We start from the raw sequence: 60,948 nt of genomic DNA on the forward strand, positions 1-60,948 counted from the left end.
AATTTTTTATTTTATTTTAAACTGTTTTCTATCTGTGTATTAATTATTACATTTTTAATATAAACCCCTCTTTTGTGACAATAAAACAACATACCTCATTATAACATGCCTCCTTTACAGAAGCAGCTCTTTTACAAGTTTGAATGTGTTAATGTTGACAAGTCTTTCCGGTTGTTCAGGTTCATTGATTTATGTTACCTGGAAAATGAAGCTGCCTTTCTTTGGAATTACTTTTGAGCCTATGGCAGTCGTCCAGGGGAAAACACACTGTCGTGATTAGAAGTTTATATGAGTGTTATTGTGAGAATTCAAAACTAGAAAATGAGCATTTGGAAAGTACCTGACAACTTGACTTGGAATAAATAGTTTTCATTATATTAAAGATTAGAGCAAATGACAACTGTTTTATTAAGATTGTATTTTTTTTTTTTTGTTAATGTGTGTCCACATATGAGCTGAAACAGTTTTTGCTTATGTTGTGTTTAAACTGGACATTCGAAGATTCCCTTTAAAAGAACTGACGAGGAACAAAATCCAGTCCTTGTTTTAAGGTTTAACACTTTGTGTCTCACAACACAGTTTCTCTGTTAACTTTCAAACTCATCCAGCTCCTGTCTGATCAAAGACACACTGAACTGACTGAAGATGAAATAGAGTGGTAGTGTTCAATTCAATTCAATTGAAGGTTGGAGTAGTACTGTGCAAAGAGCACTAGAACAGTTCAAGAGAAGCAGGAAAAAAAAACATCCCTCCTACTTAGAACCAATCAGAATAAACACTACAGCCTCCATCTAGGGTAAAAATGTATTTTCACTTTCATTTACTTACTGTTTGGATCATGTGAAGGACTCTTAGGAGTTGAAAAGAAGAAACATATGAAGACACTGAAGATCTTCCTTCTGCTGTTTCTCCGGGCTGCTGCTGTCAGTGGAGAAGGTGAGTGTTTCTGTTTATCTTAATACAAGATTAGATCATTAAATTTAAATAAAATATTAATATTTATAAAATGTTTGACTTTTTGAAACCACAAACAAACCAGTTGCAGAGACAGTATGAACAATTTGACCACTAAATCAAAGCGTCAAACAACTTTTAAATCAAAAAGTCAAACATTTTGGAACAAAAGTTCAGACATGTTATTGAGTCAAAATTGTTCAAACAGAATCATTGAGTGATCAGATCACATCAGATGATGAAAGAGCACTTTAATTTACTGGGAAACTCCCTTTAAACAGGGAAACTAAAGTCATTGAGACTCTCCAGAGTCACACAGTTTGAAACAACCACTTCAATAATTATAACTATACAATAATCGTGATAGATTTGTAAATATTGTAACTCTTCTCATGATGTCTGTGACACTGTGAGCCCCAAAAGTGGAAATGAAGCTGATATCAACATAATTATTATGTACTTGTCACCAATTATTATTATTATTACTACTATTTGTGGTTCAATCACTCTGTTTTAAGTGAACAGTGTCCTGGCTGAAAACCGCTTTTAAAATGTAGTTATATAATCTAAAAATAGTCTTTGAACATTTTTAGTGGCAGAGGTCCTCCCTGTGGTCCTCGGTGAGGATGTCACGCTTCCATGTTATGGTCCTGTGCAAACCACAGGCATACTGGTAGAGTGGACCCGACCTGACCTGGTGTCACCTGAGTACGTCTTCCTCTTCCGAGATGAGCGCTCCTACACGACTTTCCAGCATCTATCCTTTGTGGGTCGGGTGGAGCTGAAGGACAAGAAGCTGAAGGGTGGAGACGTGTCGCTGATTCTGAGGAACGTGAGCAGCCTTGATGGTGGCGTATACGAGTGCAGAGTTTCTCGAGGTGGAGAAGGACGTGAAAAGAGAGCCAACATCAAAACAGAGCCGGTCCGAGTCATCTGCCTGGAGGTGGAAGAGTCAGGTGAGTTACTCACTTTGTGGTTGTTTAGTATCATTCTATTGCTGTTTAGAGTCTATCTGGGGCTGTTTACGTTTCCTTGTGATGGTTTTGAATCTTTGTGGTAATGTTGGGTCACTTCACAGTACACTTACAGTATATTATAAAAATGCAACAAGAACAGAAGAGATTAAATCTAAAATGGATTCTGGAAAACAAGCCAAAAAACACAGCCCCCTCTTGCTCTAGTAACACCCACATGAAGTGGAAGAAGAAATGAACTCTTTCTGCTTGTCAACTATTAACTGATAAATCTGCTTTTTGTTCTCCAGGTGGCAAGAAAAGAAAGTCCTTACATATTGGATTTGGAGCAAGTCTTGCACTGGGTGTTGTCATGGCTGTGATACTTGTTGGTATTTTAATACTCAGAAAATACAACACAATTCTTCATGAGGAGTCAGAAAAAATGTGCCATTTGAAAACACCAGGATCGGATACACATTGAAATACAGTGTCACACAAGAATATTCTGACAGATTAAAGCTTTTAAATTAATAATAATAATTTTATGTTTTCAGTGCAGTAAAATCATCTGGTCTATTTTCATGTAGTAATCCAGTCAAAACCACAACATATTCTATATTTTTCATCTTTGTAATTGTCATTTAAATTTACAATTGATGCTGTTAAACCCTCTAAACAATAAATAAAAACATAATTACAAATTTTGAGTTTTAATACTTGATGTTTTTGAAATGTTGTTTTAGAAGAAGTTGAAATGGTATGCGACTATTAGATGGTGTAAATGTTGTATTGAGTGGTCACGCTCTCCTGCACCCTTTGTTTCCATGCTAATTTAACACGTTACCTGGAAAATGAAGCTGCCTTTCCTTGGAATTACTTTTGAGCGTATGGCAGTCGTCCAGGGGAAAACACTAGAAAAACACACTGTCGTGATTAGAAGTTTATATGAGTGTTATTGTGAGAATTCAAAACTAATTTAACACATTTCAACTCCAACATGATGGAAATGTAAAATTTCTGTTCATGTTGTTTCACAGTTACAGAAGTGGCTATGACGAACAGAAGACTCTCTGAAAACTAGATCAACCAGTAAAACAAACTCGGACACAAACCAGATTAAAACAAAACAAAGTTATCTGTCTGGATGACTAATTGACTAACTATTAGTCTTGTTCTTGTTTTCTTTTTTGTTTACCAGCAGCATCAAGCTAGTTATTTTGATCTCCTCAACAGCCACATAAAAACATTCAGCAGTTGCTGCTGATTTTCAGGTGATGATACAAAAGGAACCTGGGAGGCCCCAACAAGTGTTGCTGTTGTTTCGTAATCTGTTTTACAAAAACTGAAACAGGTATCAACAACAAACACACACGTAACCCTGTGTGTCCTGTGGTGAAGTGCTTCCACCTGCTGCTTCACACCACTCACAGCAGGAAGTCTGTTTGTTTTTATTCAATTTCAAATTTCAATAGAAGCTAATTTAAAGTACACATTGGAGACTGTTGATTTAAAATAAACTCGAAATTACACAATAAAAATGTTTAATCTTTTTAGGTCCTTCCTTCGTCCCACTTCAGTTGGGTTTTGTTTTTGTTTTGTCATCTAGTCCCACTCACGTCTTTTTCACTTCCTGTTTGTCTGTATAAGGACTTCCTCCACACTCCTGCTCACTAACTATGGATTTGATTCACCTGTATGAGCTCCACTCACTCCTTTGTTCACCAGCTAGTTTGTTACACTTTTTACTTCGCAACTCATTAGTTTGTTTGTTTGTTGGACTGGACTTCCTTTGCACACTGGACTTCATCACACGTTCGTTTGTTTGATCATCAATTGGATTACTCTGTTTCACTCCGCTCTTTGTTCCCCATTTGTGAGTTTGTATTTCTTACATGCCATTGCAGTGTCTTTCGTTGTTACTTTGTGCTCGTTTAGTTTATCTTGTTGGTTCTCCGTGTCCCCTGTTTGTTTTGGCCCGATTGATTTATTAAACCTTTTTGTCTTTACTCGTTTGTGTGATCGTAACACTTACTTCCTTATAACTGAAATAAAAAAGTCTAAAAGGAATTATGTATTAATGTGTTTTTATTGTTTGAAGTTTGAGAAAAAAGTTTATGGACTAGTATTGAGTATTACTAAACTTGGCAGGGTTCTGGGTCATTAAAGAAAACCAGATGGTTTGGCCTAGGAGTCAGTATGACTCCACAACCCCACACCCACCTCTTGTCTCTACGCAGGCAATGACGCTCCCTAGTGGGGCAACGACGAAGCTACCACCACTTCTCTTACTGATTCTTGGTGAGGGCCACATCAGTGCCATCCCCAGCCTGTCAACAAGAGGGTCATTCTGTGGCTGTGTTGTTTGTTTATATTGTGTCTTTGTTGGTTTACAGCTCACATTGGAGCATTCATCTCAGGTAAGATGAGGGAAAAATGTCAGGGTCCTCCTCCTGTAAAACCATTCCTGATTGAGGGTCGTCTCATTGTTTCTCCTCTAGTTGACTTGTTAATTTCATTCAACACCAAAGCAGAAACTGATTAACAACCCCCTCTGATACTTAACTGAGCAGAGTAATATCCCAGAAGTTTTACTTGATATTAAACTATGATCAAAAACAATCATTTAGTTTTCATATTTTTACAAATAAAAAAATATGAGAATTGTTTTTTTTCTAGCAGTTAAAATTACAAGTTAAAAATGCTAATTAATTATAATAGCTAGCTCTAGTAGCTCATATTTTATATTACTATTTAGTAATCTTAATTTTTTTTTTCCTCAACAATTTTATACTTTAGATCAAATTAAATTCTACGAAATTGTCAAACAGCAGTATGAATGATGTGAATTCAGTGTTTCACATTGACAAAAGGCCAACTTCTGGGAGAAACACTGAAACGGATTTTATTTTATTTTGAAAATTAAATTTTCTTTTTAAACCATTAACTGGTAACTGTAACAATAAGGCAACTAAACAGAGGGAGGAAGTGTAACATTTGTGATAATTAGAAGGTGATGAAGGTGATGATTTGGACATTTTCTTTGTCCATAACTGTCTTTTTACATTGATCTTTCTGTCCTATACACACATCACATATTGTTTGTCTGTCCTGGCAGAGAGATCCCTCCATCTGTTCCTGCTGAACCAACCTAACACACACGTATGGAGACGTTTAGACTCACAGAATTTGGTTAAGGTTAGAGACAGAGTGACGTCTGATTAACCTTCATATTATGTTAAGGGTCAATTTAGCCCATTTCAGTTTTTTTGTTGACCAAAGTACTGTTCATCCTTTTTTATCTTCATGAAATCTTATGACTTTTCCTCATCTGGGGTCATAAAATGGTGTGTAAAAGATGGACACTCTGATGTGTCCTGGATGTGCACAGTTTGTATACAAAGGTGATGTTGCGGGTCATATTGACCCGTACAATTTTTATGCGGGTAAAAAGTTGGTCAGATCCAAAGTGAACATGTCTCTCTGATGTACTTAGTTTTGAATAGCCTCTGAATAAACATTCAGACCCACAGACCCAGGTATGTGTACAGGACAAGCTTTCTTGCCTTTGTCCTCATCACTGTTACTCATGTCATCTCTTTGAGAAGCACACCAAAAATGACCTCCAGAAGGTTTACAGCTGAAGAAGTCATATCATTGATTTTTAACTGGGATAGTGATGAAGAAGAAGGAATGTCAGAGACAGAGGACCGTTCAGAGCCTGAGGACAATATTATTGATGATCCTGACTGCCAATTTTCCTATGATGAGGAGGATTTAGAGGAGGAGTCTGCTGCCGTCTCTACATTAGACGAAAACCAATCTTCATCCACGGAGGGGACATGGACATCTAGAGATGGTATAAAATGGTCAACATCACCACACCTAAGCCGAGGCAGACTGTCATCTTCCAATGTCATCAAAATGACTCCTGGTCTTACAAGATTTGCCGTCATACTAGTTGATGATATTCAATCCGCGTTTCATATCTTCAGCTCCCCACCAATAGAGAAGAGTATACTTGCCATGAGTAACTTGGAGGGAAGGCGTGTATTTCAAGAGAAATGGAATCGACTGGATCAGACTGAGTTGAATGCTTATTTTGTAATTCTAGTGTCAGCTGGAGTTTACAGGTCAAAGGGAGAAGAAACTGCAAGTTTGTGGTATGAAGCGAATGTAAGGCCAATATTTTTCAATTACAATTATGTAATTGGAAAAGTCAAGTTCATGCCATACATCCAATCTGCAATAGATCCAGTGGATACAGGTACACAGAAACGGAAGAGATGCTAAAACAAGCACATCTTGTGTGAAATGCAAGAATTACATCTGCAGAAAGCACACAGCTACATTATGTCCATCATGTGGACAACATTGAAAATGTTGAACACTGAAAATCTAAAACTAAACTAAATAGTTTTTACAAATATTGTGCTGGAATTTCAAATTGTGTTGTACGTCAGTTTTTAAAATGTTTATCCAGTTGTTTAAACACAGTTTTTTGACAGTTCTGAGTGGATTTACACAGTGCGGGTCAAAATTACCCGCAACATCACCAATGTAATCTTTTTTCAACATAATATAAGGGTTAAACAGAAACTTCACAGAGACACAAAGTTTGTTCACATTTAACTACCACCACATTTCCTCCTCCTCAAGTGTTTATTGTTTGTTGTTGACGGTGAATCCTGTTCTCTGATGACAGTCGCTGGTTTTTACCGTCACAGAAATGATCATCAACCTCACTGATTTCAAAGGACTCAAGTCTCAAACCAGAGACCAGGTCAGAACTGATGCTCAGTGATGACATCATCATAGTCATCATCCAATCCCTGTTCAGCCTGTGTGGGTGAGGTCATCACCATGGAGACAGGCAGGTGATTTTCTAGAATCAGAGGTTGGAAAGAAAACGTATCAACAGTTAACACCTGAAGATTTGAGTTAGAGACAACTGAGACTGACTGATGAGTGTTTGGTGTCAGGTCAGTGACTGATTCAGAGAGTTACCTGTGGGTCTGTGTCGATATAAAGACACCATGAGGAGAGTGGAGATGAAGAGTGGACAGAACACCACCAGGTGGAGGACCAGTATGAACACAAGCTGGTGGGAGGTGGAGGCAGGTGGTGAGGCTGTAGTTGTAGGTTCTTCTGTAGAGAGAATCCACCTGTTCAGGTGAATGTGTGGATGAAATAAATGTTGAACTCTGAGTTTTCCTCCTGACCTGTGACGGAGATCCAGCTGGGTGGAGACTCTCCATGACTGCTGATGTGACACTTGTAGAGGCCTTCATCAGACTTGGTAACATGGTGGATGGTCATGTGACCTGTAGGCTCAGTCCTGATGAGGGAGCCATCTTTATAGAAATCAGCTGGGAGCTTGGAGGAGTTCTTTGTTTGACAGTGCAGAGTGACATCATGTCCCTCCATCACAGGGAGGACAGGACTCTGCAGGATCACTGATCCACCTCAACACAGAGACAAACTACAGCATTTCATCCATTTCCACACAGACTCATCAACACTAACGCCACAGTCTGATCTTACCAGAGACAGTGATGTTGATGATGCTACTGGTTGATCCCTCTCTGGACTCACACCAGTAAACTCCACTTTCCCATGAGAAGAAGCCATGGATGTTACAGGAGGAACCAGATTGTTCTCCCCACTCATCACACTCAGCTCTGGTTTCTCTGGTTGTATTTCTCCTCAGTGTCCATCCAGCAGAGCTGTCGTCCTCCTCACAGCTCAGAGAGACAAAGTCTCCTTTAAACCGCTGAGAACTGCTGGGACTCACAGTCAGACGAACTGCAGAGAAGAAATATTTCAAATCAAATTACTGTTGTTGATTTCTCAGTTTGTTGCAGACTGAGCACGTTGACATATTCAAGTCCTCTCTTTAACAGGTTTTAAATCTGTTTGTGTACAATTTGAAACATCTTAATTTCAGAGTAAATTTAAACTCAGTATCTACTTTTGTTTAAATTTGTATATTTAAACACATATTAGTATTTAGAGACTCACGATCATTAACACTCACATTCACACCCACTGGGAATTTAGACTCACCGAATAATGTAACACGTACGTTTTCTAGCAGTAAGGAGGAAACACAGAGGAAACCAACACAAACAGAATGAGAACTTGTCTCAGTGTTTCACAGACAGTCGGTGAGTTTCAGCCTGTGATAGAAGAAGTTCACTGACCTTGGTTTGTTGTGCAGAAAAGCAGTGAGATCACAACTAAAGAGAAAAGACACAACAGTCAGAATCTGTGACACAACAGGAAACTAAAGCAACAGAGAAACAGCAGAATCCAGTTCACAGAGAATGATCTTTGAATAAGAACAGTGATGAAGGATTATTGGTAAATGAAAAGAGACAGAGGAAGATAAAACATGACATTTGATTCAGAAACTGTTCATATTAAAGAACATTATTACTGTGATCTGTGTTAAAGACAGTTCATCAATAACGATCTCATTTCTAAATAAAAACACTAAGAACTCTGTTAAAACCATCATTTACCTCTGGATCTCTCACAAACCTACATTATTATTAGAGAGGAGATCTGAGACCAACATTTCCAGATGGATACAACAACATTAGACACAGAGAGAACTTACAGAGCAGCCACAGCAGAGATGTTTCCTCCATCTTGATCATTTCCTGGTTAATAAAATCCCCCCTCTTTCCTGTATGACTGTGTCTGTCAGGGTTGTGGTTTCCGTCCTGACTGCAGCTTAACACCCCCAAACAAACAAAAGACAAAAATAAAATGCTGCTGTCATAGATGCAGTGTGTGATTGAACATTGTCCTGATGAAATATTGAAGGACGTTCCTGAAAAAAACGTTTGGCTGGTTCACATTTTTACACTTTAAAGTTTATAGATGTAGTTATTAAAGTATTACATGATGATGATGTGGAAACACAGGTGGTAACAGTTTCTCTTTCTTTAAGCAGCAACAGGTGACATCCTGTGGTGATGTTATCAGTTGTTGAACAAAGTGAAGCTGCTCTGTTGGTTCTGAGGAGGTGAAGTGTTTCCACCTGCTGCTTCACACAACTCACAGCAGGAAATCTACCAGGAAATGTGGGCAGTGTGTTTTTATTAGGTTTCAAATGTCATGTCACATTTAGTTTGAAATAAACTCAAAATTAAACAATAAAAATGTTGAATCTTTTATGTGATTGTAGATTTGCTCCCAGACATCAGTAATACATCAGTATCTCTCCGGAATTGTGGAGTAAAGTTTAATTAAATTTAATAAACATCCCTGATTTCATCCACTTCATCTACTGACAGCTGGTTAATCTGAAATGATTCAGTCCTTTATTAACTGGTTCTATTTGATATGGTACACATACAAAGTAGACTTTAATGACAACACTGGTAATGTACTTTAGTACAGTTGTTACTTCCTGGACCTTTATTTATCGACTTCATTAAAACTTAATGATGTAATGTTACAGCTTCCAACTGAAGTGGTTAAAGCTTATGTAGATTAATTATTATGGTATGTTACATATTACTTTACATATATATGTGTGTGTATAACTCTCACGCACAGTGAGAGTAGTTTTAAACACACAAACAAACTAAATAAATAAGTATATTAAATTAACTTTGACTGTTTTCCTTCTTTAACTTCTAAATGTATAAACTTTATCTTTTTAAATGTATAAACGTAATATGGTTGTTATAAGTATATATAAATCTAAACCAATACCTGAAGATAACCCACAGTTCAATTGTGTGGCAGCAAGTGCGGCCATCACACCATACAACATTGGCAGATCCATCACTGATGAGAGCAGGTTCACTCTCAGCACATGTGACAGAGACGTGAACAGTGTGGCAAAGCTGTGGAGAACTTCTGCCAGTAACATTGTTCAGCATGATCGGTTTGGTGGTGGGTCGGTGATGGTCTGGGGAGGTCTATCCTCTTGATGAAATCCTTGGACCCACTGTCAGACCCTACACTGGTGCAGTGAACAGATGGAAAAACTAGAGTAAAATCAGCAGTTTAACTAGTGATGTTTGGTTGTTCGTTATTAAAATAAGTGAGTAAAAGTTAATGTTGACCAGTTTTTCCTACCTGCAGCTCAGTTCAAAGATCCAACATGTGTGACAGTAACAACTGTGGAGTCTTGGTCCATGTATGAAGTACAGTTAATTATTCAAGTAATACAGTTCCTGATGCTGTGTTTAGCTGCAGTAAGTTGGGATGAAGAACTTGAGACTTGCTATTTGGTTCAGTCTCTTTGTCTCCACTTGGAAAACAAAATTAGAAAAAGGAAACCGGAAGACGGAACAAGTAGCTTGACTTTCACAATAAAACACCCAATAGCATTTGTAGTGTCCAGCAACATGTTGTTGAGGAAAAGTTAGTCTGTATGTGATTAGAAGAAGAAAGTAGTTTAAATTCACTGTGCATGTAGAAAAGAACAGATTCCAGCTGTCACTGGATGAAAGGTGGTGTACTGTACCACGTCACTCAATGTCCATATTACTCATTATACATCCAAATTAGTCATTGTATATACATAATGAGAGTTATCCTTTTACATTTATTTTGATCATGAAACCACGTAACTTAAAGTGACCCTTATGAAACTTGCCTTTGCCCTCTTTAGACAGTGCACCAGACTTTTATCTTAGGGAGTCAGACAGGATGTCCTGGCATGGAATTGACCTTGAGACAAGAACCAACTGTAATGTCTCACAGACAATTATCATCTATTCACCTCTCCCTCCCATCTGAAATCCATAAAAACAACTGTATGTGTTAGATTCTTTCAGTATTTCTGTCAGTCTTGTGTTGATGTATTCATGCTCTCTGTGTAAGCAAAAAAAACTAATGCCTTATTAATCTCATCGGTGGTCCTGAGAAGTTTGTTACAGAAGTTTTTCAGTTTTCTTTTTCAGGTTTAACACACTACAGCTTTGTCGTGTTTGTTGACTTCACAAGAGTCAGTTCTTCATGTTGTGTTAAAATAGTTAAACACTGGTTGATTAAATCACTTCAGGCTAAATAGTGTCTATTTAAAAAGTTCCCTGATTGTTTTCAGTTGATGTCTTAAAAAGAAATCAAATCGTAAAAAACAATTCAACAATATGATCACACAAAACATTTATTAGCAAAAGGCAGGAATTAAAAATAAAATCATAAAACATAAAAACAGTGTTTCTCCCAGAAGTTGATTCTACCTGTGATGGTGTCTGAAGGTCTGATTTACTACTGTAGACCTACACATAGCTGAACCAATCAAATACTGATGATCTTAACACATTATTGACATGATATGAACATTTTAACTGACAGATTCAGAAGATAATTAAAGATCATCAGGTTTCTATCCAGCAACAACAGCACGTTTCATTTGTCCTGTCATCAATTTAAAACACTGAATTCACATCATTCATGCTGCTGTTTGAAATTTTAGTAGAATTTAATTTGATCTAATGAATTTAATCAAATTTAAAAATTAAAAAACAGACAAATGTAATAATACATTTTAAAAATAACAAACACAATGAGTAGAATATTTTCAATGCATTTCACAAAACAAAACTAACAACATATATGAACTTCATCTTTTCTAACTTTAAGATTACTGATGCTAATACAAATAATATGAGCTACTAGAGCTGACTATAGTTATACAATAGCAATTATGAAAAAAAGAGATTTTAACAAGGAAAAAACTGATGCACAGTCCAGATCTGGAAGGACATAACATCATCTGTTGTCTCATTAGGAGCATGTCCTGATGTTGTCAGTCGTGTATACAAGGACATAACAGCTATTGAAAATCATTTGACTTGCTGCAATGACATTTCAACAAAATGGACAAACCTCCCACCAGATGTTTTTCACTTTGGTTTTGAATGTGTCTTTGAATTCAGTCCTCTGTAGGTTGATAACTTGAATTTCCATCAAACAATGTGGCGTCCTGTTGTTTCTTACAACCGAGTCAAGATCAGTGTAAAAATCCAGCATGACCTTTTTACCCATTGAGTTCTGATGGATTTTAAAAGTGATCCATCATTTTTTTCAGCAGTTTAGTTTGAGAGATTTTAAATTTTACTTATGGAAAACAGACTGTATTACTGAGAACTACTGAGTTTTCATACAAACTCTGAACAGGCTGCAAAGTTTACATTTGTTATGGGGTTGGAAGACAAAATTGGTGAGGATCCATAAAAGGTGACAAAAAAAAGTGTGGCGCAGACTCTTTAATCCTCCAGGTAAATGTATGATTACAAAACCTAATTCTGAGCTGATACAAATGTTTTCTCAGATTATTTGCACTTCTGTTCATGATGCTTTAATGAAGAGGATCTGCTTAAGATCTTCCCACATTGCTCACAAGGGTAGATTTTTTCTTTAGTGTGGATGTTTCTATGAACCTTTAAACTTCCTAGGAGAACAAATGTTTTCCCACATTCCTCACATCTATATGGTTTCAGTCCAGTATGTGTTCGTTCATGTCTGTTGCGCTCTACTAAAGAAGTGAAAGTTTTTTCACAGTGTCTGCACTGGTATGGTTTCTCTCCACTGTGAATACGTTTATGAATTGTTAGACCTCCTGAATCAGTAAAATCTTTCCCACACTCGTCACAGTGATAAGGTTTCTCTCCAGTGTGAATGAGAAAATGACGTTTCAGGTTACCTAACAGAGAGAAAGCTTTACCACATTGATAACAGCTGAACGGCTTCTCTCCAGTATGAGTACGTTGGTGGGTTTTTAAGTGTCCTGATGTTGAAAAGGTTTTCCCACATACATCACAGCTGTATGGTTTCTCTCCATTGTGAACTCTCTGATGAACTTTTAATTCTGCTGCTGTTACGAAAGCTTTGTCACACTGATCACAGCTGTATGGTTTCTCGCCACTGTGATATCTCTGATAGTGACGTTTTAGCTGTCCTTTTGATAAGAATGCACTGCCGCACTCCTGACACTGATGCGGTTTAGCTCCAGTGTGAATTCTCTTGTGTACATTTAGTGATTCTACTGATGTGAATGCCTTACCACACTGATCACAGCTGTATGGTCTCTCTCCAGTATGAACTCTCTCATGATTCTTTAGTGTGTATGATGAAGAGAATTCTTTGTTACAATAATGACATTGTTTCTTTGCGTTTCTGTGTTTCTAGAATGACAGAGAGAGAAAATTTAAGGTTTTTTTAATGGAGATAATAAAAAATGCAAAGTATGTGAGATATAAGAGATTTAAATACTCACTTTTTGGGGAGAACTCATCCTGCTTCTTTCTCAGTGGCACCAGATTTCACAAAGCTGTCCTGATGTCAGACAAAACAATGCTCGTCCTCACCTGAGATGAATGTGATCTGTGAACCAACACACAAGACACAAGATAAGACAAAAAACACAGCTACAGAATATCACTGACTCAGCAGATGAGGATCTCTGTAAGTAATTGATCCAGCTGATTACTGACAGCTGACTGTCACAATGAACAAATCATTTATAGAAACTGGAGACTTGGCAGTATACACAAATGAGAGAGCTACAGATGTAGAAATTATCTTTTCTGGCTTGTCAATCCACATGACCTGCCTTGGCTTCCCCAGACTCTAAATGTTTTGTCAGAGCAAAACCACAGGGTCAATAATAAGCCAGAAAATGACAAGAACAGGTTCTTCAAGTTGAGAAACTCACTGAAAATTGTCAATGACCTAAAAGTAATATATGAAAGAAATTTCAGGCAATTTGTTCCAGGTAAGCTGTACTCTACTGGTTAAAGGTATTTGTACTGGGTGGGGTGGACCTCTGCATAACAAAGAAGAGAAACTGCTTCCTAAAGTACCGTCACTAAGACTTTAATGAAGGAAGAAAAGAAAGAGGAAGAGAAGGAGAACAGTGAAGAGAAGGTGGTGTTACAGATTCAAACCTGTGCTACCCAGGACCTCTGGACTGGAGACTTTAATTTATGTTCATGTTCAGTTTCATTTAGAAAGTTTCATTAGAAAATGGATTGACATTCTTGTTTTCTTGTCAGTCTATTCTGATTTTGAAGTGTAGCTGTTTTCTAACAGTAAATTTGTTCTGCTGTCCACTACAGTGGACATGCTGTAAAATATCAAATAATAATATGTCTGTGAAGATTTTCAGTCCTCCAGGTAAAGTTATCTGGAAGTTGAGTCGTGACAACTTTACGTCTTTCTTGTTAGGTTCAAATGTTTCACTACTCATCAAAGTCGCTTCTTCAGTCTGAGGAAAGTTGGTTAGAGACAAACAACAAACCCTTCAGGCTGGAAACCAACTAGTGATGTCTGTCTGACTTCACCTGATCTTGTTTTGTTGTGGAAAAAGATCTGGAAAAAGACTGGATCAGACCAGTTGAATCTGGTTTGATCCAGTCAAGTGATTCACACTAGAGACCGAAGCAGTCAGTGCTTCAAAAGTCATTGGTCCTGTGTCTTTTTCAACACCAAAGTAAGATCAGGTGAAGTCAGACACACATTCAACAGGTTCCTTGATGTGTATTAGCACTACAGTATATAGCCACTGTAAATAATGCACAACATGTTTCACCAAGAACACCTTTTACCAACAACTACTGACTAATAATCAACTAATCTTTACAAACATGTATGAACATTATTCACAGAAACTCTAGTTACACTCATCACATCATTATAAAGACGCTGCTTTTACCACAAATCTTTGAATGAATGAACCCATTTTCAAGACAATTGATGAATTGATTCATTTGAACATAATTAAAACAACCTGGAAGAAACATTTTTCTTGGTTTTCAGTAGTAAATATATGTCTTCATAAAATAAAGTTAAACATTAACAGTGAAAACAAAGACACGGTTACACTGTTATGAAAGGAAGCGTGGAAACTTTGGTTTCTTTAAAGAGCTGTAGAGTCCAACAAAAACACGTAAAACCCACGATTGTTGCTAAAACTGAAATAACTCAGTTTAGTTTCTTTGAAATATAAGTTTAAAACTATCATTTAGTACTTTTAACTACGTTTTAACGACGTAAAAACGGGAGAACCCGCATGGACTCACCTCAACTCAGAGACGGAGGAAAACAGGAAGTATCCACAGGAAGTGACATCATCGGGTCATAGGTCACGCACAGATAATCAGTTAAGACAATAAAAGCTCCTTCAAAATAAGATTACAAATACAGTCCACAAAAACAAAAAAACATACGTGTAGATGTAGTAGAGTGACGTTGTTGATGTTGTAATGATATTCATTCTGCGTTATACAAAAAGTCTACTTGTTTAATTACGTTTTATTTTGGCGGGTACAGGGCAAGTTCCAGTTTCCTGTTTTCGGTTCTGTCCGACTTGATCCCACTTGCTCTGACGTCATGCAAACGTAAACGGCGATAATCTCGTGACACTGAGGTGGCCGGTGTTATGCTAGGGTTTCCATACCTGCCGAGATCTGCATCCCCCACTCTAATCAGGGAGGAGGATGTAGATCTCGACAACTCCGAGTTGCCAAATATTGCACCCCCTTCCCTTGTTAACTGTAAGACACGTTACCAAATGCTGTAATTTGTCCATCTTTTAGATTATTTTATGCTGACAGTGAAAATTCACGTGTGTGTGTCTCATTACCAAACAACACAACGTAGACAAACTAAAATACCTCAGCAGGATAATGTTTTTATACTAAAGGGACTAATAATATTAACCTATCTTTTATGAATTAAATCAAATGGCTTAAAGGAAAACAACATGTCTCTGATACTGTATGTGTGAGAAAAATCTGATATTTTTGTGAATAAAAGTAAACAGAGAAACAATAAATTAACATATTTGTATGTTATTTATTTAAGTCCAACGTCTGATCCTGGCTTTGACGTCTGTTAAAAAAAAAAAAACTACACTCACAGAAGATTAAACATGTTTACTGTATAAATTTAGATTAATACAGAAAATCCAACATTTGTGGTTTGAATTTTGTTTTAATTAATAAAAACTTTAGTCAATAATTCCTGGTAGATTTCCTGCTGAGAGTTGTGTGAAGCAGCAGGTGGAAACACTTCACCTCCTCAGAACCAACAGAGCAGCTTCACTTTGTTCAACAACTGATCACCACAGGACACACAGGACGTCACCGTCATCATTTACCTGTTATTATATTAATATATTTATTTATTTATTTTACCTTTAGAGAACAATTGACAACAAGTTTAATGAACTGAAACATTTCTTGGTGAAGGAAAACACAAAACCAGGTGAAGTTTCTAACGAGTTCTGTTTTCAAACTCATCATCATGTAGTGTTTTAACATTTACATCTATAAACCTTAGAGTGTAAAAATGTGAACCAGCTTATCTGCTGAATTAGCACCTACAGAATAAACATCATCTGGAAAAACTCCATCAATGCTGGAAGATAGATCCAGGTTTCAGTGCAGATGCTTCATCCAGACAATGTTTTTTTTAGGAACGTCCTTCAATATTTCATCAGGATGATGTTAAACCACACACTGCAGCTATGACAGCAGCATTTTATTAGTCTCTTGTGTTTTTTAGGAGGTTTTAAGCTGCTGTGGTGGGAAATTAAAGGGTTCTTCCTCTAACCTCATCTACACTTTCCCATTGGACAATGTTAAACAGAAAAGTTCATTAAAATGTTAAAGTTTGTAGAAAAGTCATTGGAACTCCATCAAGCAGCCTGTTTGACCTCCATAGGAAGCAGCTGCTGAACAAGGTTCAGTCAATACTGTCTGGCAGCTCCATCACCTACACTCTGAGATCTGTGTTCTTTCAGTATGTTCAACATAGTCAACATAAAGTGAATAGTTTGATGTTTTCTCTGTGTCACTATGCTGTTACAAAAATAAGTGAAACTCATATAGAATCAGCATTATTACTGATGTTGTGATAATTTATTTATTGGATCATATTATTCTTGTAGATGTTGTTTAATTCTCATCATTGTTGCTTCATTAATGGAGGCTGGTCATTCAGTAGGTGCAGACAAACTACAAGACTCAGCAACTGCAATCTGACTCCAAGACAGGTTGAGCTGGACAGACTCTGCACAGATTCAACCCAAATCTAGATCTAATTTGAAGTTGTTAGATCTGCAGTGTTTGCTCACAGAAAGTCTGCCCAGCTTTAATTTTACCACTGGAACCTATTCTTATCCCATGGTGTGTTTAGTGAAGTGTAATCTTGACAAACAGCTGTTTAAATCTCATGCAAACGTTGTTCCGGTATCTGCAATGAAATTAAATCTGGCATGAGAACATCCCTGGTTCATTTAGGCTGAGCTGATAAGAAAATCATGATCATTATATTTCAGTGGTTATCTGTCTGTTACATTTCTTCCTCCAACTCACATCACACCAGACTAAGTTGTTTACTCTGAATAGTGATGCTACTTGCATCGCCTGGCTACTTGTCACACACTGAAACCCTGTAGCAGCGCTGATATGTACTGTCTGGCACCTGTCCAACCACAATTTCCCCAAGGGCATCAATAAAGTATGTTATTATTATTATCATACATAATCTCCATTTAATCATTTAACAGATGCTTTTACTTAATGTGACTTACAAGCTACAAGATAAAATCAGGGTCGGGATAAAGACCCCTACGGGAGGTGGGCCATGACTGGGATTCAAACCACAGTCTGCTGCATGGTGGTTGGCGATCCTACTACACCATCTAGCTGCTATTTAACATTTAGTAAAAGGCTGCAGACACTGGAAGTGAGTCCTACAAACAGACTTGGCTCTTTTAAGGAGAATATACTGTCTCATGTTTGTTGTGCATCACTGTCCACACTCAACCATCAGGTCATAATAAGTACATTTTATAAAGTTGTTATTTTATAAATTAAAATTAAATATTTTTAGCCCCAGATGACAAAACTAATCTTCTCTTTGGCTTCATTGAAGAGTGAGATAAGTGAGTAAGAGTGGTGAGATAATAGACCTACTTATTTAGAATTTTAGGGTTTTTTCCCAGTCATATGCTTTCTTTTCTTTACCAGGAGTGGGTGTGGATGTGATTGTTTCATTGTTTACTTGACAGATTTCAAACTTCTTGACTTTCTCCATTGAGGTGTGTAGAGAACAGGCAGCAGTGGTAACAAGAAATATGTCCAGTTGACAACTTCCAACTTCTCTTAATGTTAACTAACTTGTTGTGTTGCTTTGGCTGCCAAACAAAATATTTTACATTTTCCTTCTCCTCTTATGTAGTCTGCTTTGGATAAAAGCCAAGTGACTAAATACAAATAATTTATTATCTCATCAAAGACAAATAAAAATACTTTATCTCCTTATAAAAATAGGATTTTGGAAATGAACACACACTTTCAGAGATTAATACAATTTTCATATCTCGTGTAGATGAATTTGTGTATCGTCTATTTAAACTTTTTTATGAGCGATTGTGCCAGATTGGGCTGATTTGTTTGGTGTGGTTTTACATGTATGTTGTGTGTGGATACAGTACTGTATGTGGCTTCTGCAGATTAGTTTCCCTTTGAGATAATAAAGTGAAGTGAAACATTTTTATTTATGGTTAAAGTTACTTTTGTGACAATAAAACCACACTGGTATTCAGATTTTTAATGAGTCATGAAAAATAATTTTAATGACTCATTAAAAGGCTTATTTATTTGTGAGGAAAAGAAAAGAGTCCCTTAGTTTGATTATTATATTCAATACTACTAATACTTACTACTTTTTTATTGATGAAGACATTTTTCAAGGATGATAGAGTCATGTTTGTTTTGCTTTTTTTTTTAAATATTCTTTCAAATTTAGATGCAATTTGAACTCGTTTAACTTGCAGTGTCAGCTCCTGCAGTGTTTGCTCACAGAAAGTCTGGTCAGCCTTAGATTCCTGTTACCCATGGAACCTATGTGTTGTTTTATAATAAATAATAAATGTATTTATAGAGCACTTTTCTAAACATATGTTACAAAGTGCTTCACAAGACAGACAAGAAACACATGTAGCCCAACAAGATCAACTTGAGCAAGCACTAGGCAAACAGTGGAGAGGAAAAACTCCCCCTGGGGGAAGAAACCTCCAGCAGAACCAGGCTCAAGTTAAACGGCCATCTGCCTCGACCGGTTGGGGAGCAGGAAACAGCTATACAAACAAAACAATAATACAAACAACTACCACATCGGTCCTTGGGGAGACCAGTTCCAACGTAAAGACATTGTAATCTAATGGAGAGTCTTCCCAAGGACAGATTTGTTTTAGCTTACAGAAGATCGCAAAAGGCTCGCCGGTAGAGGTATGTTTTAAGGAGAGTTTTAAAAGATGTTACTGAGTCAGCTGATCTTATATCCTCGGGTAAGCTGTTCCAGAGTTTAGGGGCTCTAACTGAAAAGGCTCTGTCACCTCTAGTAGTCATTCTGACATTGGGGACATACAGAAGATTTCTACCAGAGGATCTCAGGCTACGTGCAGGCTCATAAGGCTTTAAAAGCTGGGATAAATAGCTGGGGGAAAGGCCATGCAGAGCTTTAAAAGTTATTAATAAAATCTTAAAATCAATCCTAAAAAATACTGGCAGCCAGTGTAAGGAAGCTAATACAGGAGTGATGTGATCATATTTTCTTTTTCTAGTTAAGAGTCTTGCAGCTGAATTCTGAACAATCTGGAGCCGATTAATAGATTTCTGGCTGAGACATGTGAACAGACTGTTGCAATAGTCAAGGCGTGAGGAAATAAATGCGTGTAAGATTACTTCAGTGTCATGAAAAGAAAGAATTGAAAGAATTGACACATTAAGTAGGCTATATTTTTATCCCATGGTGCGTTTAGTGAAGTTTCATCTCCACAAATATGTGTTCCGCATCTCACATCACACCAGGCTAAGTAGTCTACACCGAAGAACGTGCATCATACACAATTTAACATTTAGTAAAAAGCTGCAGACACTGGAAGTGAATCTTACAAACAGACATGGCTCTTTTAAGTTATGTTTGTTGTGTTGTGCATCACAGTCCACACTCAACTATCAGGTCATAAAAAATAAAAATTGTTATTTTATTTATAAATTAATATGAAATATTTTTAGCACTATACACAATAAAAAATACTCTTCTCTTTGGCTTTAGTGCTTACTTGACAGATTTAATTCATTTCAGCTGCACATTGTTATTGATTTTCTCCATTGAGGTGAAGCAGCAGTGGTAACAAGAAATATGTCCAGTTGACAAATTCCAAATAACTTCAACTGGTTGACTTGCATTGTATGAATTTTCCCTTGACAGGTGTGTCATATGCTCAGAGTGAAGGCCCTCGCTTACGGCAATACCACTTGTCTGACAGAAATTTCCAATGAAAAAAAACGCAGGTGATGAACTAAATATTAATAAAACAGAAGCCGTTTGGAGCAGAGTGTGATATTAACATCCAAGTAAAACAAGAAATTAAAGTTCTGGGTTTAATTCTTTTTAATAAGGAAAGTAGTGAAAGAAACTGGGAAAATAAATTGTGTGAAATTAAATAAGAAGTTAAGAAATAGGAAAATAAAAATACCCACTAAAAGCTTTCCTCCTCTCCAAACTCCTGATTATAGCAGATATAGTCCCCCCAATTAAATCTGCACCAACTAACCTTAAGAAACAATGTGTAGACTTAGTTTGGGGAACCACAAGAGAAGTCACCAAAAGAGAAATGCTCTACTAAAGTAGAAAATCTGGAGGTCTAGGCTCAGTAGATCTAAAACTAAAGTAAAAGACCGACCTTATAATGAACGTCTCAGCAGCGAACTCTCGTGACCCCTCTCGGCTCTTTGTGGCAGAAGAGAAGACACAGAGCACGACACGGTCCACAGTATAAACTAATATATGAGACTTTATTTCACAATATTAGCACTCACACATTTTATGGACCATGAGAAGAAGTTGAAAGATCAATTTAATGTAAAAAAAGATTTGAAATATGGAGGGTTAATTAGTTATAAACATGTACAAGGAGCACAGGGAAAGAAGCAGAGAAACGCATCTGTCAGAGAGTATGAGAGATGATAAGTGTCAGCAGACTTCCTGTCAGAGCAGTAGTTTCACGGAGCTGTTACGTAACAACTAACTAAATTATTAAAATGAGATGTATGATAGTCATAAATCAAACTAAAACAAAGTAACAAGATCTGTGCATGAGCAGATGTTTTTGTGCATTTCTCTTAATGTTTAAATATAATTATTTGCATTACCCTTGAAATTAGATAAAGGCTGGTTAAAAGAAAAATGAGATGGTGGTAGAACGAAAGGTGGTTTTGACAGATTGGCAAAAAAATAAATTTACTGTATTTTAAACATTTATATAAAGTAATGTTTAACTAGCGACTGTTTAAAATGATGTGGTCTCTAACTAAACTATTGAAAAATATTAAATCTTAAATATCTGTTTCTGCAAAAAATGTCAAGCCAATCTCATTAAATTTCACTTGACAACTATGATGACTAAAATACAATAACAGTTTTCATTAACAGTGAGGAAGTTAAAGTAAAATGGCGTCAACACTATGCAGGAAGAAATACTCTGAGATTTCAGAGTGTTCCAGTGTTCTTCAGCACGTACTCAACAACCATTCTCAGATTAAGATAATAGAAACAAGCTAAACCTGTTGTGCATATCACCCACAAAGGAGTACTCAATGTCTGATGAGACAATACATGTCTTGCAACACTGGGGTTTAGGAGAAGTGAGTTAAACTATTTGACTGACAGTTTTATTTTATTTTGTTTTTCAGTCCTGTGAGGTTGATTATACTGGGACGTCTTATTTATAGAAAAGAAACAAATTAACGTGCATGTTCTGAGTCAGCAAAATGACAAGTTGATACTCGACATATCTGGGGTTTATTAAAGAAAACTACAATTTGTCTCTGTCTTTGTCTCAGATAGTAATGTTGCCTAAATCTAACCACTCATTGGACTCAAAAAGTCCCCAGCATCAAACTTTATTAGAATATGATTCTTATCTTCATCATTCTGTTTACCTTTCCAGGTCTCTTTCAAGCCTCCAACAATCTTCATTATTTATTTATTTAGAAATAAAAACCACGTGGCAGCAGTGATGATTGATGTCTTTAATAACTTTTAATACAAATTAAACAGTTTTTAGAAATGTTTGTTGATTTTCAATTAATCACTAAACTCAAGTATTGGGTCATAAAAAAGCCAATTGTAAAATATTGTTACTTTATAAATTAAAATTAAATAATTTTTCCACAGATCAATAACTGAAGGCAGACAGTATGTGAGTACACACCAATACACAATACAAACTGCTGGGTAGTGAATATGGTTAGTAAGGCATAATACATAGAAATGTAAATATCCTATGGAATGGAGCATGTGCACGTGTTTATGTCTCATAAGTATAAACACAGATACAGGGTTAGCAGGAATGCAGCTCTATGAAGCAATATAGCTGTATAGCTTTTTTAAACAGGATGCAGTAAGTCCGGGTCCAGAAAAACAAATCCATCTGCTTCCCATTCTACACAGTATGGAAACCTATCTAAAAGATTGGAGGATACTGGAATCCACTGTTATTATTGAAAAATTAAAATGAAACTGCTCGAGCACAACCTTCAGACCTTCCCAACGGTGAGAAATGTTTTAAAGTGCTGCAGGTTACATTTCAGACAAATACCTGTCATTACTGTGTGTCACAGCATGTGATTTGTGAATCATGTGAAACACGTAGCTAAATTCAGCTATTAGAGAACGATCAGATAATTGTTTCCACTTATTAACTGTACATCTGACAAATATCTTCATTATTAACATTATTTTTCAGTAATTATGGAGATGTATGTATATATATAAATATATATATAGATATATATATAGATATATATATATAGATAGATAGATATAGATAGATAAATAATATAGATAATACAGGCACACATTAAGCTGGTTTTGAAAGATGGATGATCACTGGAACAAGACTGATGGGTTTAGGGGAGAAACAACAGGCAAACATCCAGTATATGAGTGTAATTATTTTATTCACAAACAACAAAAAGGTGGAATACCACAGTGACAAATGCCCCATTTATCACTAGAAAAGTTCAAGATAGCTGGTGTAGAGGAGGCATCACCACTACTGACTCCACCTCCAAAACTTCTTTCTCTCCTGGGTGTAGACAACATGACAAATGCACATAAAAAGAGACAGAGACAGACAGAGAGCACCGTCCCCGTCCTTCACACAGAGACAAACTTGTTCAATATCTGCAAAATCACCAGAGTCCCTAACAACCTTCATCTTCTTCATCCTCCAGCAAAGATCTCGAAGGTAAGACAACATTTAAAACATCTGCTCTAGAAATAGAAAAATATATATTAATGGAAAAGATTAATTTCACATTTAAGCAGATTGAATTTTCTTACTTAACTAGGAATGATCAAAAATCTGCTTGATAGTGAAATGATAGGAGATTAAATCCACATTGCTTGTGTGAAATTAAATTTCTGATGATTTATTTACATAACAAACACAGAGGTAATTCTAATATCTCCATCAGAAAAAGAAATTGAAAAATATTTTTATTGTTATTAATAGTAGAAGTGTTATTAGCAATAAACTACTTTAGAAAAACATTTATACTGATTTGAAGATGACTTGATGACTTACTAATGACAAAACTAGTAAATGGTACATTTAGCCAACTCAGTAGTTAGACCAACTTAAAATACTCAAGTTGATCTAACTAGTTGTCTAAACCTAACTGAATTATGTTCAACTCACTTAACTCATTTTAGTGTTACCTGTTGAATCCATGTTGGATGTTTGTTCCTTTCTTAGAAATAGCACTGAATGTCACATAATGTGACTTACGTGACAAAATCTAATCAGTTCATTCTTGATTTGGGCCAAATTTGAAGACATTTGCTCAACATGTACAGACACAAGACACACACATCAAAACCATTCATCTGAAACATACAGGACTTTGAAGGTAGATGTGACTTTCTGTCCAATCAAAGACGTCCAACTGTGATTTGTAGGTCTCTGTCAGCTGTACTGACGTCTCCCAACATGCTCCACCCCCTGATCTACCTGTCTGCTCTCAGCCTGCTGGCAGGTGAGTTAACACACACTACATGTACACAGTTTGTCAACTGTACTCACAAGACTTGTTGAGGGACGTCAGCTGAACTAACATGAAGAATTAGCAGAGAATCTCAGGAACAAAGAGCAAAATGACATGAAGTGATGACAGACAACCAGACAACAGATTTAGATGATAAGATTCAGTAGACATTTTACTTTTTAAGTATATTTTCCTGATTCCTTTGACTCGCTTCATGAAGTCACATTTAAACCTGTTTTCCAACCAACTAACAGATTGTAGTTCAAACCTCTCCTATGTCTCCATGTCTCCAGGTGCTGCTGCAGATACCATTACTACCTCTTCAAGGCTGGACATCAGTTTGTGTCCCTTCACGTTTTATGGACAGGAGTATGAACAAATCTATGTGAGTCATATGAAGCTATGTGTGAACGGCTCTTTAATGTCCACTGCAGTGACACCGAGCATCTGATCATCCACTGAAGCAGCAGCAGAGTGAGAGCTCTGACTGGATCACAAGCTGATCACAAACCTTTGTAGAAATGTTGTTTTACTTGTGTCTTTTGTTTTAACAGGTGAATATCTCCAGTGAATTCTTCACCATCTGTTTCAACGGCTTTTACAACCCTGAAACCAGACAGGACTGTATCGTGGGGCCTCAACTCTCAGCCCAGAGATCTGTCACATTTTCTTATTTTCCATACAATACTGGTGATGAGAACTTTGTCCACCAGCATCTGCCAACCATTAAGACTCGTCTAGAGTGCATTGTACTTTTGGATGTGGTGTCCTGGGATACTGTGAGTAGTGTTGAAGAATGAGTCAAATTAATTAGACCTAATAAAACACTCAAACTTACACTTACTGAATCTAATCTAAACGCATTTGGAGGTCACTGCCTACTAACATCTGTTTCTCCTCTGTTCACTCTTTACAGGGCAGATTTTTACTGATTAACATGGGGACACAAGCAGCTCTATTTTTACGGACTCACCTCTTGGGATCATGGGTGAGTACATCCAGTTGCTTTGTAATGTAGGCAGAAATAAATCTCCACAGTAACTTAATTATAACTGGAAAAACCCAGTTTGGCTGCTCAGAATAATTCTCATGGTAACTTCACTGTATTTAACCTGTTTTTGTACAACAAGGACAAAACTGAATTCAGGTTTAAAATCCCAGCTTAATCCCTTTTCTTGATTTTGTACAATACCCTGTATGTTAACTCTGTGATGGTAACTCTGGTTGTGTTTGTCACTGTTTAGGTGTATGACGTCAAGGTCAATGGTGACACGGTTGATAAGCTGAATGTTACAAACACTGATTCCATCTATCAATATCTGACAATAATAGACACCAGCGGATGCAGACATTCAGGTTGTCCTGAACAATATTAATAAAACATTTTGATATTGTTCATGTGTAATTTTTTTAAACTAACACAAACCTTTCTTTGTTTCTCAGGTGTTATGTATAAACCTGGTACGGTGGTGAACTCTAACACAGGAACTTGTCTAAACTGTAGTGACACTGCAGTTCTTCAGACCTCTGAGTAAGGTCCCTTGAAGCGTTGTCAAGACAACAGCACATAAATATACTTGTTTAAAGAAAAACCTTCTGCATACGACCAATAAAACTATTTAACAAATAATTATTCATAAAAATAAAAGGTTTTGTAATGACTGGATTACAACTGGGTTGTTGTAATCCAGTCGTTGTGGAAATCTCAAAGTTACTGGAAACTGAACAGTTGTTTCTGTTTCTTTCTACCTCCATCAGCTGCATGATGGACACCACCACCACCACCAGCACCACCACCAGCACCACCACCACCAGCACCCCCAGCACCACCACCACCACCTGCACTGTGACTGGACCCACTGTCATCGACTTTCATGGCCAAGTGAACTCTATCCAGGATCGATGTGCATACTCTCTGCTGTCGGATCCATCAGTCCCCAACTTCCAGGTCCTGGCGAATTTTCAGGAACGTCGTCGTAAAGATGTGAGCTTTCTGGACAGTGTGACACTGACAGTGGACGGGTCAGGTGTTCTCATCCACCTGGAACAAGGCGGGGTGGTGAAGGTAAGGTTCCTGCAGCCACGGTCGTGTCAGAGCTCGGTCGGTTCTCATTGGTTCTCTCAGTTGTTGCTGTGGAAACATCTCTTTGTGAGTCTGACATGTTCGATCAGTGATTCCTCCACTTTGTCTCTTTGCTGTGATGCAGCTGGACGACACAGTTCTGACCCTCAACAGCTCAGCTCAGCTGGTTCACGGTGTGGAGCTCTCTAAAAACCAAAGTGGAGTCACTGCAAACATATCACTCCCCAACTACACCACGTCAGTTTTCTTTGATGGCTACACCACACAGATCACTTTGAAAGGTACAGAAAATAAAATCCTATCATTCAGCACATGGGATAAATTGGAAAACGGGCAACAACTGATCTGACCCACACTCTGTCCTGAACATGAACCTGTCCAGGACCTGGTGAACCATCTCTTGTCTCTGGTTTGTGTGGAAACTCCAGCAGGTCTCTGAGTGAACTGAGGATTTCTAACTACAGTGTTAGTGGGTAAGACTTCAATCACAAACCACTGAATTCTTTTCATGAAAGTCTTTCAGGATGCTTCAGGATGGCCTTGTGACTTGTAGAACAAAAATGCAAGTCTATGTGCATCTTTATTTGACCCAGTTATGCTCAGAAAGTCTCTTTGTGTTTTTGAATGAGTCAGAGCAGGAACAGTCCTGATCATGTTTTTGCTCCCTAGCTGTGAAGTTCTGTACAATGACACTGCTGACAGTACGATCGACTGCACCATGGAGACTGAACGGTGAGCAGATTTATCCATACACAGAGTATTTATGTGTGTTACACTATAATCTTTGTGGTTAGTTAAATTGCACCTTGTTCGGTGTCATGAGATGTGAGTCTTCATTATTTTGTCTCCTTACCTCTGTGGAGCAGCTGTAACCTCCTGAAGGAGGCGCCCTTCACCGCCTGTAACAGCCTCGTTGACCCACAGCCCTACATCACCGCCTGCACCGACACTTTGTGCAAATATCCTGCAGTGGACAGACTCGACTGTCAGTTCCTGGAGGCCTACGCCAGAGCCTGCAGCCTGCTAAACAACAACACAGTGGAGGACTGGTGGTCAACGATCGGCTGCTGTAAGACCTTCACTTTCACTCTGTGATGTTCTCAGAGAAACACAATGAATGTTGTAAGATAACAAGGTTTTAAAGACAAGACAGGACATGAACAGACACAGTAAGAACTAAGTACTGAGCCATGTACAGTAACTTCTGTATATTAAACATTATTTGTCCTTGTTTGTCTCTCTCAGCCCCCCCTCAGGCCTTCTGTCAGGACAGGATCTGCAGTGCTCATGAGTTCTGTGGTGACAACACAGACGGTGGAACTCGCTGCTTCTGTCGAGCCCTGTTTGCCGACAAGTACAGTTCAACGGGCGCTTTGGGTACGACAGCTGTGACACAAAGAGCTCATGTTTGACTCACTTGTGCAGAGTCCTGATCTTCAGAGTTTGGAAGGTTTCACACAGATGAACTGTGTTGGAGGAAGAAATGATCACAGTGCTGCTGATGGCTAAAGATCAGATTGTTGTCAGGAACATAGATTGGACGTCATTAAATCAGTTTTTCTTCTACGTTCTTGAATTTTTTGTTGCTTTCAGACGGTTTTAAGTTCTCTAACATCAAAACAGTTTACGGAGACAAAGGTTCAGTAACATTTTCATGTCATTATTTCCCTCGTCTGTGCTGCTTGGGTTTCAGGTGATCCAGCGGTCTGCAGCAAGAACTCTGCTTCACTTACTCTGGTCGGTTGTCTCCTGGAGGACAGAAACATCGACTACTCAGCCTTACACCTCAAAAACCAGACCTGCAGAGGTCAGATGGACGAGCTGACCCACATGGTGACCTTCAGCTTCAACAGCACCAACACCTGTGGGGCTGTGGTCAAGGTGGGTTCTCTCCTCCACCTCTTTACTGATCTTTTCTTCTATTCTATAGCTTGAGATCTTTGTGTGAGTTCAGACTTGGCTCTAAACTTCTTCTTTTCTAGTACTGTTGGACCTCTATGTTGTCTATCTGAGCCACACAGGAGTCGTATTTTAAGACTAAAGTTTGTTAAATAGTTTAAACTTGTAAAGAACTTGAGCAGTGATTTGAATCCCTGTGGTTCTACAGGCCAACAACAGTCAAATAATCTATGAGAACACCATCATGAAGCAGAGCAGCACCTCTGAGGTCATTTCTCGCAAAAACCAGGTCTACATCGACTTCTCCTGCTTCTATATTCAACCAGACATCAAGAGCGTGTCATTCAGAATTAAAGACAGGTGTGTGACAGATGTTTGTTTAAATTAATTCAATTCAATTCAATTCAATTTTATTTGTAGAGCGCTTTTTACAATTGACATTGTCACAAAGCAGCTTTACACAACCAAAGAACAGTACATGAACAGTGTATGTGTATGAGTCATAATAATGTGATTGTCCCTGATGAGCAAGCCGAGGGCGACAGTGGCAAGGAAAAACTCCCTGAGAAGGCAACAGGAAGAAACCTTGAGAGGAACCAGGCTCAACAGGGAACCCATCCTCATATGGGTGATTACATGCTGTGTAGGCAGCAGTCCAGTATAACAGTTAATGTCTTTTAAGTTAATATGGAGTCCAGTTAGTTATTGCAGGCAGACTTGTTCCATTCCTTGACTATCGAGCGTTGAGTCGAGACCTCCAAGAAACAGCTTCCGACGTCCGCCGAGGCCGGGACCGACATCATAGTAGCTTGTGACCAATCCAGTCTCCAAACGCATCCCAAAGGGCAAACGGTGGATCCAGGCGACGAGATCTCCAGCCAGAAGTTGGGCATCAGGACGAGTCAGACAGGTCCAGAGGGCAAAGGGTGGAATGACCTGTAGCTCGACAGAGAGACAGGAAGAGGGAAAAGAGAGAGGGAGAGGGAAAGAGAGAGAAGAGGAGAGATTGCAGTTAGTTGTATTCACAGTCAGATAAAGTTTGAGGTGAATGTATATTTAGTGTAGTGCAGCAGGGACTCCGGCAGGACTAATTATGACAGCCTAACTAAAAGGGTGGGTTCAGAAGGAAACACAGACATGAGGGCGCACTGGGATGTAGAGCAACCAAACACTTCACCATCAACAAACCCGAGTGATCAGTGAGAGTTGGGAAGACAGCATCTAAACATACCAGTTCACCATAACGCTCTACGTCCATGAGTCCTTCCCAGATCTATTTACTCAAATGCTTGACTAAATAGGTAGGTTTTCAGCCTAGACTTAAACACTGAGACTGTGTCTGAGTCCCGAACGCTATTTGGAAGGCTATTCCATAACTTTGGGGCTTTGTAAGAAAAAGCTCTGCCCCCAGCTGTAGTTTTTAGGATACGAGGTACTGACAGGCAGCCAGCATCCTTTGAGCGAAGTAGGCGTGGTGGATCATAGGACACTAGCAGTTCACTTAGATAATGCGGCGCAAGACCATTTAATGCTTTAAATGTCAAAAGTAGTATTTTAAAATCAATGCGAAATTTCACGGGGAGCCAATGAAGTGTAGATAAGATAGGCGAGATGTGATCGTATCTTCTGGTTCGAGTGAGGACTCTCGCTGCTGCATTCTGAACTAACTGAAGCTTGTTTATGCGCCTGGTTGAACAGCCAGACAGTAAGGCATTACAGTAGTCCAACCTAGAGGTGATGAAAGCATGGACTAATTTTTCTGCATCATTTAGTGACAAAATATTCCTTATCTTGGCAATATTTCTGAGGTGAAAGAAAGCTGTCCTGGTGATATTATCTACATGAGCTTCAAATGAAAGACTGGAATCTAGAATCACACCAAGGTCTTTGACTGTTGCACTAGATGTAACGGAAAGGCCATCTAGAGTTACGGTGTGGTCTAACATCTTGCTTCTAGCTGCAGATGATCCTATAACTAGTACTTCTGTCTTATCAGGATTTAGCAGAAGGAAGTTAATTAGCATCCAGTCTCGTATATCCTTTACACATTGCTCAACTTTATTAAGCAGTTTGATCTCATCTGGTTTTGATGAAACATATAACTGTGTGTCGTCAGCATAACAATGAAAGTTAATACCATGTTTACGGATAATGTTGCCCAGAGGAAGCATGTAGAGGGAAAAAAGCAGGGGGCCTAAAACTGAACCCTGTGGAACACCAAACTCCACTGGAGAGCATGTGGAGTAATCGCCATTTAGATCTACATACTGATAACGATCAGTCAAATAGGACCTAAGCCAGGAGAGGGCCGTTCCCCTAATTCCAACAACATTTTCTAGTCTGTGAAGGAGAATACTATGGTCAATGGTGTCGAAAGCTGCACTGAGATCGAGTAGCACAAGCATAGAGACACTACCCTGATCAGAGGCCAATAGGAGGTCATTTATTACTTTAACAAGTGCCGTCTCTGTGCTGTGATGAGGCCTAAATCCTGACTGATAGAGTTTGTGTATGTTATTTCTATGAAGATACGAGGATAGCTGTCCAGCTACTATCTTTTCGAGAATCTTTGAGATAAAGGGGAGGTTTGATATCAGCCTGTAATTTGACAGCTGACAAGGGTCGAGATCAGGTTTCTTGATTAGTGGTTTAATAACTGCTAATTTAAAACACTTTGGGACATACCCACAGCTGAGTGGGGAATTTATGATTGTCAGCAGGGGTTCTATTATTTCTGGCACTATCTGTTTTAGAAAGTGTGTCGGTATAGGGTCTAATGTACAGGTTGAAGATTTTGCAGAAGAGATGAGTGAAATTAGTTCATTCTCTTCAAGAGGAGTAAAGTAATCTAGGTACTGATCTGCTGTGGTTAGCTCGTCACCTGCGTCAACTAAATTGTCTGGTTTTAAAGCTTGAATTTTCTGCCTTATATTTACAATTTTGTTATTGAAAAAGTTCATGAAGTCCTCACTACTGCACAACGTTGTTGTGGAGATATCTGCAGTGGTCTTCTTTCTAGTTCATTTGGCTACTGTATTAAATAAAAATCTAGGATTATTTTTGTTGTTTTCTATGAGAGTGGAGAGATACGTTGATCTAGCTGCACTAAGAGCTTTTTTATAGTTCAGGATCATACAAATTACTGTATGATGTGGAGCTTGTAGTGAATGTAAAACTCAAGTGTGTGTGTTGTGTGTTTATTCTGCAGCTCTGTGATCCAGAACATCAAATCTGGACCTTGGGATTACACTCTGACCATGAAGTCCTACACTGATGCCGCTCGAAGGCAAGCTGTGGACTCCAGCACTGAAGTCCTGCTGGACCAGAGGATCTGGGTGGAGATAAAAACTGATGGTCTGGATGGCAGGGTCATTGCTGTGGTGACTGACTCCTGCTGGGCAACCAATGAACCATCACCCTATAGTACTCTGAGATACGACCTGATCAAGAACAGGTGAGACACACACAGAGGTGTCAGCTGCTCATTGATGATCCAAGAGATTCATTAATTAGATGTTTGACTCCAGAAAACAACATCTGTCCTGATGTGATGTTTGTTTCTCTATTTGTGAGCAGTTGTCCAAATCCCGCTGACCAGACTGTGCGAGTGCAGGGAAATGGACTGGGAACATCCAACTACTTCTCTTTCAACATGTTCCAGTTCTCTGGACACTCTGGTGACGTCTACCTGCACTGCAAAGTCCAGCTGTGTGTCAAACAGAACAACAACTGTGTCCCGGTACACATCGCAGCCAAACACATCACACATGTACACTGATGTAACCAGATCCTCCTCACTGGAAAACACTTAGAACAAGACGTTCTGCTGGTTAACACACAGACTGTAAACTGTTATCACATCTGTGGATCGATTCATGTGGTTCCTCTGCTCACTTTCCTTATTTCCTGTCATCTCTGTATTACACCCAGTTTAATTAAATATATCTGAACGACATCCTCCGGTTTCTACAGCGCACAGGACAATGTTCATATACACTCACCAAGAAATAAATGACAGTCAGCATTAAGAGTCTCAGCAACATTAAGCTGTATTCACAATCACAAAATGTGCTACTAACAATAATGACACAGTCTATTCACAGTGTTTTAATCCATCATTAAACTCAAGTCAAATGTTTTATTTCTAATCTTGTTTTCCTCCTTTTCCCAGTTACGTTTGTTGATCTGTAAATTTGTATTGTTTACAACAATATCAAAACAACAATTGATTGTCTGGAATTCACCTTTTCCAGGATTGTGTCATACCTCTTCGAAGTCGCAGATCTGCCAGACCTCCTAAATATGAACATGAAGCTGCAGCACTCATCACTATGACCTGGACTAATTAGGTAAGACACAACTTTTCTGCTGTAGATTACAATCAGTTTCAGACATTTATGTGTAGTGTCATGTTTGTTAGTAACAACAGGCAGAGAAAGAGGACCTATAGCTTTACTGAAACATTACTATATGATACATGTGGGGTTAATAGTTGTGTTGTACATGGAGCAACAGAACAGATTAAGCTCTGAAATGAGGTTAGAGTTTCCTGTGATCCTCTTCGTGTGCACACAAACAAAGTCACCACAGTGAACCTGTACAGACAGTCTGTTGATCTGACTGTGGGAGAGGTTCTGCTTATAAAGGGAGCAGGTGAAAACATTCAACGCTTCATTATTTAAAAGATAAAGAACTCTAAAGACTGAACAAGATAGTCAAGCTGGCAAATGAATAAAAAGGGGAGTAAACATGAAAACAGAGCAGACACTGCAGGGGTGGGGAACTCATAGACTGAAATGCTGAGGAGGTGGGTGATACCAACGCAAATAAAATCAAACGTCTTCCAGTTTCTGCTTGAGTGAACACACCTGATCCAGGTACAGTTTGAAAAAACAGTCAGGACAGTGGTCCTCAAGGAGCATGGTTGCTGTCCCCACTCTAATGACAGAAAGTGTGACTGAAAATACTTAAGTCACAGTTTGGTCTGGTTTGTTTTCTCAGGTTGTTTCCATGGTGACAGGTCGTCCACCACAACAATCCCTGACTTTTGACGGATCCTGATCTACGTATCACACTATTCATAATTACACGGTGAAGGGAAGTGTGTGGGTTTAGATTTGATTTTCCTTATATTCAGCTCATTATATCTGTGATATATCAAACATAACAAACTCTAATTGAAAACTTGTTGCATCACTACATCTCCTAAACGTTTGGTGACATATTTTTTCTATTTTCAATTTCCATACAGAGAAATCAAAAAGGATTAAAACCATTAGTGAAACACACACCTGACACTGATGTTTTTTTGTAATGAAAGATCATTGGTCTTCCACTAGACCTCCTGCCTGGTAGCTCCAACCTCAGCATTCATTAATTGATATTCAATTCAATTCAATTTTATTTATATAGCCCCAAATCACAACAGAAGTCATCTCAAGGCAATTAAGAGTGTAAAGTTTAAGGTCTGCCTGCTGAACCCGAACTGGGAGCTGGTTCCACAGTAGAGGATCTTGATAGCTAAAGGCTCTGCCTCCCATTCTACATTTGGAAACTCTAGGAACCACAAGTAAACCTGCACTCTCAGAAGGAGAGTGCTGGTGGGAAAGTATGGTACTATGAGGTCTTTAAGATAAGATGGAACCTGATTATTAAGTACTTTCTGAGTAGGCTTTTTGAGTAGGGGTTTGACTACAGGAACCTTAAAAGCCTATGGTACGTAACCTATTTGTAAGGATAGACTGATCTGATCTAATATGGATGTGGTGACGTGCAAAGGTAAGACATCTTTAGGAGTCTAGTCGCGATAGGGTCTAAGAGACATGTTGATGGTTTATAGGAATTAAGTACTGAAATTAATTCAGAATGATCTACGGGGAGGAAGCAGCCTACGTATGAGCGTGGTCTTTCAAATTAATCTAGAGTTGTTGTACAAATGAGACCATCCATCCCAAATGTTGAGAGGATCTGATCAATCTTTTCTCTAATAGTTAGGATTTTATTTGTAAAGAAATTCATGAAGTCATTGCTGCTGAGAGATGAGGGAATACTAGGATCAACAGAGCTATGACTCTTTGTCAGCCTGGCTACAGTACAGTACAGTTAGTTGTAATATATGGTTCTAGTTCTACGCAGGGCTTTTTTATATATTATTAAACTATCTTTCCAGGCTCAACAATTTTCATCTAAATTGGTCGAACACCACTGTAAAAGCCCTGAAAAGGGAGGTATTGTTGAGAGTGATACACGGCAACTTCTCCTCAGCTCATATATGTATTGAGTGAAGGAAGAGAACCTCAGCAGCTCAACGCTCCCTCTGCTGGACTCTCTCTGTGACTACATTCTCCCCCATCCAGTCCACTCCATTGTGCCACTGACACATCACAGTATACTGTGCTCTAGCTCTGACAACAACATTGTGAACACAAAACTACAAACAAAGCCATGATCAAATATGCACCAGCTGCGAACCGGCACCGCCTCCACCGGATCAGATACAAAGCATGCAGGGCATGTTACTCCATCCATCACACCACCTCCTTTCCAGCTTACGTGATCTCTGCTTTAATCTATCACACACTGTTTGGTAAGACAGACAGACAATAGTCACATGACCGCTTCAACTGAGAAAACTTTGTAAAAGTTGAATTCATTGAATATTGTACTAACTTTATTTATTATAGATAAGCATAAGAATAGCAGCTCACGCTGCCACAGCTGTCAAACTACCTTCTGGAGGTTCATCAGTTACTGGGTGTATTAGGCTGCATTGGACTTCACAAATGTACCTAATAAAATTCACTAATTCTCATTACACCTGGATGTAGTGTGTCTCAGTCTGCCTGTTACAGGAGCTGTTTATCATTACAAAGGACATTTGAATCTTCTCATCAAGCTTAGATAAACATAACAATAGGAGCCTCCATTCAGACAGAACGACCAACCAACAGCACTGGTTAGAATGGTCTTACACCACCCCCCTTCTCCCTAAAGCATCAGAGTCCTGCAGTGCTGTTACCTGATCTGATGATACTGAAATGTTGCCTCTGGACAGATCTGGTTTAAAATGACACATATTTCTATGTTGGTGGAGAAAAGTTTCTGCTCTAGAAAGAATCAGTTGACATGACATCAACTTTCAGACAAACTCACCATATTTGTGAATTTGTGAACAAACATTTTTTCAGAGATCCATCACTTCAAACAGACTAGTGGTTAAAGCACACAACTTCCCACCCACAGTTTTTTAAACAAACCTCTTTTGTTAGTTGGTGGTTTAATAAATGGAACTTATATACAGTAAATCCAGAAGCCAGAGAAAGGGCGCTCCCTCCTGGACTGGAAACCTGGATCCACACACTACTAAAGTACAGAAATGTGTTTGAGGGTGTTTTTAATGGAAAATCCCATTTCCGACAGTCAAAGTCAGAATACAGGCTTATCTCAGTATTTCAGAAAACACTCAGACTCTTTGTTGAGGAGAATCTACCCCCACAGCACAGTGTGTTTATCATAAAGAGATATGAAGTGATTAGAAAAACTTATAAACCAACCTAAAAAATAAATACAGTTAAAGTAGAGCACTGAAAATCAGCAAACACCAACAGAGACGTGTTCTCATCATAATTATTATCTGTAAAAATAGAGTTGAAAGCTGTAACATTACATCATTGATGTTTAATAAGGTCGATAAATAAAGGTACAGGAAGTAACAACTGTAATAAAGTACATTACAGTGTTGTCATTAAAGTCTACTTTGTATTTGTACCGTATCAAATAGAACCAGTTAATAAAGGACTGAATCATTTCAGATTAACCAGCTGTCAGTAGATGAAGTGGATGAAATCAGTGATGTTCAGTCAATAGTTATTAAAATAAGTGTGTAAAAGTTGTCGTTGAGCAGTTTTTCCTTCCTGCAGCTCAGCTCGAAGATCCAACATCCAACATGTGGGACAGTAACAACTGTGGAGTCTTGGTCCATGTATGAAGTATAGCTAATTATTCAAGTAATACAATTCTTCAGGTTTAACACACTACAGCTTTGTCGTTTTCGTTGACTTCACGAGAGTCAGTTCTTCATGTTATGTTAAAATAGTTAAACACTGGTTGATTAAATAACTTCAGGCTAAATAGTGTCTATTTAAAAAGTTAGAAATTCAAAACAATTAAAAAATAAGATCACACAAAACATTTATTAGCAAAAGGCAGGAATTAAAAAACAAAACAAACAAATAAACAAACAGTGTTTCTCCCAGAAGTTGATTCTACCTGTGATGGTGGCTGAGGGTCTGATTTACTACTGTAGACCTACACATAGCTGAACCAATCAAATACTGAGGATCTTAACACATTATTGACATGATATGAACATTTTAACTGAAAGATTCAGAAGATAATTAAAGATCATCAGGTTTCTATCCACCAACAACAGCACGTTTTATTTGTCCAGTCATCAATTAAAAACACTGAATTCACATCATTCATGCTGCTGTTTGAAATTTTAGTAGAATTTAATTTGATCTAATGAATTTAATTAAAATTACATTAAAACAAACACAATGAGTAGAATATTTTCAATGGATTTCACACAACAAAACTAACAACAACTATCAACTTCATCTTATCTAATTTTAAGATTACTGATGCTAATAAAAATAATATGAGCTACTAGAACTAGCTATAGTTATACAATAGCAATTATGAAAAAAAAGAGATTTTAACAAGGAAAAAACTGATGCAAAGTCCAGATCTGGAAGGACATAACATCATCTGTTGTTTCATTAGGAGCATGTCCTGATGTTGTCAGTCGTGTATACAAGGACATAACTGCTACTGAATGTGGCGTCCTGTTGTTTCTTACACGTAACCAAGTCCAGATCAGTGTAAATATCCAGCATGACCTTTTTACCCATTGAGTTCTGATGGGTTTTAAAAACGATCCTAACAACTTTTCAACAGTTCACTTTATTTTAATTTTACTTATGGAAAACAGACTGTATTATTGAGAACAGCTAGTTGAGAGTTTTTATACAAACTCTGAACAGGCTGCAAAGTTTACATTTGTTATGGGGTTGGAAGACAAAATTGGTGAGGATCCATAAAAGGTGACAAAAAAAAAAGTGTGGCGCAGACTCTTTAATCCTCCAGGTAAATGAATGATTACAAAACCTAATTCTGAGCTGATATGAATGTTTTCTCAGATTGTTTTCACTTATTGGGTTTCTCTCCAGTGTGAATACCTTTATGACGCCATAATGAAGTGTACCTGCTAAAGATCTTCCCACATTGATCACAAGGGTAGATTGTTTCTTTAGTGTGGCTGTTTCTATGAACTGCTAATGCTCCTTTCTGAGTGAACCTCTTCCCACACTCCTCACATCTATATGGTCTCACTCCAGTATGTGTTCGTTCATGTTTGTTGCGCTCTACTAAAGAAGTGAAAGCTTTTTCACAGTGTTTGCACTGGTATGGTTTCTCTCCACTGTGAATACGTTTATGAATTGTTAGGGTTCCTGATCGAGCAAAATCTTTCCCACACTCGTCACAATGATAAGGTTTTTCTCCAGTGTGAATCCGTTCATGACTCCTTAATGAAGTGTACCTGTTAAAGACCTTCCCACATTGCCCACAAGGGTAGATTGTTTCTTCAGTATGGATGTTTCTATGATTGTGTAAACTTTCTCGATGAACAAATGTTTTTCCACATTCCTCACATTTATATGGTCTCAGTCCAGAATGTTTTTGTTCATGGCTGTTGCGCACCGATGAAGAACTGAAAGTTTTCTCACAGTGTCTGCACTGGTATGGTTTCTCTCCACTGTGAATCCGTTTATGAACTTTTAGGTGTCCTGATTCAGCAAAATCTTTCCCACACTCGTCACAGTGATAAGGCTTCTCTCCACTGTGAATGCGAAAGTGACTTTTCAGGTTACCTAACTGAGAGAAAGCTTTACCACACTGATCACAACTGAATGGCTTCTCTCCAGTATGAACTCTCTGATGAAGTTTTAATTCTCCTGCTGTTACGAAAGTTTTGTCACGCTGCTCACAACTGAATGGCTTCTCTCCAGTATGAACTCTCTGATGAAGTTTTAATTCTCCTGCTGTTACGAAAGTTTTGTCACATTGCTCACAACTGAATGGCTTCTCTCCAGTATGGGTATGTTGGTGAGTTTTTTCTCCACTGTAAATGATCTGATGAAGTTTTTGTATGTATGATGAAGAAAATTCTTTGTTATAATACTGAAATTGTTTCTTTGCATTTTTGTGTTTCTAAAATGACAGAGAGAGAAACTTTAAGTTTTTGTTAATGGAAATAATGAAAAATGCAAAGTATGTGAGATGTAAGAGATTTAAATACTCACCTTTTGGGGAGAACTCATCCTGCTTCTTTCTCAGTGGCACTAGATTTCACAAAGCTGTCCTGATGTCAGACAACACAATGCTCGTCCTCACCTGAGATGAATGTGATCTGTGAACCAACAAAGACACAAGATAAGACAAAAAACACAGCTAAAGAATATCACTGACTCAGCAGATGAGGATCACTGTGTGCAATTGATCCAACTGATTACTGACAGCTGACTGTCACAGTGAACAAACCATTTATAGAAACTGAAGTAGAGAATGACTATTAAAACGTGGCCCTCCCTGCCTCCCACCAGCTGCTGGATGTTGATTGCTTAGAGAGAACCAAATGGGAGATTTTTGACCACCCAGACCGGGAGGAGCACACAGCAGCAGTCCTGTGCTACATCAAAGACTGCACAGATACTGTTACTGTGGACAAGTGCATCCGAATGTATCCCAATGAAAAACCCTGGATGACCAGAGAGATCCAGCGCCTGTCGCAGTAGAGGAACACAGCCTTCACGTCCGGTGACACGAACCTGTACAGCTCTGCCACAGCCAACCTGAACAGAGGGATCTGAGAGGCCAAACTGGACTACGAGCAGAGGATTGAGGACAACCTCAGCACAAACATCACACGGCAGGTGTGGAAAGGGATCCAGCATTTAACCAACTACAGACCAAACCTCACTGCTGTCGATGGGGACCTTTCACTGGCAGAGGAGCTTAACCTCTTCTTCGCCCGCTTCAAGGTGGAGCCACCAGAGACAGCTGAACTACAGGCATCAGCCCACAGCGGCCCCTCCCTCAGTGTGGAGGAAAAAGAGGTGAGGCACACGCTGAGGTCTGTGAACCCGAGGAAGACTGCCGGACCTGATGGCATCACTGGTCGGGTGCTGAAGGACTGCACGGACCAGCTGGCGGGGGTCTTTACCAAGATCTTCAATCGGTCCTTAAATCACTTCATTGTCCCACCCTGCCTCAAATCCACATGCCTCTGGATTTGGACTTCCTGACAGCCCGCCCCTGGAGGGTTAGAGTAGGGTCCCACATGTCGACAGTTCTCACCCTCAGTACCGGCTCCCCACAGGGCTGTGCTGAGCCCCCTGCTCTACACCCTCTACACACAAGACTGCACCTCCACCTACCCCAGCAATACCATCATTAAGTTTGCTGATGACACCACAGTGGTGGGGCTGATCTCTAGGAATGGTGATCTGCTTACCGGGACGAGGTGAAGCGGCTCTGTATCTGGTGTGGAAAAAACAACCTGATCCTCAGCACAACAAAGACCAAGGAACTGGTGGTGGACTACAGGAGGAAAAAAACAGACACTTAGCCACTGTTGATTGGTGGAGATCGTGTGGAGAGGGTGGCTGCTTTCAAGTTCCTGGGCGTCACCATTGAGCAGGACCTGACCTGGGGTGCCAACACCACTGCTCTGGTGAAGAAGGCCCAGCAGAGACTGTACTTTCTCAATCTTCTAAAGAAAAACAACCTGAATGAGAAACTGCTAGTGTCCTTCTGTCATTGCTCAGCAGAGAGCATTTTAACATACTGTGTCTGTGCCTGATTTGCCAGTTGCACAGCTGTGACCAGGAAAGCTCTCTGGAGAGTCACCACGAGAACCCAGAAGATCATCGTCTGCCCTCTCCCATCCGTGGAAGAACTGTACAGTTCCCGCTGCCTAAAAAAGGCTCAGAACATTCTGCAGGATCCATCACACCCTGAACATTTTCTGTTTGAACTGCTGCCTTCAGGCAGAAGATACAAGGCAAATAAAACAAGGACAAGGAGATTAAAAAACAGCTTTGTTCCAAGAGCCATCGTTGCCTTAAACGCTGCTAAAACAGGTTAGTTTATTAAGGGAACCGTGCAAAAGCTGGAGTATGTGTAACCTACTGGTGTTTTATATTTTTCTTATTTATCAGTTTTTAGTTTTTATTTATTTATGACAATTTTATTCTACCAAAATGATTGCACTCTAATTTCATTGTACAACGTACAATGACAGTAATGTTATTTGATTTGATTGATTTGATTTGAGTCCTGGAGGGACTTGGCAGAATTTACAAATGACAGAGAGCGAGAGAAAAAGTGATGCACACTAGAGATCGAAGCAGTCAGTGCTTCAAAAGTCATTGGTCCCGTGTCTTTTTCAACACCAAAGTAAGATCAGGTGAAGTCAGACACACATTCAACAGGTTCCTTGATGTGTATTAGCACTACAGTATATAGCCACTCTAAATAATGCACAACATGTTTCACCAAGAACACTTTTTCACAACAACTACTGATTAATAATCCACTAATCTTTACAAACATGTATGTACATTATTCACAGAAACTCTAGTTACACTCATCACATCATTATATGCGCAGGTGTTAACCTTGCTGCAGCCGATTTACCGCTGTTCTCATGTGGTGATGTCTTTTTCTGTATTTTATCTTAGTATTTTTATTATTGTTTTTGTAGATAAGTTGCTAGTTTTGAAATTAAGTTTTACCCTCTCGGATCATGTTGTTCGAGAGAGATTTTATCTCCGTTTTTACCTTTGGATTCATACTCATCCAAAAGACCGGAGCGCAACAGCTGCTCCATCACCATGGAGCCAGCTCCTTTGTTTACATCCGGGATCAGCTGATCTTACTGAGGACGACCGGAGTAAAGGATCAAACTTTGTCCGGGACTTTAAACATCCCAGAGGAGATCAGAAGAAGGACAACGAGGGGATGTAGAGGAGGCAAAAAACAGCAAAAAGGAAATAAGGAACGGAGAAGAGTGATGCGCAGAGAGAGGGTGAGAAGATTCAAACCTCATCTCCCCTCTCGTGATTATGGGTAATGTGAGATCACTGGACAATAAGATGGACGAACTGACAGCTCTGGTGAGGATGGAGAAAATCTTTGCAGAGTGTAGTTTAATGTGTTTCACAGAGACATGGCTGCATGATGGTATTCCTGACTCCAGTGTTAATATAGACGGTTTCAGCACCGTGACCTGGGACAGGAGGCGAGAGGAGAGGAGGGGGGCTCACCGTTCTCATTAACAACAGGTGGTGCCATCCTGGCCATGTCACTGTGAAAGAGCGTGTATGCAGCCCTGATATTGAACTTTTGGCTGTGGGACGTCCATATTATTTGCCCAGAGAGTTTTCTCACTCCATATTAATCTGTTTACGATCCTCCATCCGCTAACGCCGCTGCTGCGTGTGACGTCATTCAGACGGTCACCTCCAGCCTGCAGACCCGACACCCTGACGCCTTCTTTATGATCTCTGGAGACTAAAATCACGCCACCCTCAATAAGACACTTCCTACCTTTACCCAGTTTGTGAGCTGTCCCACCAGGCGGGAGAGGACATTGGACCTGATGTATGCTAATGTTAAAGATGCCTACAGCTCCACTGCCCTCCCCCCTCTGGGAAAGTCCGATCACAACCTGGTACATCTCATCCCACAATACACACCTTTGGTTCACAGGCAGCCTCCCACCATTAAAACTGTAAAGAGGTGGTCAGAGGGGGCACACCTTGCCCTGCAGGGATGCTTTGAAGAGACAGACTGGAAGACTCTCTGTGGAACCTCATGGTGAGGACATCGATGGACTGACAGACTGCATCTCTGACTACATCAATTTCTGTGTGGACACCCACGTACCCACAAAAACCATTTGCTGCTTCCCAAACAATAAGCCTTGGGTCACTAAGGACATCAAAGCCATCCTGAATGACAAAAAGAAGGCATTCAGATCAGGAGACAGGGAGGCAGCAAAGAGGGTCCAGAGACTGCTGTCTGTCAGGATCAGGGAGGGGAAGGAGGTTTACAGGAAAAAACTGGAACAACGCCTTCAACAGAACAACACCAGGGAGGTTTGGAGGGGCATGAGGACCATCACTGGCTACAAGTCCAGCAGCCAGGAGACTGTGGGGACAGTGGACCGAGCCAACGAATTTAATCATTTTTTCAATCGATTCCAGGCTGAGTCACAGAGCCCACTCCAGTTCACTAACTGCTCCTCAGTCCCTCCCCCACAGGACTCAGCCACCACCCTAACAATCTCAGCTGAGCAGGTGAGAAGAGAGCTGAAAAGGCTTCACCCCACAAAAGCGGCAGGTCCTGATGGAGTCAGCCCAAGGGTGCTGAAAGCCTGTGCTCCTCAGCTATGTGTTGTTCTCCAACACATCTTCAACCTCAGCCTGCAACTGGAGAGAGTTCCTCTAGGGTGGAAAAAGTCGTGCCTGGTTCCAGTGAATAAGACGCCACGTCCCAGAGTCCTCAATGACTTCAGACCAGTGGCTCTGACATCACACATCATGAAGGCTTTTGAGAGGCTGATCCTGGAGTCCCTCCGACCTCTGGTTAAACCCTCACTTGACCCCCTCCAGTTTGCCTATCAACCTCATATTGGAGTGGATGATGCCATCATACATCTGCTCCATCGCACCTACACCCACCTGGACAAGCCTGGGGGCTTAGTGAGGATCATGATTTTAGATTTCTCCAGTGCATTCAACACCATCCGGCCTGCACTGCTGGGAGAGAAATTAAAAAACATGCAGGTCAACACTCCCCTGATTTCCTGGATCATGACTGCCTCACTAACCGCCCACAGTACGTCCGCCTGCAGAACTGTGTGTCTGACACTGTGGTCTGTAGCACAGGTCGTCCACAGGGGACAGTTCTGTCTCCATTCCTCTTCACCCTGTACACCTCAGACTTCAGGTACAACTCAGAGTCCTGTCATCTTCAGAAGTTCTCTGATGACTCTGCAGTTGTAGGATGTATTAAGGGTGGAGATGTCACAGAGTACCGTGATGTTATTGTGTATTGTTGGTGTTGGATCTTTCCTGGTTGTGGTTCTTTTTCTTTCTGTCTGTTTTGAGAACAATGGTAATGAGGCAAAATAATTTCTCTCTGGGATCAATAAAGTTTTTTGAAACTTGAATTGAATCTTGAATAAAGACGCTGCTTTTACCACAAATCTTTGAATGAATGAACCCATTTTCAAGACAATTGATGAATTGATTCATTTGAACATAATCAAAACAACCTGGAAGAAACATTTTTCTTGGTTTTCAGGAGTAAATATATGTCTTCATAAAATAAAATGAAACATTAACAGTGAAAACAAAGACACGGTTACACTGTTATGAAAGGAAGCGTGGAAACTTTGGTTTCTTTAAAGAGTTGTAGAGTCCAACAAAAACACGTAAAACCCACGATTGTTGCTAAAACTGAAATAACTCAGTTTAGTTTCTTTGAAATATAAGTTTAAAACTATCATTTAGTACTTTTAACTACGTTTTAACGACGTAAAAACGGGAGAACCCGCATGGACTCACCTCAACTCAGAGACGGAGGAAAACAGGAAGTGACATCGTCGGGTCAGAGGTCATGCACAAAACTCTTTCAAAATAAAATTAAATATACAGTTCCATACATGTAGATGTAGTAGAGTGATGTTGTTGCACTGTGATGTGAACAGGACATTTTACGTTGTACTAAAAATTCCATAAATAATCTGAAAAAGATTAAAAAAGATCTTCTCCTCACATTACAGTATCAAGCAGTTTGTTTTATTTTGTAAAAGAAAACGTAATGTAATGTAATTAGGTATTTTATTTTGAAAACAGGAAGTCTTCTTGTCTTATCATATAATGTCTGTACTAAACTCTCCGGTTTGTTTGCTAATTTAAAGTGTTCATAATTTTATTATTATATTATTATTAATATGAGAACAAAGAAGAATAAAGTGTGAAACTGTCCTTTAGCACAGTTTCTGTCCACAGTCTTGTTAAATCCTCAGTGAGACTCCTGCTGCTTCTCTTGTCTTCATCAGTCTCCACAGTTGTTACTGTCCCACATGTTGGATGTTGGATCTTCGAGCTGAGCTGCAGGAAGGAAAAACTGCTCAACGACAACTTTTACACACTTATTTTAATAACTATTGACTGAACATCACTGATTTCATCCACTTCATCTACTGACAGCTGGTTAATCTGAAATGATTCAGTCCTTTATTAGCTGGTTCTATTTGATATGGTACAAATACAAAGTAGACTTTAATGACAACACTGTAATGTACTTTAGTACAGTTGTTACTTCCTGGACCTTTATTTATCGACTTTATTAAACATTAATGATGTAATGTTACAGTTTTCAACTCTTTTTAGGGGGATTTATTGGTATTTTTACAGATAATAATTATGAAGAAAACACGTCTCTGTTGGTGTTTGCTGATTTTCAGTGCTCTACTTTAACTGTATTTATTTTTTTAGGTTGGTTTATAAGTTTTTCTAATCACTTCATATCTCTTTATGATAAACACACTGTGCTGTGGGAGTAGATTCTCCTCAACAAAGAGTCTGAGTGTTTTCTGAAATACTGAGATAAGCCTGTATTCTGACTTTGACTGTCTGAAATGGGATTTTCCATTAAAATCACCCTCAAACACATTTCTGTACTTTAGTAGTGTGTGGATCCAGGTTTCCAGTCCAGGAGGGAGCGCCCTTTCTCTGGCTTCTGGATTTACTGTATATAAGTTCCTTTTATTAAACCACCAACTAACAAAAGAGGTTTGTTTAAAAAACTGTGGGTGGGAAGTTGTGTGCTTTAACCACGAGGCTGTTTGAAGTGATGGATCTCTGAAGAAATGTTTTGTTCACAAATTCACAAATATGGTGAGTTTGTCTGAAGGTTGAGTCATGTCAACTGATTCTTTCTAGAGCAGAAACATTTCTCCACCAACATAGAAATATGTGTCATTTTAAACCAGGTCTGTCCAGAGGAAACATTTCAGGTATCATCAGATCAGGTAACAGCACTGCAGGACTCTGATGCTTTAGGGAGAAGGGGGGGTGGTGTAAGACCATTCTAACCAGTGCTGTTGGTTGGTCGTTCTGTCTGAATGGAGGCTCCTATTGTTGTGTTTATCTAAGCTTGATGAGAAGATTCAAATGTCCTTTCTAATGATAAACAGCTCCTGTAAGCAGGCAGACTGAGACACACTACATCCAGGTGTAATGAGAATTAGTGAATTTTATTAGGTACATTTGTGAAGTCCAATGCAGCCTAATACACCCAGTAACTGATAAACCTCTAGAAGGTAGTTTGACAGCTGTGGCAGCGTGAGCTGCTATTCTTATGCTTATCTATAATAATTATTTATTTAACCTGAAAGCAGGTGTAAATTCAGAACAGGAGAAACAGATGTTAGTAGGCACTGACCTCCAAATGCTTTTAGATTAGATTGTTTAAGTTTTGTGGAGTGTTTTATTTGGTCTAAGTCCATTCATTCAACAGCAATACTCACAGTTGACCCCACATTTAAATTCCCATAACATTCCAGAGGAGTCTTAATGGTTGGCAGTTGCTGGTGGACATATTCGTCAACATTAGAAGAGTATGAAACTATTATGAATGAGACAGATTTCTGCTCCGACAGTTGAGGCCCAACGATACAGTCCTGTCTGGTTTCAGGGTTGTAAAAGCCGTTGAAACAGATGGTGAAGAATTCACTGGAGACACAAGTAAAACAACATTTCTACAAAGGTTTGTGATCAGCTTGTGATTCAGTCAGAGCTCTCACTCTGCTGCCGCTTCAGTGGATGATCAGATGTTCGGTGTGACTGCAGTGGACATTAAAGAGATGCTCACACATAGCTTCATATGACTCACATAGATTTGTTCATGTCTTTGTTCTTGAGATTCTCTGTTAATTCTTCATGTTAGTTCAGCTGACGTCCCTCAACAAGTCTTGTGAGTACAGTTGACAAACTGTGTACATGTAGTGTGTGTTAACTCACCTGCCAGCAGGCTGAGAGCAGACAGGTAGATCAGGGGGTGGAGCATGTTGGGAGACGTCAGTACAGCTGACAGAGACCTACAAATCACAGTTGGACGTCTTTGATTGGACAGAAAGTCACATCTACCTTCAATGTCCTGTATGTTTCAGACTGATGGTTGTGATGTGTGTGTCTTGTGTCTTTAAATGTTGATGAAATGTCTTGTCAAGAATGAACTGATTAGATTTTAGTGATCAAAAGTCACGTACGTCACATTCTCATCAAGACTACATCTCTGAAAGGAATTTAATTACATCTGGTACAAACATCCACTTGGATTCATAAGAATATGAGTCTGGACAGACGTGCATAAACTAAAACATCACTGATTAGCAGAGGCCAAAAACCACAGTGGGGTAATTCTAGTTTGATCAGTCTCTGTTGGTTTGATTATTGTTCAGTCTTAGCAACTTCAGATATTCAAATTGTTAACCAAAGTAACATTTACTAGTTTTAGAATGAGCTAATCTAACATCAAGTCCCCCTGAAATCAGTTTAAATTTAAGATGTCGGCATGTGATATTTTACAGAAAATATTTTCAAATGAGAGAACCAGAGCGTTAATATAAGGAAAACAAATATTCATGGCAGAACATTTCACATAATACTGGTTTTGTAACAGCTTCAGCTTGTACAACAAATACAAATGTCCAGCTGTGTATGAGGAGGGGTCAAAGTGTGAGTACAACACTCAGCAACTATAGGAGGATTCAAGTAGCAAAAGTAAATTAATTATTGGGGCTTTAACAGAAAAGTTCAGCAAATTAATTGAAAATTTGGAAATGTTATTCAGAAACAGTAACCATAGAACCATTTTACTGTGTTTTTAATATCTTATTGTTTTAGTGTTGTTTTAACGCTTTTCATTGTTTACAACATCAACAACACCAATATATATTTTTTGTTAATTTTACACAATCACTGTTGATTTTGTCTCCTATCAGATATACTGACAGTACATTATTAAATTATTTTTTATTGCCCATTAATAAAATATAAATATTTAACTACCTACCACCTGGTTTCCATCTATATATATTCTTCTACTTCTAGAGCAGATGTTTGCAGCACATCTTTTAAATGTTGTCTTACCTTCAGGATCTTTGCTGGAGGATGGAGAAGATAAAGGTTAAATAAATTAAAATAATTTTATAGCAACAAGTAAAAACTCATCTTTTGATCATTACCTTTTCCTCTTCAAGTTTGTCAGGATAGCGTGACAGCTGGCTTGTTTCTAACAGTTAGCGCCCTGCACCACCCTGTAGTGTGTATGTTGAGTATGTGTGTGTACCCTGTAAACAGTCTTCAGACTTTGATCTGTGGTTTACTGGTTAATCAGAAATTAACCAACATTTCTGAAAACTGCAGAATCTTTATTAAGAAATAATCAATGGCATTAATCAGCCACTGGTGCAACATGTTTTTTTTTTCTCAAAATAAATAAATAATAAAGACTATTGTTGGTTACAAAGACACCTCAAAGGTAACGAACTAAGCAGAATTATGAAGATATGAATCATATTATATGATGCAGTGGATTTTTTTGAACAACCAGAGCTTCAGTCCAGAGTCACATGTGTGGTTGGGTTTAGGCAACATAAGCATTTTGGTTGAGGTTTTCTTTAATAAATGCTTGATATGTTCAGTATCAACTTGTCATTTAGCTCTCTGATAGTGCAGTAAGAGGAAGATTAATTTATGGTTTCTGCTCTACACTTACACAAGACCTTCTAGTATTTTAATAATCAACCTCAAAGGATATATTGTGCTCTTGAAATGTGTGTCAGGAGGTGGGGTGGAAGAAAAGACATCTTTATGTGATGTCTCATCCAACATTGTGTTCTACTGTGTGGGATTATGCACTACAGGTTTAGCATGTTTGATGTTCCTTAATCTAATAATGGTTTACATTTACATCTGACAGTTAGCAGACGCTTTTATTACAAGTCAGTACAAGGTAAAAGGGTAGGCAGGGCAGCATGAGGAGGTCTTGCCTAAGGACCCCTACTGGAGGTAGGCCACAGCTGGGATTTGAACCCCAGTCTCCCCACATGGGAGGCAGTGATGTTACCACTACACTAACCAGTCGCTGTTTGGTTGTTGTGTTGTTGTGATAGAAAAATACTGTTGCTGAGCTTGTGGTGAAGAACACTGGATTGACATGTCACCTAAAAAGATACCTGGCCTCAAAGTATTTCTTTTAAGGTTACTTCTTGTTTGACATTGCATTGACAATCCAAAGTAAAATAATTACTGCATTGCAGTCGTCATAGTGGTGAAGAGAAATTCAGTGAACTTGGCTTTACATTTTGCCACACACAGATATTTAAGTATGAGTAATCCCAAGATCAATACGTACATTTCTATCATTAGTCTTTGTCTTTAGTCAGTTAAACTTTTTCTTGTTGGCAAATGTTTGTGGGCTTGTTGTGTCAAGTCCCTAAATCCAATTTTTTGCTGAAAAAGGAAAAAAATATTTCATAATAGTTTTTAAAGAAGACTTTTTATTTGACTCAATTTTTTGTCATTACAATTGGTTTTCAGAGGATTTAACAAAATAGAAAATGAATGGCGCTCAAATCAAAGAGGAAACATATGAAAATAAAAAAAAAATAATACAAAAGTTGATTCATGGGTCATTTAATAAAAAATGAATAAAGAGACCAGAGAGACAATTAAATGACACATCTGTCAAAGAAAAGGTCATAACAATGGAGGTCATGCAGTTGAAGTTGTCTGGATGTTGGCTACTGGACTTATTTCTTGTTACATTTACATTTACATTTACATTTAGTCATTTAGCAGACGCTTTTATCCAAAGCGATTTACAAGTGAGGAACAAGGCAAGCAAACAAAATCTAAGTCAAGAAGAAACAACATCAAAGCAAAGTGCTTTCAAAAAAGTGTTTCTGTTTCAAGAGGTGAGAATGAAAGGGTAGGATTTTCTTTTTTTTATTTATTTTCTTTTTTTTAAGTGCAAAGGAAGATGCAGAAGAGTTCTGTTTTCAGCAGTTTTTTAAAGCTTGCAAGTGAGGTGGCTGAGCGTGCAGAGATAGGCAGCTCATTCCACCATCTTGGGATCACTGAGCTGAACAGTTTTCCTTGGTGTCGACTGTGTGGTGCTGGTACCACCAGTCGACGTTCCCTGGTTGAGCGCAGTGGACGGGACGGGATGTAGACCTGAATGATTGAATTGAGATAAGATGGAGCTGTGGAGTTAACCACTCTGTAGGCAAGAGACAGAATTTGACCTTGATCCTTGCAGCCACAGGAAGACAGTGCAAAGATCTGAAGAGCGGTGTGACATGAGATCTTTTTGGTTGATTAAAAATGAGGCGTGCTGCCGCATTTTGTATCATCTGGAGGGGTTTGGTCGTGGATGCCGGTAAACCCATCAATAGTGCATTGCAGTAATCCAGGCGAGATAAGATCAATGCCTGTACAATGAGTTGGGTTGTGTACTCCGTCAGATAGGGTCTGATCTTACCACTGTTGCCTAGTCTTCACACACCAAGATGGAGAAAATCAAGAAGTTTACAATGTGAGCTGCTGAAAGCAATGAAATCTGTCAAGTAGCCAAACACATCCACACCCAGAAGAAAGCCTCTGGCTGGGAACTTCATTGTCATTTCTGAAATTGTAAATAAGTAGGTCTATTTACATTTACATTTAGTCATTTAGCAGACGCTTTTATACAAAGCGACTTACAAGTGAGGAACAAGGCAAGCAAACAAAATCTAAGTCAAGAAGAAACAACATCAAAGCAAAGTGCTATCAAAAAAAGTGTTAGTTTCATTTTCTTACCTTTTAATGAAGCCAAAGAAAAATTTTATTTTATTTATTTTTTTAATAGAGCCAAGTCAAAATAGATGCCATAATAATGCAATCCACCCTTAAGATTTAATACTTTATAAAATATAAATGTATACAGAATTATATAGAAAACACAACAATTTGAGCAGCATTAGGCGACAGTGGAGACTTTCTTGTGACTTCAGCAGAAATGAACAAGGGATGTTCACAGTGCTCACAGTGACACAGAGAGTCAGATCAATCAGTGTTGATTCCAGAACGTGTCCCTGTCACATGAGATCAAACTTTGCTAAACACACCACAACATGAAAATCTAGTCTATTTGATGTGTAAAACAACACAGAGGTTCCAGTGGTGACAGGTGTATAAGGTATACAGTGTTATTCCAAATGTACTTAGTAGATACTGTCACTGAGTTAAAGAAAGCCTGCCCTTCTAAAGATCGTGTTGGCCCAAAGTTTTGTTGACCTATCCCAGAAGGTTGGAAGACACTGGAGAAGCATGAAGAACGTTTTCTCAACTAATTTGCATACAAATGTGTGGGTGGAAGAAAAGGCGTCTTTATGTAACATCTCAAACATTCAAACATATCAAACATTTTATTTTCTTTTAGTAGGTGATGTGAACAACAGGTTTATCATGTTGCTATTATCATGTTCTTCTAATAATGATTGTTGTGATGGAAAAATGCTGTTGCTGAGTACGTGGTGAAGAACACTGGGCTGAAATGTTACCTAAGAAGGAACTTGTTTTAGTATTTAGTATTTCCTTTTTTCAAGATTCAAGATTCAAGATTCAAAAAACTTTATTAATCCCAGAGGGAAATTGTTTTGCCTCATTACCATTGTTCTAAAAACAGACAGAAAGAAAAGGAACCACAACCAGGAAAGATCCAACACCAACATAAATACACAATAACATCAATACGGAACAACTCAATATATATACAGAATATGTAAAATAGATAAATGAAATTGGGTCAATATATTCACAGCAAGTATATGACACTTTCACTTCCCCCACCTCTTACACAGGGGGGAGGAATTGTACAGATTGATGGCCAGAGGTAGAAAGGATCTCCTGTGGCGCTCTGTGGAGCATTTAATGTTAATACGTCTTTGGCTGAACGTGCTCCTCTGTCCAACCAACACACTGTGCAGTGGGTGGGAGGGATTGTCCAGGATTGAGAGGAGTTTTAACAGCATTCTCCTTTCAGCTACAACATGTAGAGGGTCCAGCTCCACCCCCAGAACAGAGCCAGCCCTCCTAATCAGCTTGTTTAGTCTGTTAGTGTCTGCAAGCTTCATGTTGCTGCCCCAACAGACCACAGCATAGAAGATGACACTGGCCACCACAGACTCATAAAACATCCGCAGCATGGTGCTGCAGACGTTGAAGGACCTGAGTCTCCTCAGGAAGTTCATCCGGCTCTGAGCCTTTCTGTACAATGCTGAAGAGTTTTTGGTCCAGTCCAGTTTGTTGTCCAGGTATTTGTACTAGTACATGACCTCCACCTCCTCCCCCTGTATAGAGAGAGGGATGACAGGACTCCAGCTCCTGATGTTCAGTTGCAGATGGTTGAGTCCACACCAGTCAACAAAACTGTCCACCACTCCACGGTACTCTGTGACATCTCCAACCTTCATACATCCTACAACTCCGGAGTCATCAGAGAACTTCTGAAGATGACAGGACTCTGAGTTGTACCTGAAGTCTGAGGTGTACAGGGTGAAGAGGAATGGAGACAGAACTGTCCCCTGTGGAGCACCTGTGCAACAGATCACAGTGTCAGACACACAGTTCTGCAGGCGGACGTACTGTGGGCGGTTGGTGAGGTAGTCCATGATCCAGGAAATCAGGGGAGTGTTGACCTGCATGTTTTTTAATTTCTCTCCCAGCAGTGCAGGCCGGATGGTGTTGAATACACTGGAGAAATCAAAAAACATGATTCTCACTAATCCTCCAGGCTTGTCCAGGTGGGTGTAGGTGCGATGGAGAAGGTGTATGATGGCATCATCAACTTCAATATGGGGTTGATAAGCAAACTGGAGGGGATCAAGTGAGGGTTTGACCAGAGGTTGGAAGGTCTCCAGGATCAGCCTCTCAGAAGCCTTCATGATGTGTGATGTCAGAGCCACAGGTCTGTAGTCATTGAGGACTCTGGGATGTGGCGTCTTATTCACTGGAACCAGGCACGACTTTTTCCACCCTAGAGGAACTCTCTCCAGGTGCAGGCTGAGATTGAAGATGTGTTGGAGAACAACACATAGCTGAGGAGCACAGGCTTTCAGCACCCTTGGGCTGACTCCATCAGGACCTGCAGCCTTTGTGGGGTGAAGCCTGTTCAGCTCTCTTCTCACCTGCTCAGCTGAGATTGTTAGGGTGGTGGCTGAGTCGTGTGGGGGAGGGACTGAGGAGCAGGTAGTGAACTGAAGTGGGCTCTGTGGATCAGCCTGGAATCAATTGAAGAAATTATTCAATTCGTTGGCTCGGCCCACAGTCCCCACATTCTCCTGGCTGCTGGACTTGTAGCCAGTGATGGTCCTCATACCCCTCCAAACCTCACTGGTGTTGTTCTTTTGAAGACTCTGTTCCAGTTTTTTTCCTGTAAACCTCCTTCCCCTCCCTGATCCTGACAGACAGCAGTCTCTGGACCCTCCTTGCTGCCTCCCTGTCTCCTGATCTAAATGCTTTCTTTTTGTCATTCAGGATGGCTTTAATGTCCCGAGTGACCCAGGGCTTATTGTTTGGGAAGCAGCAAATGGTTTTTGTGGGTACGTGGGTGTCCACACAGAAATTGATGTAGTCAGAGATGCAGTCTGTCAGTCCATCAATGTCCTCACCGTGAGGTTCACAGAGAGTCTTCCAGTCTGTCTTATATTTGGCCCGTGAGATCATATGAAATGTGTATTAGAGCTGAGGTGAATTTTTATTACTTTTGGTTGTTTTGTTGTTGGATTGTAAAAAAAGATTTTGATTAAAAAGAAATTCGAAAGACTACAGATAGAGACCTAATAAGATATTTAATTCATTTAAATAAGAAGCAAATACCACTGATGTGTTTTATATTAAATGTAATTTCTCGTTTGTTTATAATATTAAGCTTTGCTTGCTCCAGATTCAATGTTTACTAAAAACTAAAGTTTTGAGTTGAGTTGATATGGGAAGATATGGACAATTGCAGTACATTTTTCAATATATATTGAGTTTGCCCTGTGACTTTGTCCCAGTTTTTAATTTTGTCCCACTGCGAATTTGAGTTTGGAACCCCCGCTCTAAAGTCTGTTGATCTGTAGTTTATAGATGTAAATGTTAAAGCACTACAGGAATTTGAAAACAGAACTCTTCAGAAACTTCACTTGGTTTTGTGGTGTTTTCTTTCACCAAGAAAAGTTTCTCCACTGGTGAAATAAATAAATATATTAATATAATAACAGGTAAATGATGACGGTGACGTCCTGTGTGTCCTGTGGTGATCAGTTGTTGAAAAAAGTGAGGCTGCTCTGTTGGTTCTGAGGAGGTGAAGTGTTTCCACCTGCTGCTTCACACAACTCTCAGCAGGAAATCTACCAGGAATTATTGACTAATGTGTTTTACTGTGTTTGAAATTTAATTAATTAAAAAAAATTCAAAGCACAAATGTTGGACTTTTAATCTGTATTAATCTAAATTTATACAGTAAACATGTTTAATCTTCTGTGAGTGTAGTTTTGTTTTCTTAACAGAAGTCTAAGCCAGGATCAGACGTTAAACTTAAATAAATAACATACAAATGTGTTGATTTAATGTTTCTCTGTTTACTTTTACTCACAAAAATATCAGATTTTTCTCACACAAACAGTATCAGAAACATGTTGTTTTTCTTTTCGCAGTTTAATTTAATTAATAAAAGATAGGTTACATGTATTATTAGTAATGTATTAAATACATTATGTATCCTGCTGAGGTTTTTAAGTTTGTCTGTGTTGTGTTGTCTGGTAATGAGACAAACACCTCTCAGGACCGTCTTTGAACAACTTATTAATGAATCACCTGTAATGGCAAAAAGTTTCAGACTAACATCAACTTTTATAAATGTAAAAGAATGTGTCAGTGAAAACTCATTAATATAAAACATTTCACAGAAAATTAAAGAGGAAACGTTTCTATAAAACTTCCTGTCTTTGAGTCAATCCCTGAACCAATCACATCGTAGATACTACATCTGCACGTATGTATTTGGTTTTGTGAACTGTATATTTAATCTTATTTTGAAGGAGCTTTAATTTTCTTAACTAATTTTCTGTGCATGACCTATGACCCGATGATGTCACTTCTTGTGGATACTTCCTGTTTTCCTCCGTCTCTGAGTTGAGGTGAGTCCATGCGGGTTCTCCCGTTTTTACGTCGTTAAAACGTAGTTAAAAGTACTAAATGATAGTTTTAAACTTATATTTCAAAGAAACTAAACTGAGTTATTTCAGTTTTAGCAACAATCGTGGGTTTTACGTGTTTTTGTTGGACTCTACAGCTCTTTAAAGAAACCAAAGTTTCCACGCTTCCTTTCATAACAGTGTAACCGTGTCTTTGTTTTCACTGTTAATGTTTAACTTTATTTTATGAAGACATATATTTACTACTGAAAACCAAGAAAAATGTTTCTTCCAGGTTGTTTTGATTATGTTCAAATGAATCAATTCATCAATTGTCTTGAAAATGGGTTCATTCATTCAAAGATTTGTGGTAAAAGCAGCGTCTTTATAATGATGTGATGAGTGTAACTAGAGTTTCTGTGAATAATGTTCATACATGTTTGTAAAGATTAGTGGATTATTAGTCAGTAGTTGTTGGTAAAAGGTGTTCTTGGTGAAACATGTTGTGCATTATTTACAGTGGCTATATACTGTAGTGCTAATACACATCAAGGAACCTGTTGAATGTGTGTCTGACTTCACCTGATCTTACTTTGGTGTTGAAAAAGACACGGGACCAATGACTTTTGAAGCACTGACTGCTTCGATCTCTAGTGTGAATCACTTGACTGGATCAAACCAGATTCAACTGGTTTGATCCAGTCTTTTTCCACAACAAAACAAGATCAGGTGAAGTCAGACAGACATCACTAGTTGGTTTCCAGCCTGAAGGGTTTGTTGTTTGTCTCTAACCAACTTTCCTCAGACTGAAGAAGCGACTTCGATGAGTAGTGAAACATTTCAACCTAACAAGAAAGACGTACAGTTGTCACGACTCAACTTTCAGATAACTTTACCTGGAGGACTGAAAATCTTCACAGACATATTATTATTTGATATTTTACAGCATGTCCACTGTAGTGGACAGCAAAACAAATTTACTGTTAGAAAACAGCTACACTTCAAAATCAGAATAGACTGACAAGAAAACAAGAATGTCAATCCATTTTCTAATGAAACTGAACATGAACATAAATTAAAGTCTCCAGTCCAGAGGTCCTGGGTAGCACAGGTTTGAATCTGTAACACCACCTTCTCTTCACTGTTCTCCTTCTCTTCCTCTTTCTTTTCTTCCTTCATTAAAGTCTTAGTACCGGTACTTTAGGAAGCAGTTTCTCTTCTTTGTTATGCAGAGGAACATCTTGCAGCTGATGCATCTCATGTATTTTTAGCTGTTGCAACCTTGGTTTCATCAGTCTAGTATCTCTGGTATGTGTCTGGCCCCGTATGTTGTTAATGGTGCTTCTGCTGTTTTTTGATGGATGGTTCATACTCTTCGCTCTCTTCACTGTCGTCTACTGTCTTGTTAGTGTTCCTCAGGTTCTAGATAGTTCAGCAGCTCATATGCAAGATGACGTTTGGAGTCCAGGAACTGTTGAGTTTTTTTTTGCTGATCATTTGTTTGTGGTGGTGTGTGTGACGGCACCATACAAGAAAGGATCTTTCCTATGTGCAGTAGAGGCCATCAGCACTGGCTCGTTGTCAGAACATTTTGTGATCGCAAATCCAGGACTTCTTCTGACCACCATCATTGACCCCCGGCTAGATGTCTCTCTCTGATACTGGAGAGAAACTGCCCCAGTTATCATCCTTTGACCTTCAAATGTATTGTTCCCTTGGTTAGACTTTAGAGTCCAGAATCAGACCATCTGGAGACTCAAGTACAAATACCTTGAAGCTTTAAACCTTTCCTGGTTTCTGGAGGTTAAGGCAGCCTTACCTTACCCTCCAAAGGATGTCTCTCTTTGTCTCCTCTATTACTTTTAGTTCATTGACAATTTTCAGTGAGATTCTCAACTTGAAGAACATGTTCTTGTCATTTTCTGGCTTATTATTGGCCTTGTGGTTTAGCATCTACCCTTCTGTTAAAAAAGAAAATCCCACAGTCGTCTGAAATAACATGAAAGTGACAAATATAAATTTACAAAAATAATAAAGCAGCATTACTAATCATGCGACTTGCGGCTTTGGAGTACAGATATAAACACTATACACACTATTTATAGTTGGACACACAAGTCATTTTATTTACATTTGTATCCTATAATTTCCAGTTACATATGAAATGGTCCCAGTGAAAGATGCAGATGTGTTTGCAGAAGTTTTTTACTAACTTATCGGTAAGAGAGAAGACATCATGAGATCATCAGATTAATCATCTGAAGGATCAACTGGATCAATTACACACAGTGATCCTCATCTGCTGAGTCAGTGATATTCTGTAGCTGTGGTTTTTGTCTTATCTTGTGTCTTTGTTGGTTCACAGATCACATTCATCTCAGGTGAGGGCGAGCATTGTTTTGTCTGACATCAGGACAGCTTTGTGAAATCTGGTGCCACTGAGAAAGAAGCAGGATGAGTTCTCCCCAAAGGGTGAGTATTTAAATCTCTTATATCTCACATCCTTTGCATTTTTCATTATTTCCATTAACAAAACCTCAAGTTTTCTCTCTCTGTCATTTTAGAAACACAGAAACGCAAAGAAACAATGTCAGCATTGTAACAAAGAATTGTCTTCATCATACAAACTAAAGATTCATGAGAGAGTTCATACTGGAGAGAAACCATACAGCTGTGATCAGTGTGGTAAGGCATTCACATCAGTAGAATCACTAAATCTCCACAAGAGAATTCACACTGGAGCTAAACCGCATCAGTGTCAGGAGTGCGGCAGTGCATTCTTATCAAAAGGACAGCTAAAACGTCACTATCAGAGATATCACAGTGGAGAGAAACCATACAGCTGTGAGCAGTGTGACAAAGCTTTTGTAACAGCAGGAGAATTAAAACTTCATCAGAGAGTTCACAGTGGAGAAAAACCATTCAGCTGTGACGAATGTGGGAAAACTTTTTCAAGGTCAGAAAACTTAAAAAAACACCAACGTACCCATACTGTAGGGAAACCTCACAGCTGTGATCAGTGTGGTAAGGCATTAAAAACAGTAGAAACACTAAATGTCCACAAGAGAATTCACACCGGAGCTAAACCGCATCAGTGTCAGGAGTGCGGCAGTGCATTCTTATCAACAGGACAGCTAAAACGTCACTATCAGAGATTTCACAGTGGAGAGAAACCATACAGCTGTGAGCAGTGTGACAAAGCTTTCGTAACATTAACAGAATTAAAACTTCATCAGACAGTTCACAGTGGAGAGAAACCATACAGCTGTGAGGAATGTGGAAAATCTTTTTCAACGTCAGGACGCTTGACAACCCACCAACGTACTCATACTGGAGAGAAGCCATTTAGTTGTGAGCAGTGTGACAAAGCTTTCGTAACAGCAGGAGACTTAAAACTTCATCAGAGAGTTCATACTGGAGAGAAGCCTTTCAGTTGTGATCAGTGTGGTAAAGCTTTCTCTCAGTCACGTAACCTGAAAAGTCACTTTCTCATTCACACTGGAGAGAAGCCTTATCACTGTGACGAGTGTGGGAAATATTTTGCTCTCTCAGGACACCTAAAAGTTCATAAACGTATTCACAGTGGAGAGAAACCATACCAGTGCAGAAACTGTGAGAAAACCTTCACTTCTTCAACAGACCGCAACAGACATGAACGAACACATACTGGAGTGAGACCATATAGATGTGAGGAGTGTGGGAAAACATTTGTGCTTATAGGAAATTTAAAGGTTCATAGAAACATCCACATTATGGAAACAATATACCCTTGTGACCAATGTGGGAAGATCTTTAGCAGCTCCGCCTCATTAAAGTGTCATGAACGGGTTCACACAGGAGAGAAGCCTTATCACTGTGACGAGTGTGGGAAAAACTTTACTCAATCAGGACACCTGAAAATTCATAAACGTATTCACAGCTGAAAGAAACCATACCAGTGCAGACACTGTGAAAAAGCTTTAAATTCTTCAAAAGAGCGAAACGAACATGAACGAACACATACTGGAGTGAAACCATATAGATGAGAGGAGTGTGGGAAGAGATTTGTTCACCTAGGAAGTTTAAAGGTTCATAGAAACATCCACACTATGGAAACAATCTACCATTGTGAGCAATGTGGGACGATCTTTAGCAGGTACACTTCATTAAGGCGTCATAAACGGATTCACACTGGAGAGAAACCTTATAAGTACAAATAATGTGAGAAATCATAAATTTCCCTGGAGGATTAAAGAGTCTGCGCCACACTCGTGATTGGAGAACTTTTTGTCACCTTTTATGGATCCTCACCAATTTTTTCTTCCAACCCCATAACAAATGTAAACTTTGCAGCCTGTTCAGACTTTGTATGAAAACTCTCAACTAGCTGTACTCAGTAATACAGTCTGTTTTCCATAAGTTAAATTAAAATCTGTCAAACTAAACTGCAAAAAAAATGTAAGGATCACTTTTAAAATTAAAATTTCTTTAAAAAAAATTAAAATTAAAATATTTACACTGATCTGGACTTTGTTATGTGTAAGAAACAACAGGACGCCATATTGTTTGATGGAAATTCAAGTTATCAACCTACAGAGGACTGAATTCAAAGACACCTTCAAAACCAAAGTGAAAAACATCTGGTGGGAGGTTTGTCCACTTTGTTGAAATGTCATTGCAGCAAGTCAAATGGTTTTCAGTAGCTGTTATGTCCTTGTATACACGACTGACAACATCAGGACATGCTCCTAATGAGACAACAGATGATTTTATGTCCTTCAAGATCTGGACTTAGCATCACTTTTTGTCCTTGCAGTTAAAATGTCTTTTTTTTTTTTAATAATTGCTACTACTATAGCTAGCTCTAGTAGCTCACATTATTTGTATTAGCATACAGTAATCTTAAAGTTAGGTAAGATGTTGATATATGTTGTTATTTTTGTTTTGTGAAATGCATTGAAAATATTCTCATATTCAGTGTTTGTCATTTTTAAAATGTAGTATTACATTTGTCTGTTTTTTCATTTTTGATTAAATTCATTAGATCAAATTAAATTCCACTAAAATGTCAAACAGCAGCATGAATGATGTGAATTCAGTGTTTTAAATTGATGACAGGACAAATGAAACGTGCTGTTGTTGGTGGATAGAAACCTGATGATCTTTAATTATCATCTGAATCTGTAAATTAAAATGTTCATATCATGTCAATAATGTGTTAAGATCATCGGTATTTGATTGGTTCAGCTATGTGTAGGTCTACAGTAGTAAAACAGACCCTCAGCCACCATCACAGGTAGAATCAACTTCTGGGAGAAACACAGTTTGTTTGTTTGTTGTTGATTTTTAATTCTGCTCTTGTACTGATAAATGTATTCTGTGATTATGTTGTTGAATTGTTTCTTTCTTTCATAAAGAAATTATAAGACATGAACTGATAACCTTTGACCTTTTTGTTAAACAATATATGGTTTGAAGCGATTTAATAAACCAGTGTTAGTGTTGTATCTTTTGAGAAATTTTAACATTTAAATAAGAAAATGACCCTCATTAGGTCAACATAAAAATAAAAACAACAAAGCTGTAGTTTGTAAAAACTGAAGAAGAAAATTGGTTGATTTGTAACTGAGCAAATATTAAAGTAAGAAAATGGAAATAAAATTATAAATATTAAAATAACTTCAACTAATAAATTATCAGCATTCACATTTTCTCCCATAATTGACCTTTTTTGGCTCCTGTGATGATTAAAAGGCTAAAAGGTTGATTCACAGATCAGTACAACAATTATCAGACCAGAGTACTGACAGTACTGCAGTAAACTCTGGTGATGTAGTTATGTGTTGTAGTAATGTTCTGTTAGCACTACAAGTCTTCAAATGGTCCAGAGTGCTGCAGATTTTAATTTGAACTAAATCCAGAAGGTTCAGACACATTACACCAGTCGTATCTTCCCTTTATTGGATCTCTGTTCATTTCAGACCAGACTTTAAGCTGCTTCTTTCTGTGGTCAGGAAGTGTTTTCAGATGACAACTACAGCTAATGTGATCAGGGAGACAGGTAGGAGGGTACTTGGTGTGTTATTAAGGAAGTAGACAGTGAGACAAGGAGACTTGGTGAAATGAGGAAGTTCAGGTGTGTATATACAAAAAAAGAGGTTAGTTAAGAAGTAGGACACTGAGAGGACTGAAGAGAGTAGACAGGAGTACAGGGAGATACAGTGTAAGGTAAAGGTAGAGTTGGCTAAGGCCAAACAATATGACATAGGTATATGAGGACTTATACGAGGTTGGACACTAAGGAGGGAGACGTGGATTTGTACAGGTTGGCGAGGCCACTCAAGTTTATTAATCAACCCCAGACCTAAACATAGTTTGAATTCATTTGAGAGCCTGAGAACTGGAAAAATCCAAAACCAGTCCTGTTTGTTATTGTGTACCGTCCTCCTGTCCCTTACTGTGAGTTTTTAACTGAATTCTCAGACTTTCTATCTGATTTAGTTCATTATAGTGGGTGACTTTAATATCCATGTAGATGTTGATGATAACTGCCTCAACACTGCATTTAATTCACTATTAGACTCCATTGGTTTTACCCAAAATGTAAATAAACCCACTCAC

The 60,948-nt window shown here is 38.7% G+C and overlaps 5 protein-coding genes and 1 long non-coding RNA gene across 7 annotated transcripts; 3 read left to right on the plus strand and 3 right to left on the minus strand.

Moving 5' to 3' along the window:
• The first annotated feature begins 808 nt into the window (after positions 1-808).
• LOC113168120 (hepatitis A virus cellular receptor 2 homolog) lies at positions 809-2,604 on the plus strand. Its single transcript, XM_026369127.2, has 3 exons — positions 809-936; positions 1,548-1,910; positions 2,219-2,604. Exons 1-3 carry the CDS (start codon positions 876-878, stop codon positions 2,389-2,391), a joined length of 597 nt encoding a protein of 198 aa, XP_026224912.1. The 5' UTR covers positions 809-875; the 3' UTR covers positions 2,392-2,604.
• Positions 2,605-7,337: 4,733 nt separating this feature from the next.
• On the minus strand, positions 7,338-8,555 carry LOC113168603. The gene is made up of 3 exons (XR_003299490.1): positions 8,530-8,555; positions 7,452-8,146; positions 7,338-7,372 (listed from the first exon to the last, which is right to left on the minus strand). It is a non-coding gene; the product is annotated as an uncharacterized LOC113168603 (long non-coding RNA).
• Positions 8,556-11,024: 2,469 nt separating this feature from the next.
• Positions 11,025-15,007, minus strand: LOC113168267 (gastrula zinc finger protein XlCGF17.1-like). The gene is made up of 3 exons (XM_026369278.2): positions 14,960-15,007; positions 13,156-13,262; positions 11,025-13,063 (listed from the first exon to the last, which is right to left on the minus strand). Exons 2-3 carry the CDS (start codon positions 13,171-13,173, stop codon positions 12,212-12,214), a joined length of 870 nt encoding a protein of 289 aa, XP_026225063.1. The 5' UTR covers positions 13,174-13,262; positions 14,960-15,007; the 3' UTR covers positions 11,025-12,211.
• Positions 15,008-23,050: 8,043 nt separating this feature from the next.
• LOC113168222 (alpha-tectorin-like) lies at positions 23,051-33,274 on the plus strand. Its single transcript, XM_026369216.1, has 19 exons — positions 23,051-23,205; positions 23,919-23,995; positions 24,298-24,389; positions 24,559-24,783; positions 24,921-24,992; positions 25,249-25,360; positions 25,448-25,535; positions 25,763-26,069; positions 26,212-26,368; positions 26,470-26,560; positions 26,757-26,819; positions 26,954-27,156; positions 27,333-27,464; positions 27,781-27,968; positions 28,195-28,346; positions 31,195-31,440; positions 31,563-31,725; positions 32,240-32,335; positions 32,988-33,274. Exons 1-18 carry the CDS (start codon positions 23,066-23,068, stop codon positions 32,333-32,335), a joined length of 2,604 nt encoding a protein of 867 aa, XP_026225001.1. The 5' UTR covers positions 23,051-23,065; the 3' UTR covers positions 32,988-33,274.
• A 146-nt stretch (positions 33,275-33,420) lies between these two features.
• On the minus strand, positions 33,421-43,699 carry LOC113168253 (zinc finger protein 492-like). Of its 2 annotated transcripts, none has more exons than XM_026369262.1 (3): positions 43,682-43,699; positions 38,351-38,457; positions 33,421-38,180 (listed from the first exon to the last, which is right to left on the minus strand). In XM_026369262.1, the coding sequence occupies exons 2-3, from the start codon at positions 38,366-38,368 to the stop codon at positions 37,194-37,196; spliced, it is 1,005 nt and encodes a 334-aa protein (XP_026225047.1). In that variant the 5' UTR covers positions 38,369-38,457; positions 43,682-43,699; the 3' UTR covers positions 33,421-37,193. The 2 variants fall into 2 exon arrangements, with proteins under 2 accessions (XP_026225047.1, XP_026225046.1); XM_026369261.1 differs by having other exon boundaries at positions 33,421-38,258.
• Positions 43,700-54,304: 10,605 nt separating this feature from the next.
• LOC113168244 (zinc finger protein 227-like) lies at positions 54,305-58,547 on the plus strand. Its single transcript, XM_026369251.1, has 3 exons — positions 54,305-54,351; positions 56,714-56,820; positions 56,913-58,547. Exons 2-3 carry the CDS (start codon positions 56,803-56,805, stop codon positions 58,269-58,271), a joined length of 1,377 nt encoding a protein of 458 aa, XP_026225036.1. The 5' UTR covers positions 54,305-54,351; positions 56,714-56,802; the 3' UTR covers positions 58,272-58,547.
• The last annotated feature ends 2,401 nt before the right edge of the window (positions 58,548-60,948 follow it).

The sequence above is a fragment of the Anabas testudineus genome, chromosome 18 (assembly GCF_900324465.2).
Source record: "Anabas testudineus chromosome 18, fAnaTes1.2, whole genome shotgun sequence".
NCBI lineage: Eukaryota > Metazoa > Chordata > Actinopteri > Anabantiformes > Anabantidae > Anabas > Anabas testudineus.

Coding starts and splice junctions, on each gene's coding strand:
- LOC113168120 (XM_026369127.2), top strand. CDS start 876: ATGAAGACACTGAAGATCTTCCTTCTGCTGTTTCTCCGGGCTGCTGCT. Junction 937..1,547: donor TGCTGCTGTCAGTGGAGAAG/GTGAGTGTTTCT, acceptor GAACATTTTTAG/TGGCAGAGGTCCTCCCTGTG. Junction 1,911..2,218: donor CCTGGAGGTGGAAGAGTCAG/GTGAGTTACTCA, acceptor TTTGTTCTCCAG/GTGGCAAGAAAAGAAAGTCC.
- LOC113168222 (XM_026369216.1), top strand. CDS start 23,066: ATGCACATAAAAAGAGACAGAGACAGACAGAGAGCACCGTCCCCGTCC. Junction 23,206..23,918: donor CTCCAGCAAAGATCTCGAAG/GTAAGACAACAT, acceptor TGTGATTTGTAG/GTCTCTGTCAGCTGTACTGA. Junction 27,465..27,780: donor CAGTTCAACGGGCGCTTTGG/GTACGACAGCTG, acceptor CTTGGGTTTCAG/GTGATCCAGCGGTCTGCAGC.